Source organism: Anabas testudineus, chromosome 4 (assembly GCF_900324465.2).
Source record: "Anabas testudineus chromosome 4, fAnaTes1.2, whole genome shotgun sequence".
In the NCBI taxonomy this organism is placed as follows: domain Eukaryota; kingdom Metazoa; phylum Chordata; class Actinopteri; order Anabantiformes; family Anabantidae; genus Anabas; species Anabas testudineus.
In genome coordinates this window covers 9,066,138-9,127,085 of record NC_046613.1, presented here as the reverse complement: position 1 = coordinate 9,127,085, position 60,948 = coordinate 9,066,138, and the positions used below count along the sequence as shown (strand labels likewise).

At 44.8% G+C, this 60,948-nt stretch overlaps 1 protein-coding gene across 2 annotated transcripts; it reads left to right on the top strand.

Moving 5' to 3' along the window:
* Positions 1-700: 700 nt before the first annotated feature.
* Positions 701-27,693, top strand: midn (midnolin). Of its 2 annotated transcripts, XM_026344876.1 has the most exons (8): positions 701-1,263; positions 3,376-3,604; positions 5,266-5,353; positions 5,489-5,551; positions 15,558-16,112; positions 17,320-17,440; positions 17,604-17,927; positions 24,428-27,693. In XM_026344876.1, the coding sequence occupies exons 2-8, from the start codon at positions 3,384-3,386 to the stop codon at positions 24,688-24,690; spliced, it is 1,635 nt and encodes a 544-aa protein (XP_026200661.1). In that variant the 5' UTR covers positions 701-1,263; positions 3,376-3,383; the 3' UTR covers positions 24,691-27,693. The 2 variants fall into 2 exon arrangements, with proteins under 2 accessions (XP_026200661.1, XP_026200662.1); XM_026344877.1 differs by lacking the exon at positions 701-1,263 and having other exon boundaries at positions 2,717-3,604.
* Positions 27,694-60,948: the final 33,255 nt, after the last annotated feature.

Sequence of the window (60,948 nt, the reverse complement as noted above, 5' to 3'; positions counted from 1 at the left end):
ACATGTTAGAATAGCCTGTCCTAACCTAGAGTATGTCTTCATCCAGTGGTGGAATTAAAACATACTGTTCTCAAGTACAGGACATATTTATGACCTTTGTATTTGAGTAGCTCCATTTGGTGGCATTTCATCCGCCTGCCCACTGTACTTTTATCACCTCTACATGTATTTGACAGCTATGATTTCATACTTACTAAGGTGACAGTGACTTTTAACGTATCTATATATTACTACAGCTATTACTACACCCAGTGGACAGTGTGTAACAGGGTTAAGGTTAGCTCCACCCTGACCTGTTGCAACATTTGATTGCTGCTTACATGTCCATGTGTCATAATAATAATAATATTACTGCATCTGATAATATTGGATCTCTGCGTCATGCTTGCGTGTGTGGTGCTTTCATCGCGCAATCACAGTGAATTTACTCGTGTTTGGACAAATATCCACAAAACTTCCTCCGCATGCTTTTATCAGAACTGGATTTCCTCTAACACTAAAGTGGATGGTGCCAGTAAAGTTTTTGTTTACCGGTGTACGTGCGCCGGTTTCCAGGGAGCCTGTTTACCTGCTCCGTTGCCCGGTGACATTTTTCTCTCTGTCGTCAACGCTCGTCAACACCCCTCACACAGCCAGAGCATCTAGTTCATTGACATTTTGTTAAGGTGGCAGCTCGCTGGCTGATGGTGTGTTGCTTCTATTCAGGTGTCTGCTACCATTAAAAGCCCTTTTCTGGCGCTCGGGAAAGCTTCGGCATTGACACACTTAGATATCTTTATCCGCTGCCGCTGTGCGTCGGCACATTCTTTTCTCCAGCGCACGGAGGCGGGCGCAGCGACGCGACGCCACCTTAAATCACATGCTGACATAACAAGAGCGCTGCTCTCCACCCCAGATCCGAGAAGAGCGTGTCGGTAGAGGTGTCTCACCTTCCCGAGATCGCTCTTATTAGCGAGAAAGAGACGCCAGCGCGAGCTGACAGACGCGCAGCACGCATCTGGAGACATCACCGCAGGAGCGCAGAGGTCTGGGAGCAGACCCCCCCCCCCCCCCCATCTACCCGTGCTGGACGCGCACGGTCCTGTCAGCGACTTTAGAGAAGAACAAGAAGAAATAGAAGCCATCCTGTGGATATTCTAGTGTTTGGATTTACCTAAGAGTTTGATCACCGCCTGGGTTTACTTGACGCACCAAAGCTGGGGGAGCAATCTGGAACACAACGGACTTTTGCGCGAGGCTTCGCAGTTTTCGCCACAATAATTGGTGAGTACACGTAAATGTCGCCTCGAAGTAGTAAGTCAGCAGCAGTAGATGTCACATGGAGCTGCGGGCATGTTCACTTGAAATGCTGAGAAGTTTAACAGGAGCCCACCAGTGTCCGGTGGGGGTGGAGAGGAAGCTGATTAAAGAAAAGCAATCACGGATCGATTCAAGTTGTGTGAAGTGACTGGACGAGCTCGCTTCTCTGTTAATTCTGTAGTCACTATAAATAATAATAATAACCATGATGTCAGTTACTGTAAATGCTAAGTAGAAGCGGTCTGTAAGTCACCACAATAACAACCACATGAAGTTAAGTTAAGTGAAAATGTTTGAAACTAAAGCACGACAGATGAATTCATAGATATTTAATTCTATCTATAATTATTCATTAATGCTTGCTACAAAGTCCGAACTAAATTATGTCATTGTTAGAAGTATGAATCACTTGCGAGGCTGTGACTGTGACCGTGTCTTCTTCAACCACTGGGGGGCGATCGAGCCTCTTCCTTTGTGTGTCTGTGTTTTGTCCTCAAGTGTGCACGTTCCTCCGATTAATGCTATCGATTGATTTTACTTATTTGTTTCGGCTCGTGGGGTTTTTTTTTATTGTTTTTTTTTTTTGTTATCACCGTGTCACGACTCCTTTCGTGCATCTAACACACCCATCAGCTCTGACTTACATGCGGGTTGGAGTTGGTTCTCTCCAGCTTTGATAGTCACGTGTGCGCATGCGACTGCACATACTTCCAGTTATCCGGCATGTTTCTTCCTGAAGAGAACCCCCCCCCCCCACCACCACCACCACCACCCCGGTCCAACCCGTCGTTTGCATACTTTTCGCGATCACTTTAAAGGTTTTTGCATGTTGCTGAGAGGACGGACACAGGCGTCAGCACCACTGATGCCATCCCAGTCCATCTGCTCTCTTACATTCACCAGTGCGCACCGTCACCGCTGGCCTGCAGCGACGTCCACACCGAGAGCCGTTGATTCATAGGGCTGCTGTGTCGCTGAAGACGCTGATCGCTGGTGATATGACTCAGAGTTTACTGCCAGTACACAGCAGCTGAATTAATGTGCATGTAAACTCGCGTTCGCGTGTGAATTTATGGCGCTTGTCTTTTTTTTTTTTTTTTTTAATGGATGCTGTTTTTAGCCTCTTGCACAATCCCCCGCACATGAGGACCCAAACTCTCAGCCTGGGTGCAATCGACCCAATGGTGAGTTACTTATTTAGTGCAAATACCAGAAAGAAATAAAAACACCTGAGTTTTGGGGACAGCTGCTGTGGTATGGGCGCATATTTCGCTGTATGCTGTAATTTATTATGAATGGCCTAAACTTGCCTGCCCTCCACGTGGGTGTGGACGCCGCCTTCCCATTGGCTGGGAACCCTGAGCGTCCTGAAGGAGCCCTCCTGTGATTGGCCGGGCTGCGTCAGGGGGGCGGGACGGGGCTGTGGGCGTATATTACCTCTGGTGGAAGTGGGATAGTCGGTGATGAGGCTCATTGTCGAGATTTCGCTGGGAGCTGCCGTGGGTAGGAGTGCGCGGCGGAGAGAGAGCCTCTCACCACTAGGCGTGCGAGGCTTTGCAGCTTACGGATCGTGTGTTTTCTAACCTAAAAGCTCGCATTTGCTTCCACAGCCCTGAGAGGAAGCTGTGTTTTTATTTTTTACCAGTCCTCCGCAGCTTTTCTCTTCAACCGCCTGCGTAAACGAGCGTCAGCGGCACTGGGTTGTTGTTGTTGTTTTTTATTATTATTATTATTATTATTATTTTTATTTGCTGACAACATACAACATACTCATATATGTAGCATTTAAGAAGAGCTTTTGAGTGCACGTTGGAGGAGGCAACAAAGGAAAGAGACGCAGATCAAACAAAAGAGAGAAATCGAGCCGTGTGTAGTTGAGTTTCCTGGGGGGAATATTCCTACGATATCGACCGGAGAGAGAAGACGGACTGGTTTTTTATTTTAAAGGAGGCGCTGAGAGGGCTGGAGACAGAGCGAACAAGGGACGCGGATCTCCTCCACCACCATCCTACTGACCCTCTTCTTCCCCGGCTCTGCTCGTCTTGTTTCCCCCCCCCTCCCCTTCTCTGACCACAGGTTATCGGATGGACCAGCACCCCAGCGCCCGGAGCTGCACCAGTCGTGGGGCTTCGTCTTGCGAGGCCGTCCCGACTGAGCCCTCCATGAATCTGTACATCCACTCCACCACCGGCACACGCTTCGAGCTCTCCCTGCCCCTTGAGGAGACCGTGGAGGGACTGAAGAGGAGGCTGTCGCAAAGACTCAAAGTCCCAAAAGAGAGACTCGCTCTGCTACACAAAGAAACGTGAGTACACCCCCCCCCCCCCCCTCCTCATCCAAGCATGATTGATATGTGTTTTGTAGCGTTTCTGTACGAGGTTCATGCACCAATTTACGCTTCTGTTTGAGACTTTCTGCTCTGACATCACAGGCCGTATTGTCTGAGCTACTCCGCAGTTTAAAATAGGGGCTGAGTTTGTGTGCATGCACTCTCCTGGCGTGCAGTCATATGTTTTATTCTATCCTTTGAATTTCTTGGTCCCTGGATCATTAGATACGACCTCGGCTGCTTTGGTCATCAATACATTCAAGGAAACCACGGACCATCAGTGCGCACGGTATTGGAATTACGCACCGGTCACTGGAACAGTATTGACAAGGCGATCTGCAGACTTGCATTGATTAATTCCTTCTTCATTATGAATCCTGAAGCTTGGCCAAAATATGACTTTTGCATGAGTCAACACGTTACACATTGATTAGTAAAGTCACTAGACTTGGTAGTGTGTCATTAATTTGTTCTCATACCTACCTATGATTAATCTTTGGCATATTAATGGAAAATGGAAGGTGGATGGAGCCCGTGTTTGGGGTGCGCCCGAGAGTGCCATGGTAATAGCCAGTATTTTTAGAAGTAGACTTACTCCTTATTGGTTTCAGTGGATTTCTTGGTGTGAGGTATTGGCTGGCCAGTTTCTTGGCCACTCACAAAATTGCTCCCGTAAATGCAAATTAGAGCAAAGCTGCACGGGCGAGGGAATACATAAAGCCATTATTATTTAAAACAAACAGTACAGTGTTAAGCCATTCCCATATGAACTAGGCCCAGGTTAAAGAAGCTAACAATGGTGCAGGTGGTGTTATGCAAAAATAGGAGGAGGACTTTAGTGCATGGAAACAGTCAGCATTGTTTTTCTTCCCCATCCCCTCCCATCCATTGTAATCGCCCAATAAATCACATCATCCCTTAAAACCCCAAACCCCCTTTTTAATCCCCTCATGCACCTCTAACTGAAGACCTACAGCCATTGTTCAGATGCATGGGGTGAGATTTGGGTCATGCCTGCACAGCAGGCTGTCCTAAACATGCTCCACAAGGCTACAGGAGGTAAAGAGTCACTACACCTGGTCACGTCGTGACCTGCAAGAAAAAAATCTCTTCCTCTTTGTGGAACTCTTGTTTTGCACCAAACATTAACTAGTGAAGTCCCAGATATTATAGTGTTATCTAAACGTTAATGAGTATTTGTTCTCAAGATGAAATCTGCTGCAATGAATGAATGAAACAGTTGATATGAGGTGTCAGCGATAGCTAATAGCTGCACTGTTTATCTTTTCATTTAATTATTACAATGACTGTGGTTTTGGTTTCAGTTTGAAGTTTCTGCTCCTCATTTGTTCAACTCAAAAATGCCAAAAGGAAATACTTACCTCCACTTAGGCAAGTGGCAGTGGTGCCAAATATCCACTGTGAGCACTTGTCAAGCTCTACTATACTTGAAATTGAAATATGACAGCCCAATCAATACTTCTCTTTCATGGAGCTTTTCACCCACGGCTCTTTTCCCAAACTAGTTTTGAAGTCTGTCTGCCCCCCTCCCCTCCCGGCTGAAGAGTGTTTGTGTGTCTCAAGAAAGAAGATATTGTCAGCACGGTCTAATTATCGTGTTCTCTCAAACCCTGCAGGCGACTAAGTTCAGGCAAACTCCAGGATCTAGGCATCTCTGATGGGAGCAAGTTAACACTTGTACCAACAGTTGAAGCAGGATTAATGGTAAGGCTCACCTGACTGGGGGGTTGTTTTACTTTGGTGATATTTATAACACATGCATTTATTCCTTTGCTCATTTTAAGTTCACTAAATTAAGAGTTAGATTTTTTTTTAACCTTCTTTACCTCTTTTTTTCAGTCTCAAGCATCAAGACCAGAACAGTCAGTAATGCAAGCTCTGGAGAGCTTAACAGAAACTCAGGTAAGAGACTGTTTCTCTGTGTTTACCCTCAGATAATATGGATGGACAAAGCTAGTAGGGCTGCAATCTAAAATGAGCTTTGGACCGTTTGTGTGCGCGCATGTGTGTTTGCATTGGGGGTATAGGAGGTTGTAGCTTTAGTTAAGCACAGAGCAACACCCACGTATGACAGAGGCAGAGAGAGAGAGATAAGATGAGATGAGCAGGCTGCACTAGCAGAAGCCTCTTTGCTTGTCTAATCTCAGCCTCTTAAACAAGCCAAGCCAGACACCCAGTGTGAGCTGTTAGGATATAATAAGCAGCAACACCCTCCTGTATCCTAGTAACATATGTGATGGTGTGTGTGTGTGTGTGCGTGCGTGCGTGCACGCCGCTTCAGGAAACCAGGGCAAACACCACACAAAAAAAAAGGCTTATTTGTGAGCTGCTGCCAGGACGAGCACGTAACACTCACTTCCACCTTTCTGTTTATACCTTTATCTGTGATCTCTCTTCACTCCTTCTGTATTTCATGCTCTAACACACACACACACACACGCACAGGCAAGTTTCCAGGAAGTATGCTGTCGCTGCATGGAGATCGAGTGTAGTCACACTCACTCATAAACAGAGTGCTGGATCATCAGATGACAGCCTTCTCACTCACTATTAGCATAGGGTTCCTGGAAGCCTAACATGCATAGGCTGAGTGGAGCCTACACCCCATAATTACAGTGAAACGGCCCTGTAGGCCTGCCGAAATGTGCTACAAATTTGAGTCAGTGCGGCTTTGGCATGACTCACCAAAATGATCAATAGTGAGTGTAAAGTGAAAAGAGTTCACTGCGCCGGCCGCAGAGAGTACACAAGCGAGAAGAGAGGCGATAAGGCTGAAAGCACACAGACAACAGTGTGACGTAGGAAACAGTCTGCAGCTGACTGACTGACTCAGATCCACTTCCTTTTGTAGTGTTGGGTAACACTGATATGTACGTAACTGCATCAGTGGTGCGCCGCTGACTGATGTCACAACAGTACAAGATATTGAAATGGAGCGCCCATGTCAGGGGTTGCATCTGTGTGTACGCAGTGCAGCAGCTATGTCCAGTTGATTCTGTCCAGACATCGATTGTTGTACATTTTAGTCCAGTTTTATCAGAGCATGTGGGCTGTTCGGAGATAGCGGAGCGTGGTTTTGCTTCATTCTCTGCTGATAATTTTATGCTGGAAATCCTTCCCTTTTGGTGTGTGTGTGTGTGTGTGTGAACTCGGCATGCATCTCGTAGTCATGTCTGTTACTGCTATGTGTGTGTCTGTCAGAGTAGTGATGGACTGGAAGCAGGACCATTTTGTTCTATGCCTTTTGCTCGGCAGTCATCAACGTCATTTTCAGTCGAGGCAGATGATTATTCAGCCACCAACCCAGAAGAGCGGATTTCTCACCCTGCCTTTCTTCCTGTGTTTCTCTCCGGCCACATGACCCTGTGGCGTTCTCAGGTTCATTATGACTCATATGAGTGCGTTTTTTCTCGAGAATCGCTTGCCATATATTACTGTTCTACATTCATATTTGTTTTGATGGTAATCGTAATCCTGCAGCGGGGATAGAACCAATAAAGAGCACAGCAAGAATGATAGCAGGGTAAGAGGTTGAAATAAAGGCTTAAAGCTGCTTTAGTGTTTTTTTATCCAGAGAAATTGATTCCTCTCTATAATTCATGAAGCGGGATGGAATGATATAGATTGTGGAGAGATTAAAGATCTGGGTAAGATTAGAGAATAGGAACACAAAAGCTTTCCCTCATTTCCTCTCTCCCCCTAACTCTGGGACTATCAAAAATCAATCAATGCACTTAGCTCTTAAAAGTGTCTGACACGATAACTGATATGCCCATACACCCAAAAATAGCCTAGGGGGGGAGATATGGGGTGGTTTTTTAGCTGTGACAGCCTTAGAAGAGGTGGGCCTGAGCACCTGGACCTCCTCGAACCCCCTCACGCCTCCACGTATTATGTCCATGTGAGATCTCATTTCCAGATCGGGTGTTTTCCTAGTAAGTGTATATAATCATGGAATAAGGGCGTCTTCTGCTTCTCCAGGACTCGAGAGGCGTTCAGAGCTGGCAGCTAGTGAGCCAACCAGCCAGGCAGAACAGCAAGCAAGCAGCTTCTAGGGCCTTTTCAGACGTCTGTGGAACAAGTTAGATAGAAAATGTTTTATAGAAGTTGAGCCCTAGCAATTATCGAAATGTTTTTTTTGTTCCTCAGTCTCCCCCGTTTTCTCCTGCTCCCTCTCTTGTTTCTGTTTAACAGCTCTCCCTGGGCCCTATAATTTAAATGTGCTGCGGCTGCAAGTCCAGCTAGCTGCCTCAGTTTGACTTTGACGGCTGGCTTCTTTAGCAAGGACGGTCCTGGCTGCCCTAATTCCTCCTCTGGCGTCTCACTAGACTTTTTGCATGACATCTAAGCTGTATTAAGCCAGTGCCTCCTGACAGCCCATCAAAATACAGTTGCCTGCGCTACTCCCTTCTCAGTCTGCGTCTGCTGAATGGAGGTTGTGTGTATACAGCTTACATATGCAGGCAAGCAATGGCGCACACACATACACACACACTTCAGAACTGAGAGGATATATTTAAGAGGATTTCTGATCCTGTTCAGAGAATGAGAAAATGCCTGATCCTAGTAGTCAAATGAATGTATACTTACAAGGCAAACGGTGAAAGAGAAATGAAAGCAGGATTCACTAGTTCTGGACATATCTAGGCAGTGACATCAGCCCTCCATCTATTGATCTTGGTATTTGACAGAAAGAGAAGGATAATATGCCCCTCTCAGCACACATGGACCATTTGCTTATTGATGCACATTGATGTTAGAATAAAAGCCAACCAGGCAGGCAGGCAGGCATCACCCTTACCATCCCCCATTGCCCTTCCCCCATACAGCCACCTCTTTGTTCCTGTCTTAAAGCATGAGCAACAAACCTGCCCAGCTGACAAAACCTCAAACACACAACAATGATTGAGGGTCACTCTTTAAGTTTGGCTCTCCCACACAATCCCTTTCATCCTCCATACATCCAAAGGTGCCAGCTATACAATTTGAGTGCAGCCACAGTAGTTTGGAATCAATGCAGGGCACACAGCCGGAGTGGGGCTCAGCAGCAGGCTGCACATTGACAAATTTTGCCTTGAACACCAACACAGATTGCTTTGGGTGGAGGCTGTGTGTTGCCTTTCCGTACGTCCTAACAGAATACGCTCCTACATATCTGCTCTACTTTTCTTGCTCCTGCCGACAAGCACCCCCTGTGGTCATTGTGTTCCTCTTGAAAACAGGGGCTTGGATGTGGCACAGTTCTGTCATTGTGTCTTGAAGCGGACAGATGCAAACAAGCGGGTTCTAACAATCTGTGGAGAGTCACCTCTGGGTCACCCTAAACTCATTTCCTCCACTCCGTCTCCCTCGGGGGGAGCCAGTGAAGGCCAGACAGGTGGAGGGGAAAACAAAGGGAGTGGCTTGCACAAGACATTTTGTAATACGTCAACCAAACTGATGAGTGTCTGTGCTTGGATGTAGAGATATTGTGGAAAGTCTAATGGAAAGAAGGGGATCAAAACCTGACAGGCTCAGGCTTACTATGTGATAAAGCTGAAGTGGGAAGAATAGTGTAGTGTATCGACGGACAATCAACTGGGTACCTGTACATGTATTTGTGCAAATACACGTCTGTGTGCAAAATGGCTCAATACCGATGGTCAATATGTTTCTTTTTCCAGTCCTGCACTCTGTACACCATCTTATCTACATGCTAGTTAATCAGCAGGATTCACACTACTGGAAATCATTGGAGAGTAATTGTATTGAGGATTTGGGAGTGCAAGGAATTGAAAAATGACTGAGCCAGTCTGTTGGTCAATAAGAGAGGTTCCACCCCTTTTTATAGCATGCAGCTCCCTCTATCCTTCCCACTGCCATTGAAATGAAGGCTTTTGGTATGCATGCTCCTTAAGAGAGGGAGTCTTTGCTCTTTAGAATGGTAATTTGCTTTTTTGTTACCTAAATGAAAGCTACAGAAATTAATTTGTTGCTGAATGTGTAAATCAAATTGTGTATGGAATAAAAGACAATGCTGATCTGAAGGCCTATTCAGTCCCTGCTCATGTAAATCCTGGCCTTGAAAATTGCATTAATAAGCTGATCACGCCGTATCTCTGCACCTGTGTAATCCCCTTTGTGATGCCTAAATGCACAGTGGGAGGGGGGGTGCTGGGATGGCTGGAGGGAATCAAGGTGAGTTGTGGGGCATCAAGGGATGGGTGGATTTTGCAGCGAGATTTCATTGTCCTATTGTGTATATCCATCTGCTGTGTGTGTGTGTGTGTGTGTGTGAGAGAGAGAGCACATGCCAGCATCAAATTTTAATGCTTGCATCATTGTGCATTCCAATTTTTTTAGCAGCCAGGGGAGTCTTATTTCTCCATATTCGAGTCGTGACCATCATTGTTTTCCATTCCCTGGCGACACACAGCTTTTGTGATTCAAGTAGCGAGCATCGTGACTAGTGGGGCTAGTGTGTGGGAGGACGGAGGCCAGGAATATCATGTCTAATAGCCACCAGCAAGTCTAATCATGCGTCAAGTCAATTAGGCATATGCTGCTGTTGAAGCAGAGAGATGGGGTCAAAAGGCCCAGGTAGACCCACTAAGTCAAACAAAAACATACTGAAGAGGAAGTTTTCTTTGCACCTTCCTGGTTCATTGCTCACGCGCTGCCCACTCCCATAGTGCCTCATCTTAATTTACATGTACTCACTCACGTACTTACTTACCTTAAGCGTGTGAGATGCTCACGGTTAGGCAGTGCTCTCCTCCACCAGCACAGATGCCAGATTAAATGGTATTAATCAGCAGGTATAAAAGGCATTCAGTGGAGTGAGAGGGGTGTGAGCAGGACCCAGACAAGTAAGACTGAGGTCTTGCTACTGTTGCTCGACTTGAATTGAATCCAACGCGCGAGGGCTGAGAGGCTTGTATGTGCACGTGAGTCGGCTCAATGTGGCTGATCAGTTGTTGGCTCAGTGGGAGTGTGAGGAGTGGCTTCAGCAGGAACCTGATCATCCTGAACTTTGCCTCTCTGATCTCTCTTTTCACTCAGCTGTTCCAATTCGGTGCTGGCCACCTGGTCGTCTCTCCCTTCCAGCCTTGTGTTTCTTATCAGGCAGTTTTACAGACATATATCTTTTTAAGGGAGGGCCTTTGAAGAGAGCTCTGCTGCCTTTTCGGATTTGGGGCATGATGCAAGTCATTGATTTTTTTTTTCTCCTTTTACTCTTTTGAGAGCCTGTTATTGCATCTTTAGTTTGTGTGTGTCTGCCCAGAGACTATCAATAGTGTCCTGGTGTGATCAAAACACCTAGGTCGATAGGCATGTTAACAGGCAACTGCTTGAACCGCACAGTTCACCTGGCAGTTGGACAGGTGAGCAGCTGTACTCTAACCATACTGCAGTACTGTGTGTTGTAACCAGTATACGGCTAGAGGAGACTAGGCTTTCTCCTCTCACGGTCTCCCTCTCTCCACCCTCTTGTCCCGCCCTCCAATCCTCTATCCTCTTTTCACCGGCACAAAGCTGCTCAGTTGTTCATGAATGTCAGCTCAGTGCTGCCAGCACGCTCTATCTTTCCCTCCCTCTCCCTCTCAGCTTCACATCCTCTCTCTTCCTCCCTCACTCCTTATCTCCCTCCCTTATTTCGCTTAGTGTGCAAAGGAAGAACGTCTGCAAATGAGTTCCTTGAACCACAGGGACCCCAATAAATAAAACTGTCAGCCAGAGATGTCGAGAAAAAAAAAAAAGGGAAGGAGCCAGAGGCACACTCTCGCTGAATATTTCATCACCCACCACCACTCTGACACCCTACCCCCATCACCCGCATCCCCCATCCCCCCTCACCATCCTTGCTGCCTCCTTCTCTTAAGCACCCCCTCCATGCTACCTTTTTCCTCCATCTTTTCTCTACCCCTCCTCCCTTGGCTGCCCCTTATCATATTCTGTTCTATCACTGAAAAGCATCCGAAGTGTTCCTGCTAAACAAAGTACCACCTTGTGAACCCAGACAACTAAAAACAAAATGGTCGATGTTGTTAGCTCTGGGGTCAGTTGTTAAAGAGCAGATTATGTGGTAGAGCTCTTTAACGACGCCTGTGTACTCCTGAATAAACACGGTCATGACATTGTCTATGCAGTTTCAGTTCAGTAAAAACGCCTATGTATGAAAGCTGTACTTCCCTTTGCATACCACTACTGCTGCATCAGAAAGGAAACAATGAAGGGCTGGCTTCTCTCTGTCTGCCTTAACACAACAAAAGTGGGGCCCTGCGCTCGCCTTGTCTTGTATCTCTCATAACAATCCTCTGCAGACGGCCATAAGTTGCTTTTGTAAAGGACTGGAATTTGACGAGTGCTCTGCGAGGAGCAAGGTGGAAAAAGAAAGCAAGGAAGAGGAGGAGGGTTGCAGACTTGAAGACAAGCCTAGAAGCTCTCTTTTGTTTGCCTGTGATGTTTCAGAAAGCTCTATCTGGTGTTTGTCCTGACGTCAATGGTAGCCAGCCACATTGGCTGTTTTGGCTGTGCTCCTGAGAGCAGACAGGCATGTTTGGACTGGAGCTGAGCTGCTAGCCGAGACCTCTGGGAATCATTCGCTAGCCAGCTCTCCAGCACTAGAGAACCCCTTCCCCCACACGCATACTCGCTCACTCTCCGACACCCCCCCACCCCCTTGTTTCTCTCAAGTCTCTGTCCGTCTGGAAGAGGCTTGTTGTTACACGATCGCTCTCGCCAATCTGGCCTCTGGCAGGCAGACGGGCCGCGCCGTATCATCCGCCGCATCCTCCCTTCCCTCAGGAAATGGGCCCTATTTCAGGTGTTCCACTCCACAGCTCCCAGCTACACAAGCTGTTCTTCTTTTCTGGTTGTTCAGAAAGTGTTGGGGAAATGGCAGTCACATGAAAGTGGTGCAGCGCTTCATTTGGAGGAGTGGAATTCCGCACCTGAAGGTTTACTTTGGCTTCTTTTTGTTTCTCTTTGCAGGGAAAAGAAAGTTGACCGCAAAGATATGAGAGTGACCGATGAGATTATAGTAGTTCAGCTGTCCCCTGTCATTTTCCCTGCAAATGAGATGTCTTCTGTTTATGTGGGTTTGTGGCCTTTTAATTTCTTGCTTAAAGAAGACGTTGTGGTGGGCGGTGTATGTATGTAAAGAGACCCCATATGAGTCACACGCCTGGTTACAGTGAGGGAGATCTCTGCACACATTTTTTAGCTCTCATGCATGTGATACTAAGCGGGGCTTGTGTGAACAACTTCTAAATTGACTATGAGTCAACGACTGAGACTTCGAGACCAGGAGTGACAAAAATCGACTGGAGGAGGGAAAAGGGAAAAAAAAAAAAAAGTGAGAGGGAGAAAGCTTGCCTCTCTCGCAGGCTAATTTGAAGCCTGCCATGTGGTGTTGGGTGCTCAGTAGGAGTACGTGAATTTCATCTTGGTGGTTTTGAATAATCCACACTAGTCATTATAAGGGTAATCAAGCCTCCTCTCTGTTTCTCCTGCTGTCACTCACTGTCTGCCTCTTTCTCTCACACACATATACACATACAAAAAAAAAAAAAAAAAACCACAGTGATAAAACAAAAGAACTAGTTCAGGCTTGATATTAAATGGCATCTAAGGCGACAACTTTATAGGAAGTGTGTGTATATATTTCATGTTGCCACTTCACCCCTCTCTTCTAGCCGTGTGTCTGAGCACGAAAGGCACATCTCTGTTTAGCAGCAGTTGCCGTCTCTCCACAGATAAAATCAAATGTCGTCAGCAAAACAAAATCTGATCACAGGTGGTCTCTTGAGGCGCATTCTGAAGTGTGAACTGTAACCCGTCTCAGTTGGACGCAGTCTCGCTATATCTGGATACATGTTAGGAGGTCTGAACTGGACCACAGACAGTCAGATGCTTCTCAGTTTTCAGTGTTTTAACCCCTCCCCATCTTCCCCCCTCCATCTGACTAAACCGGGTGAAATGGGTGTGATGCTCCCCCTCGGGGGCCCCCTGACTTTGTATGCGTGTCCGTTTTGAATGTGTGTTGTGGGTTGGCAAACTGTCGACTCATTCCCTGACAGCTGTCAGTCACAGCTCCTCCTTCTCCTTTTTTCTTTTTGATGTCTCTCCCCCCCAGCACCCGCATTTTAGATTCTGTTTGCAACCCTGAGGTCTCAAACAGACACGCACACACACTTTTTGTCTATCTGGTGACCTTTTTATACACGGAGTTTCCTAGAGCCATCTCATGTAACACCCTGCCCTCTTCTCTTCTCCTCCTCACTTCACACCCTGCCTTGGGACTGCTGAGTTTATTGTCTTACCACGATGGGATAATCATGGTGGGTGTGGACTATATCAACAAACCATTAGTGGCTGAGTTAACACTCTGAAAAGGCTGAGTTTCTGTTTAAACTGCAGCCGCCTCTATGCTGATTTTTTTTGTTGTTCTGTTGTTTGCTTTTGCTTGTTGATTATTTACATCTTAAAATGCATCGGTCAGATCACCCCAACCCCCGCGTCCTTTCACCTGCCTCTCCTCTCCCTTCATCCTCTTTTCCAACACCATGTCAATACCAATGTGCAAAGGTCACCGTGGCAACAGAGAGGCTGCGGTCGATAAAGAAATAAATAAGCAGTAGGAAAGGGAGAAAAGTGATGGAGGGCAGAGCCTGGTGATTCGCAGGGTAAACTACAGGCCAACATCTCAGAAGCACACTCCAAAAGCTGCAGGGTCTGTGGGGAGTGAGGCCTCTGCTCTCTTTTGCTGTCTGGTATCTATGTCTCTATTACTTGTTTTCTCTGGTTCATCATTTTTCTTTCTCTCCATTTCACCTCCTCTCTGTGCTCTCTCCACCACTCGTGTAGCTTTTCTGTGCTCCTTCTGTCTTCCTGTTACCCCCACCCTCCCTCTCTGGGGACTGAACACGCAGAGGCAGCAGAGGTTGTTGAAACCTTTTTGGACAGAGGCGTCACTTTGTATTTGCCCGTGCTGGTTGTTTCTGTTTGCTTCTATTTAGGGAGAACCTGAGACATTATTACTGCTGAGTCTTCAAGACCCAAAAGAAGGTTTCTGACCCCTGAATGACTCTCACTAGGAAACACACACACATGAACCTACACACAGGGACTTTGAGCAGTGAGTTGCATTGCACAGCAACAGAGCCACAGGCATGCGGGAGGGGGACAAGGGAACTTTTGTTGTTTAGAGTGAATCCTCCAGCCAAGTCATGACAACTCTGCTATCCTGTGTGTATTTGTGTGTGTCTATCCGGGCCACGGTGGCTCAGTGGAGGCCTCCGCACTTGGCTCCCGTCAGACGTTGTCAAAGCTCCAAAAATGGGCAGCCCTTCCTGATCCGCTGCAGACCCGTGGACAATCGACCATTCTGTGTTTGAGAGGCAGGCGGGTTGTATTTCCTGGACTTGGGACTGATTTTTCAGGCTGAGGGCCAGACAGAACGGTGGCCTTTGTCTCTGAGCTCAATGACACTGCTGACTAAGAACGGAGTGAGGGGCATGGAAAGCAAGCAAGAGAGGGCCCTATTTATGTGTTTTCTAATAGGTGTCCTCGTCATCTGCTTTCCAGCTGATGTAAATAGGCCAGTATTACAGAATAGGGATTGATTGCATGATGGGCTAATGTGATGAATCTGTCTGTGTGAGTGGGGGAGTTCAAAGGACTGTTGTGTGTATTTTAACTGCCACTCTCAGTGTACACTGATGCAGAGGAAGTCGATATGCACGGGGGAGTTTTTCTGTTCTTGAAATCCTTTTGGCTTTCATAATGTTGAACAAGTCTGTGTTTGTCAATACCACTGCAACAATAAGTCACGTACTCTATATATTGTTGTTGTTTTGTTTGTGTTGGTGACTTTTCTGTCGAATTATTTGGACTCTATTAACACAGCACCTTTTTTCACCTACAGGTCAGTGACTTCCTGTCCGGCCGCTCCCCCCTCACCCTGGCACTGCGCGTAGGTGACCACATGATGTTCGTCCAGCTGCAGTTGGCGGCACAGCAGTCGGGTGGTCCCCAGCTCCAGCACAGACACCTCATCACCCGGGGAAATGCAGAGACTGCAGCGGGACAGCCCACGGGGCAGCCCCGCGTCCCCCACCCTCACCCACACTCCCACCACCACTCCCATCATCCACACAGTCACCACGGCTCCCACTTGTCCCAGCCTCACCCTGTCCCTTCCTCACCCTCTTCCTCTGGTTCCCCTTCCTTTCCCATGCCCTCCACGCACCACCAGCCGCTACCTCCCATGTACCACCAGTCACCCTCCTCCACTCACTTAAGCCCTCCTACCCCTCCTCCCCCAGCCCACTCTCCTCGCCCATCCCACATCCCTGGAGGTGTTTTCCGCTCTCCAGCCCATCACCATCATCACCACCATCACTATCACCAGCCTTCCTCAGGCCAACCCAGCCATGACATAGGCCAGGTCAGCCCTGTAGCCCCAGTCCTCTGCTCGGAGGTAAGCCTCAAGAATATTGTTTGCTTGGTCATGTTGGGTTTTCTGTACCATATTTACACCTTTGTCATAAGTCTTAGCTAATCCTTGCTAAAATAACTGATGACATCATATGCACTCTATCATGAATGAACAATGGATGGGGGAGGAGTAATGACATGAGTACCATGCACATAACTAAATCAGTCTTTGTTAAGTTGATTGCATTAGAGGAATATCCCAGCAGCATGAAGGAGAGCTTGTGGTTTACTCAGGTCTGGAGAAGGTTTCCACATGATGTTAGTGCTTGTGTATGCGTATGCTTCAAAACCACAGCGCAGTTAGTCATCACTGGAGTGTAGTCTGCTTCCCAAATACATACAAACACTCCAACACATACACATACACGCAAGCCAAGGGGCCTGACATCCACGTGCGCTCATCCTTCTCTGGGAGCTGCATGAGGTAAAGAGGTAAAGATAGATAGCTTGAGGGGAAAAAAAGAACACGAGAGGCAGCTTTAATGAATGTGAGTTGGTTGTTCTAAAAGAGTAATCATTAACCTCGCTATTGTCAGCTGTGTATCATTAACCTTTACAACCAATTATTTAACTCAAGATAACTCTTTAAGATCAGCTGCACACACACTTTCCTGTGTCCACTGAGCACATTTGCTGTTTATACTTTCTCTATCTGGCTGAACTTCAGCATATGGAAAGTGAATAGGAACCACATGTGAGCAGACTATGTGGAAGGGATGGTTTCAAAACAAAAATGGCAGAAAGACCGGTCAGTGAGAAAATGGAAATGGCTATTCCTCATCAGGTTTTCACATGCGTGAGTCACACACAGAGACCTTTGCTCGGGTTTCAATTTCACTTTCAGATGTCAGTTAAGTGATCCAAGTTAAGCCAAGGTGAAGCAGCGGGGCTGCCAAGTTTGGGCTGATATCAAGTTCAGATATCCTGGGGGCTTTGGTGCTATAGTTTGGTGGAAAGCTCAGGTTTCCTGCTTCCCGGAGTTTTATTAACTACTTAGATGGTACCACCAGTAGTTCCAACACCCTGAAGGGTACTTATAGAGCTTGTGAACGCCTACAATGCTGTGCATGAATGTCATGTGGTGTATATGTTAACACAGTATGGAGCATGAACATTTTCATACAGCTTATGTACATATGTTAAAGCTGTAGCTCCCGAGCCTCATTGTGTGCCCACTTCATGTCCTCCAGGCAAACTGCAGCAGCAACATCCCCAACAGTGGCACCAGTCCCTCCCGCTCCCGTAAACCAGGCGCCATCATCGAGAGCTTCGTGAACCACGCTCCGGGAGTCTTCTCAGGGACTTTTTCAGGTGAGCAGACGTTGAGCTCCCGTTACGATTTATTGCTGCTCAAAGCAAAACCCATACGCACAGTGAGACTCACCTAGTAGCTTTTTTTACGAGAACTTGCATGCTTCACAAAACATACAGAGAAAATTAAACGCAGGCTCGTCTCACCCTCGCTTTCTCTCAGGCACTTTGCACCCAAACTGCCAGGATAGCAATGGGCGTCCCAGACGAGATATTGGTACCATCCTGCAGATTCTCAATGACCTCCTGAGCGCTACACGCCACTACCAAGGCATGCCCCCCTCCCTTACCCAGCTCCGCCACCAGACCCAGTGTGGTTCTCCCACCTCCCCATCCCCCTCGCCGCCTCCTTCGCCCTCGGTTGCTGGCATAGCGGGCCTCTCTGCCAAAGCTACCTCTGTGCCTGCTGGCAGCCCTAGCAGCCCTCCACCGACTCTTCATCCTCTGGTGCAGTGCCAGAGCCAGATCAGCATGTGCAAACCCCCTGGTGAGTGACTCTACTTCACAACCTCTCTGCTCATTCAGACATATCATGAACACAAACAGAAACACACACACTAAGTCATTGTGGATCCCTTGAATCTCTTGTAAAGCAGATGTTCCTGCAGTTGCCACAACTTTGGAGGAGTCTGCATGTGTGTGAATGAAATGATTGCAGTCGTTTTACTAAACTCACCTCTTGCATTGCAACCTCGGAGGGAATTCATCGCCATCTTTGCCATCAGCAAAAACAGACAAGTCAGATTAAAGAACAAAAACAGTCATAGCTACATTTCTCCTGGGCTTTGAGGCAGAGAAGATGAAGAGCTATAGAGCAGGAACAGGAGCGGGGGGTCTCCCTTAAGTAATGCAATGCAATCTTCTCCAGACCTGTTCAATCAGGCTTCACTTGTCAGGAAGCTGAGTTAGCTTTGTTTTTGTGCACCAAGGAGATAGGTTTACTCCTTCAAGCCTGGGCTGGGCTATGTTTAGATTAGATTAGGCTTCGGGTGGCTTAACCTACCTCTTAAAGAAGGGCTGCAGCTGGGGCGCGTATGGGCTGGACAAACTTCAGCATACCTATGCCCAAGGGCTGGGCTGGGGCAGGTGCTGGAGTTCAGATGATAACGTTTATGGACTGGGCTTGGGTGTGTTGAAACCTCTTTCCTCGCAGAGACACAGGATGTTGGGTGTCGGACAGATGTCGAAAACTGATAACACGCAGTCAGTGTTGTAAGGTTACACTGACTTTGTTGAGAGAAAAGCATTGTCCTCTGTTGCCTCCTTATCTCGCGTTGAGGAAATCGAGCTAGACTTTGGTGAGCTGCTGGGAGATGTTTAAAAAGGCAAGCGCACACATTTCCATTGTCACAATATGATCATCTATTAACATGGCACGTTATTGTCATAATATTCCGTTTTAGTTGTAGCAACTGAACACAGATTGACACAGAACGTCCAGTATCCCACTGTGTGACCTTACGAGTGTTGAGTGAACAGTTGGAATAACACAGGCTTATTTTCCTAACTCAGGGAAAACCCTTCCTCTATCACCCCCCCCTCCACACACACACACACACACACACATCACCACTTCCCCTCTTTTCCCACTCTTCGTCTCCACTCGGCAGCCCACGCTGCAGTTTCCCCCATTTGCTGTCCAAAAACAGCCTTGTCTGTAAAATCCATTTCTCCGTCTTCCCCTTAATAACCCCCCGCCCCCACCCCCAGCCCTCTCTTTTCCATGTCTGTGGCGTGCATCAATACATTGTCTCTGTTCATTTGGTCTTTAAATAGACAGATTTATTCTGAAACTCAGCCCTGAAAAGAATGTTCTTTGTGAATTAGAGGGCAGTAAGAGGAGGAGGAGAACACAGAGGAGGGTGGTTGTTAAGACCACAACACTAAGCCTCCATTCATCATATGGGTGTTGATATCCTGTCCATTAGTCTACTGTCCACTGATTACCAAGAGGGAGGCATAAAAAAAGAATAGATGAAAGAATAGCCTGTCTAATGTCCTTTTCCACTGTTACTGCCTCCAGCCGACCAACTTCCTGCTCGCGATTCAGGCAGAAAGCAGAAAGTGATGGGTAGCCATCCCCGACCAAACACAGTTTAGTTCACCAAGACAATTAAAGTGCTGGTGTTCAGTGTGAACAGAAGCTGCATACTTGTTTGTATCCTGTTCCACATGGTGTCCTAAGGAAGCAGATGACGAAGTGCTCACATACAGCCTTATCAGCCGACACCTTATGGAAGACTTACTGGACTTAACAGCGCAGCTTAACTCTGCTTCACAGAACCCTGCTTCATTCAGCTACAGGAATAACCTGAGCTTCCCATGTGCCACAATATATGTGTGTGTGTGTGTGTGTGCGCGGGCGCGCAGTCGAACTCAGGTTGAGACAGCCTCTTGAAAATGTCACATAGCTTGGCTGTCTCCTGAGAGCCTTTACCCTTTCCACTGCAAATTCATGTGCGAGGGAGAGAAGACAAGCGTAAATAAAAAGCTTGAATATATATACACACACACACACACACACACACACCCGTACGCACACACTCGGGCCACAAGTGCCTGGTTAAAGGTTTGGGCGACTAGCTTGGTTTCGTGGCTTTGCTGTATAGTACTGCCGAGTGCGGGGATTTGCCGGTCCAGGATTTGAGCAGGGGGGCTTTAGGATAGCCGTGCAGGCTGATTGTTAGCTAAATTCCTTTACTGAGTAGGGTGGACCTACCCAGCACCCCCATCCAGCCCTCTAGCCCCCTGCCCAGTCACACATTGTGCAGGGGCCAGGGAGAGGGGCTGCATACAGGGCACCAGGCTGAGCCATTGTGGGGACGTTGAGGGGAGGGTTACGGGATTATAGAGCTGCCTTTTAGTCCCACTCCCAGTGCAGCTGTCTTAGTTCAACACGGACCCACAGAGAGGAGCAAAGCTGGGACAAAGTTAGCTCTGAGTGCGTCTCTAGCACCCCCTTCCTCTTCTCCACATCTTTCACCCCCTCCTGTCCCCTTTTGATTTGTCAGGTCACGTTAGCTTTGTGCTGGCTGGGGCTGGACAGGCCAAAAGCAGAGAGACGGGGAAGGAGACTGAAAGAGACGAAGAAAGATCCTGTGCGCTTAACCTCATTGAATCCTGTAGTTAAGCCCTGACCTGCTTGGCCCAGGCGCCGCACATTATCCACCAGCAGGCTTTATTCCTCTCTTGTCACACGGAGGTTTGGTGTGACACACGTGCATTCGCGGGCTCCACGAATGCCCTCGCGACGCAGCACGGCACAGAGCTATCTAGCAAAGGCAGCCAAGCACATCAGGCGCCCTTTCATTGTCAACGAGGAAGTCTATAAAAGTCATTCGAAGGGCTTTTGTCCTTGCAGGGCTGTCGGTGGCCTCTCGCTATGAAATGCTCATATTAGCTTGAGTTTGACTGGTCATTTCCGTTTGTGTCCAGTTGGTGTGTTTATTTTGAACTGGAGATAAGGGGGGAGCTCGGTTGTTCATAGATAGGTGCATTTTTCAGTGCAACTGTACTCCTCTGTGCATACAGATGTGCTAGACAACATTTCAAAATAGCTTTTTCCAAACTGTACCTAGCATGGAGACAAAGGCGTCGGAACAGACAGGCTGACTTTGCTGCAATGTGATTTTCTTTCCTCTTGTTCTTTTCTACCTCTTGTCTTTCTCTCTGTCCACCCCTCCCTCTTTTCCCTGGTTCCCTGGATGCTGAGCAAACACAATGTTCTCTCTGCAAGATCACAAGACTTATCAAGGCAAACAAACAAACAACAGCACTAAGACAACTGCAAATGAGGGCCAATCTTTATACAATCAATAAGGGAGAAGCTCCTTTAATCTCCCCCTGCATCTTGCACTCTGGACCCCTCCTCCTTTTTCTCTACCTCCGTGCTCTGCCTCTTCTCCTCCCCTCAACCCTTCTTTCCGTGAGCTCCCTATCTCAGTCCGTGCTGTGTTGCTGGGCTGGGCTCAAAGGCAAGGAAAACTGACTGACGCATCGATTATTCATAGATCACCCCTTCTTTCTCCCTCTCGCTCTGTCTGTGTTTGTTTTTCTGCAGCGCCCTGTGTATTTACGGGGCCTGTGTCAAAGTCTTCATAGAGGATGATATGTACTTCTCTGAATCTGAGTTTTTGGTGGGACTTGCAGGCAGGGGGCGAGGGAAATAGGCCTGGTGTTTCCTTCTTCTTTGTACCCTTGATCTGTCTTCTGTTGGATATTTTTAAGAAAAAGCACTTTTGCTTCCTCATTGGGTTTTTTTTGTCTTACACAGACTGTATGAGCAAGGTTCTGTCTTTCCCACTCATTCCCTTTGTCTCTTACCCACTTCTCCCTGGGTCCTTTTAGGTTATTGTGCTCACGTCAAACCCTGGTTTCTGCAGCCAGGCTCCAGGCCAGCCTGTGTGTATCTGTATGTGCTGTGTGTGTAGTCTGTCCTTTTTAGCAAGCCCTAATAATAGCCCTACTGTCATAAACATAGTCTGGAGATCCCTGCGGCCAGCTGTGTCCGGCCCAGCCACCCAGGGCTCCGGTAGTGACGCTGATGAATGGCCCCCCCCCCCACACACACACACATGCACACGCACACCAAGTTTGGTGGAGCTCCAAGCACATTCCCAAAGCTCTTGCCAAGCCAAAGGCCAAGACCTCCTACAGCACCACCAAACTGCCCTTTACAGTTAGTGTGTATGTGTGCATATGTACATATGTACTGGTAAGTAATCTTGGTAGAAGTACCTCTTTGGAAAACAAGATCCCAGCTCAGTGATTGCTCTCATAAAATATATATATATATGTGTGTATAAATAAAATTAAGATATAACTGCGACAGCCAAAAGGCAAATTGCAGCAGACAAACAAGATTTTGTATGTAGGCATGTGTTGGCTTTGTGCCGTTTCATTGTGTACAGCCATATTTTGACACAGGCGCTGGGCGGTTTCGCTTTTGGCTAGTCAGGGTAGAGGAATAAGGGGAAGAGGGAGGACCGGAGGGAGAACAAAGACTCGCGGCATTGTATATGGATGTCACATGGAGCTGAGGCAGCGGAACAATGCCTCTAATGTAGGAGGACCCCTCCACCCTTGTACCCCCTGTTCTCTATAGATGATTTGCTGCCCTCACACACAACATGATGCACATACATACAGCACAGGCATTTATATCAGGACAGCACATATTGGCAGGAAGTGGAAATCCCCAGTCTGCCTATGTGACTGAGTGTAATGTGGAGACTTGTGCTTTTCTGTTAACTTGGTGCCACTATTCACATCCTTTCTGCTCTCACAAAGCAGCAGTGCGGCTGTTTGTTTGATGGCAGTTCACTTCTTTACTATGCACTGCCAGACAGTGGTGAATATTTATAGCTGGAGAAAAGGTGCTGCACTGCTCGATCTGATAAGCAAATGAGAGAAAGAGGTAAATTAAGCCCACACAGAGTCCGGAATTCATTCCGATGGGGGTGAAGAGCAGAGGAGGGCCGGATCGATTGGGGAAACTGCCACCTACGGCTGCTCCTTTACCCTCCACCCTCTTTCTCCATCCTTATTTCTATCCCCCTTTGCCCCTGGGGGAAGAATTCCTTAACCTACACTCCTCCGCACCCCCCTCCCCTCCTTTGCCCTCCTGCTTCCCCTTCTTCACATTGCCCCACCTTGAGGTCTCAAGGGAGACTTAGGGCAGTAGCTGGAGTAGGGAGGAGGATAGAGGACGGGGGCTTTCTGTGTGTGTGTGTGTGTGAGGGAGTAAAAGGGGGGGGAGAACAGTGGAGGGGGGGGTTATAATAAAGAGGAAAAAAAGAGAAGAAAAACCCAATCTCTCCCTGTCTCTCTCTCTCTCTCTCTCTCTCTCTCTCTCCTCTCTCTCTCCCTCTCTCTCTCTCTCTCTCTCTCTCTCTCTCTCTCTCTCTCTCTCTCTCTCTCTCTCTCTCCGCTTACAATTTCCATTCGCTTGCATTTTCTATTGAAAGCCAATAGCGATGTCCTGGGCCTGAGATGGATGGCTGCACTAGAGCTAAGGTTTAATCAATAGGTCTTTTTAATTTGCCATCGATCCACGTTAAAAGCTACTGCGGCTGTAGCTGCTGCTGCTGGTGTGTGTGTGTGTGTGTGTGTGGGCGTGAGCGTGCACTCCTGAGACTGTGCTTGTACGCAGCGGTGTCTTTCTGTGTGTATACATACACTGCTGTACACATTGTGTATGTGTGTTTGTGTGAATACGTGATGAACCCGAATGCGTATTTGAGGGTCTGTGTCTGTGTGTGTGTGTGTGTGTGTGTGTGTGTGTCTTGGTGTGCAGCTGAGACCGAGATGGCCACTGTGCTACGGTTTATTGACATTCTAGCCCATTATTTAATTATTTCATTCCCAGACAGATACTAATGGAGCTGGCTAATAGATTGCGGTTGCTTTCCCTTCCTTCCAAGCTCCTGAATATATGTACAAATGGAATTAGGCTTGGCTCAACCACTGTAGGAAAGCATTCGCAGTGCAATGCAAGGCCGCTCCCTCGAGATTAGATTCTCCTATATGCACATCAACAGTTAGAAATGCACTTAGTGGCACATCCAGTCACAGTGGCTTGTCGTTTCCAATTATGTGTGCTGATATCATAGGCAGCTTTCAGTGTGTGTCATATCTGGCTTGCCTTTGTATGCTTTTGGCCTTGCTATTGGCTATCAAGGAGATTTGTGTATAAGGTCTCTTCACTGAGTGACAAGGTGATGAAATAGTATTGAGGGGGTTAATGATGCTCAGTGGGGGAGGTTAAGCAGCAAATTCTCGTGTCTCAATGAATGCAAGGTGGTGTGTGTGTTGGAGCCAAGGGAACAGTGTTAGCATTATAATCAAGGCTGCTGCGCCTACTAAACCCATATGCTAACACACACTTTGACATCCTTCTCAGACCTGTTAACTGTAAATAGATCTGTCCCCATGCAAAGAGAAATCCCCATCTGATCGCCCCTCTCCTCTTTTTTTTCCTTTCTCCAGGTGACCGTATACGTCAGACTGAGAACCGTGCAACCCGCTGTAAGGTGGAACGCCTGCAGCTGTTGATGCAGCAGAAGCGCCTGCGCAGAAAGGCCAGGAGAGACCAGCGCGCTCCTTATCAGTGGCTGCCAAACCGCAAAGCTGGCCGCAGCAACAGCAACAGCAGCATGTCCAGCGAGGGCTCCCTGGACCTGGACTTTGATGATTCAGTGTGGAAGCCCGACGTCAAGGCCGACCTGAAGTCTGAGTTCGTCATGGCCTGAACCGCCTGATCCCACATGCTGGGGGATTAGATTCAAAGGTGTGCAAAGCATTGCTCGGGATTTACTTATATATTTTGTGGGAGTGGATTGGCAGGAGGTGACACAAAACTGTGCGAAGAAGAAATCAATGTGGCATCTGTCACATGGAGAGAATAAAAAAAAAAAAGAGGCTCCCTGCAGACTTTAATCCCACTTTCTCCTTCACAGTTGACCTTGTGAAAAAAACAGCAACAATAGCAGAACTTGATGCTTGGATTTGGACAGGCAAAAACCAGACTTAATATTGTACAAGACTTTGAAGGGTACGATCACACACGATCATACCTGAACTTGAGCATAGCAGAATTCAATGGGTGGTGGTGGTGGTGGTGTTTTCAGTCTTTTTTTTTTCTCCTAAGATTTGTTTTTTTTAAAACACACTCTGGACAGCAATGAAGAGATCCACACTGGACTTTTTAACAGGACAGGAGAGCCAGAGGCCTCAGTGTTTCCTAACCACAAGAAAGGCAGAGCTGCCGAACTTTGGATTATTCCAACGGGCATTCTTCTCGATCTCAAAACTCACCAACCAGAGTTCAGTTTTTACCTGTTTGGGTTGGTTAAACTTCTTTCTTTTTTTCTTTTTTTTCCATTTTGAAACATATTCTATTTTATAAACAAAAAAAATATGTAGCATTGTTCACAAAGCATTCAGGTTTTCATATAACAGTTCAAAGTAGTTGTTGATTTGCACATTTTCTTGATTTCTAACAGCTGGTCGAAGTGTGCAACGGGGAGGAGGTGGGGGCCTGAAATAGAATAATAAAAAAAAAAAAATGAATATGGAAGTATTGATATCAACCTCAGTGACATAGGGTATTGATAGGAATGATTAATGAATAAACAAAATGAATTAATATTAACAGAAAGTGCTTTAGAGGATTTTAAAATCTTTAAAATGTATATGGAAAAAAAAAATCTATTTTTATTTCTCTTCCTATCTGCTGTTTTCAAAAAACAGCAGCCATCTGTGGCTTTAGTCAAGTCGTTGACTACCAACAAATACATCCATTCAATCATCCATCAGCTCACTACTGAATTATCGTTGTTTAGCCACAACAAATGTTACGGAAAGGCGATTTTCATCCAGTCCACCTCACGTCGTGCAGACCTGAATAAACTCGCTGAGGGTTTGTATTAGTTTATGTACATAAATGTGACAATTGGCAAAAGGCTGATGAGGGTGTGTGTATGTTTGACTTTAATGTAAATTGATTTTGAATATCCCATGTTTCTGTCCGAGTCGTCTTCTCCCGAAACAACCCCATAGTTTCCCAAATCATGAAGATCAGCTGCAGTGAATGCTTGTGTCTCAACTTTATAGCAAAACAGGATGAAAAAAAAAAATCGGTTCCCAGTTCAAGGCCCTAATATAATAACTCTATTTTTTTATTGGCAAAGATGGAGAAGAAGTGAGATCTGTATCCAGCATCATTACTAGTGCCTCCACCAGTACATCCATTGACATATCAGGTTAGGCCTTTCACAGTTTTGCTGCTACACACGGGGACTTCAAATGAAAAGGAAAAAAAAAAAACACAACAAAACAAAGTGGGGAGTGACTTTTCTTTGCATGCAGAAGTGTGAAATTACACTGATCTTTTTTCTATTGATGGAAGAAAAAAAAAAAAAGAAACTGGTGCTGTGGGAATGAAGGTTAACAACATGCATGAATTTGTGAAGAAAATAAACAATGCTGCTTTTGTTGGTTAGGTTTTTTTTTGTAACGTTTTATTTTTCAATGTTAGAACAGTGTCCTGCTAAAGTATTACGACAAAACCAAAACGGATGAAGTTAAGTGTGGACTCTTGCTCAGCACTGAACATTCCTGTTGTTTGACAATGAAGATGACGATGAGCGAAGAGCAACTGACTCTCTCTCGACTCCCTGAACGCTGGTTTTAACCCCCCCGTGACTCTTTAAGACCCAGGCAGCCTACAAACTGTTTTAGCCTCCTCCCCGGCCTGAACGGCCGGCTGAGGCTCACGTGGACGTACTCGCAGGGAACCAACAGACCAGTGGATTTACAGTGCTGTCCGTCAAACCAACTGCAGACGAGCATTTGGTCTGTCTCTTTGTCCGTCTGTCTGTCCGTCTGATTGACCACCCTACCACAATTGCACTCCCAGAGATTGCAGTGAGAGATTACCTTTTCGGTGAACCTCATCTTTTTTTTAAGTGGCCTTACCTTTCACTAAAAAAATTAGACACTTGGGGACAATGGGGGCGGGAATGTGTTTCTTTTGTTTTGTTTTGTTTTTGCTTTTAAACTTTCTGTGTGTATCTTTGTCGGACTTGTCAAAGAGGCGCAGTTTTTGTCACTGAGGACACTGGGCATCTGTTGTTTAGTGCTTTTAGCTGGTGGAGTCTCTATTATGTCAAGGCTTCTGTGCCTTAAAATGTTGCCCTTGCAGTGTCGGTGTCAGATTTCAGCTTGTTTTCATTGGTTAATGCACACAACTGTAGTATTCGGAGCCATGAGAGTGGTAGATTTAAGGGGTAAAGCTTGTTTGGGTGAATCGAACACCTATTGTTCCTCAAACACTGCCATTGTCCCACTTCTTCATTGTGTCGCCGTGCTTGTTGGTCCGCTGTCCGAACCTCACATGCCTGCCTCCTCATTCAGTCCCTCCCACCAACAAGCTGCAAAAAGCTACAGATCTGTGTAATTTATGTTAACTGAATAAGTTTACACCGCAGTACTTAGATGGCAAGAACCAGCCTTTCAGATTCAGAATAAGAAAGGTCCTCTAAGGACTCCAGACTACATGCACTTCCTGTTTCCTTGGACACAACATAATTACAGGACAGTTTATCCCCAGCCCCTCCCAAATTTAATTTAATTTTTTTTCTTTTGTATATGTATGAACTATACTCTGTGTGTGCCTCACTTCTGTGTGAAACTGAAAAAGATGAAACAAAACAAAAAAGATGACAAAAGCATTACAGAGAGGATAAAAAACAGTATGTTGGTGGAATTCTGATCATGTCGTTTAAGTTGCCTGTTCTTTCTTGTAGCCAACTATTGAAAATAACAGGATTCAAGAATACAATTTACAATGTTCTAGCTCTAGACCGGTGTAGCACATGTGTGACTGTATTAATTTATGAAACCAAAATGGTAACTGTGAATTATGTATTTCTTTGTGCATTTTTTTTTTAAAAAGCGGGGGAGACGGTTGCCGGGACACGGCAACAGCCGATGCTCGTGTCCGAAAAAAACTTTTTGTTTTTGGTGGATTATAATGGAAACACCATGTTTCTGAAAAAGAGGAAAAAAATGGAAAAAAAAACGGAAAAAAAAATCGAAAAATATATGAATATATTTTTTTTTCTTAAGCAATACATTTCAGTGTGACTTGTGATAGAACATTTTTTCTTTTTTTAGGTAATAAATAAATAAAAAAACAAAATGAGTACACCAGGTTGTCTCCGTGAGTATTCATTACTAACCCATTCAATAACATTGAGTGAAAGCTGCTATTCAGTCTAGTATTTCATGTGAGAATCTATTTCACAAAGTAACACGAGATGAGGAGGATGTGAAAAAGTAGAGAATTGCATTGATAAAATATTACTTGACACTATATTAAAAGCCAATGGAATTGATGATCAGAAGGAACCATCTTGGCTGAATTGCTAGATGGATTACTGAACCCAACGTGTCAGGGGGGCCTATGTGTGGAAAGTCAATAGGCCAAGTCAGAATATGGGTCACCTGACTGTGTCTTTTGCTTCTTACCATCAAACAAGTCCACTATTGTTGACTGTCTGCCCAAACAAAGTCCAATCTGACATTTAGTTTTAGCACAAAATACATTTCAGATGCCCTTTTCTAACCAACAACAGCACTTTTGAGTTTTGCTTAACCTGTGAAATGTTACTGTACAGTCTCCGAGATCACAGGTTTTTGTGTGTGTGTGTGTGTACATGAGTGCGTGGGTGGGTGGGTGGATTGCAGGGGGTGGAAGAGGAGGAGGCGGTTCGGCGAGAGAGCCAACAGAAATGTTCTCCACAGCTGTGAGTGCAGCCCCGGCTCAAGATGAGACAGAATATGGAAGTGGAGTGACAGATTGGAGAAGGAGAAAGAGCCGTGCCTCATGTGAAGCCTGCTTCCTGACACGTGTACTTACAGCAAAAAGGTGTTTTGAAGCAGCACTTGTAGCTCCCCAGCTTTTCCAGCCGGCGAGGCTGAGAACAGAGCTTGACTTGCAGTTTCAAGAAATAGCTGTTAGAGAGCTAAACAAAGCTACTGTATGTCAAAGCACGGCTCAGACAGGGCTCCAGTAACACAACATAAACAGTATAAGAAGCTGCACCGCGCCACTCATATTTATACACTGATGAATCACACGTCTTTAAATGAGACGGATCAATTATCCAACTTCAGCTAAAAGCCTTGGCTGACATGTATCTCTGATATTCACTCCACATAAAAAGGTGTTAAAGCCAGAGAGGCCAGGTGCAATGTGCCTTTATTCTAATAATGGCCACGAACTTGAAATAGGTCCTTTAGCCTCTTCTCATACCTGGGCACCCTTCTTCTTTGTGCAGACATTGTTCTGGTAATCAAAGTCCCCTACCCAGTGGCCTTCTGCACACGGGCAAACGCTCCTCCTCTCTGTCCGTGGCAGTGATGAACACAAGAGCAGCAAAGTTTGATAAGGGAAGCCTGGTCAAAGCAGAATATTGACGTGAGCTCATTTATCGATTAGTTCATCATGCATTTCACTGAAACCTCAGGGACAGATAGAGAGAAAGCTAAATATTGAGCAAAGTAATCAATTTTATCAGCATCCTATGTGGTGAGGTGAACCAGAACGTAACATCTGTCACTTTGTTATCAAACCTGCTTTAACAGTGGGCAGCAGCTCCTGCCACAAGTGTCACAGTATTAGTATTAGTAGTATTTTGAACATTGAGCTAATTTGGCATTAAACTCAAAATACCTGAGTCTAATGTAAATCTCAGTAGAGATGTGCACTGAAATGTGGAGTTAAAATGTAAATAATGTAAAATAATACATTTGGAGCAGCTATGCTCATTTGATGTTTGATGCTCTAATGGGTTTTTATAGTGGCACCGGTTTTAATGACGGTTGACTTGTGTATGCGGATTAATTCTTGATATGCAGACAGTATAAGTATAGTTTTGATGTCCATGTAAAACATCCTGCATCAATACGTTGTAAACTGCTTTTCCATTAATGAATAGGTGGAGTGACTGTGACTTCAGGAGGTGGAGCAGTCGTCCATCAATTGTGGGTTCAGTGGTTCAACCCCAAGTTGCCCTCGGTGTGTTAGGCATGGCAGCTCTGTTATTGGTGTGTGAGTGTGGATGTATGGGTGAAAGAGAAACAGTGCGAAATGCTTTGAGCACCATTAAGATGGAAAAGTGCAACCTAAGTGCAGACCATTTACGGCTGACTATTAATGAGACTGCATGCACTTCAGACTTGTGCCGTATTTAAAATGATGCGGAAATGTTACAGGTCTGACCTAGTAAGATTGCCATCGCGACTTTTATGGAAAAGGGGCTAAAGGGGGAGATAAATAGAGCTTTGTGGAGCTTCTTAGGTCCCAGATCATCCATTACAATCATGGAAAGTGCAATTTGTATCATCTGTCATGCAAACAACAGCTCCAATATTCGGGGGAATGAAAAGAGCAGGGTCGGTGCTGTAGTGTTCATCATTATTGTGCTTTTTAATTGTTGATTCGTGCACTTCGTGATTTGAAAACTAGACACAGAAAATGGCAAAAAAAAAAAAGGAGAAACAAAACTGCCAGTATGCTCGTTTGATGAGAAGGTCACCAGGTTCCGGTTAGTTACGACTCAAACAACGCAAACCACAAATCAGAAAGTCGTCACGTTTTTACAATAAATAGAGCCGGTGCAGCTAACAGACTCCTCCTCAACTAATTCTGATTCTGCTCTTTTTGACTTTTACTTTTTTCTTCTTTGCATTCTACATAACATGAGCAAGAATTGCAGCAGCACACAGACAAATTCACATGGCTTCCAGTCATACTGCAACTATCAAGAGCCTCTTCTGAGAAGTCACTGCCTATTTCTTACTGCATCTGACAGTCAGTGTCAGCCTCCACACTTATCTTTCGACTTTCTGCAAGCTTGCTGTCTGTGGATGTAACTGTCTGTAGACTGACAGAAGAGAACAGAGAGACAGAGAGACAGACAGATATATAGGAGAGAGAGGCTCAGCTGCCACCGCAAACTGAAACCCTGTGGCTCTTGGATCGAGAGGAGTTCCGCAGAGTTGAGGTTTCACACGTTGTTGTGTGATCTAAGATAAGACGGGCTCAGCTGTATCTTCCCCTCACTTAAAAACACACATGCACAGACGCACGGCACACAAACACACAGGCTCGCAACGTATAACGGAAAATATCCCAGGATGTCACGCTACAAGAGCGTGGGTGTTGGATGGTCTCTGGTCATAATTTAGCTCCATAACATACATGTTTACTCGTGTTCGTGTGTGTATGTTGAAGAATTCAGGTATTTTCCCCCATAAAAATACGCTGCATTGATCTCTTTACTGTAACGAAAAAGATGCTGTGACTTCCTTGTATATTTCAGGTTCCTTTGTATCGAAACCCCTGTTTTATGACTTTACCCTGTGGTTTTACAGTAAATGAAACTTGAGAAACCTGAAGAAAGTGGCATTTTGAGAAATAATCATATTCTCTTTTCTTTCTGTTCTTCCTGGAGTGAGGAAAATAGACTGGATCAGGAGCAGCACAGGCAGGACGGAGAGCGAGAGAGGCGAGAGACGGTTTGGACGTGTGCTGACGAGGGATGCAGAGAATATTGGAAGAAAAATGAGCACCGAATTATTATTATTTTAGCCAGGCTTAGCATAAAATTGTGTGCAAGTAAGCTTTAAGCTAAACAGGCGCAACACAGGCATTATAGTTAAACCTGCTTTTATGCTGCTGCTCCCTGGAACCCTCTTTTTCTCACTCCGTCCACGTTTTGTTTTCGTGCGTGTTGCTCTCTCGTTTAAGTACACGCTTTTATGATTTTATGTAAGGACAACAAACGGCCTCTTTTTCTTTGATGAAAGCCCCATCTGCACCAGAGAGTAATGAAGCGAACACACACACACACACACACACACACACACACACACACACACACACACACACACACACACACACACACACACACACACACTGGAGATGCATTTTCTTGAGGTCGGGGCATAAACATCAGAGCTCGGGCCTTACAGTCTCTTCCTCTGTACGACCCAGGGCTGTTCGCATGGTCAGCAGGGACCTTGTTGTCTTTTGTCTATTTTTGTTTGTTCCCTGCGCAGTTGAAAGAGAAGAATGGCGTTCTGTTGGAGTCATTACCTGATGGATATTTATGCAGCTGTGAGGCTGTGTAGAGGAGCTTTGATATCTTTTTCATGCTCCATGCACACACACAAACAGACAGACGGTTCCTCTGTGTGGACAAGCCATCACTGGGCCATTGCAGGACAAGTGAACAACACTTTGCACTCCAAGGTGCTCAGCTGTCTTTCCCCCATCAGTGCGGAGCCGACCTCGGAGCTTGACCCCGTGACCCCTGAGGAAATGACACAAAGGTCATGGTTAAAATAAACCCTGGAAACTGAGTAAACAGGATGTGTACACCCACCCAGACATATGACACTCACTAATCAAACACCACCGAGCGCAAAGACGGGAAGAAGTGGCAGCGGCCGGTGTGCTGTATCAATACAAAACCTGCCGTACTGTTATATAAATGAATCAAGCTGCATAGCAACAAAAGCAGCGCCTAAATGTTCTCTCCTCAAATGTACTGTACTCTATTTTGGGACTAAGACACACACTTGCAAGAATGAAATAGAAATGGCCTGCAAAATGGAGTTCTCCATCTCTAATCACGGGCAACCGTGATGCGCTGATAATGTTTGGTACAGATCTGTTGATCATTTATCAGACGTATGCCTGGCATTCCTGCCTCGTGCTAGGACAGCTAGTCTGTCTGTAGATTTCACACATTACAGTGAAGCGGTGAGCCTTTCTGAGAGCCTGAGAGTCTGAGAGAAACCTAATGTTGTTCACACTGACACAAAAAAAAAGAGCCTGTGTATCTGCATACTTATCTTTCAGCATTTGATGCTTTTCCTGTCACTATTTCTCTTCTCTAGCTTGCTAATTATGGAAGATGACATCACTCTTGGCCCACTGTTTTTATGCACAGGCAAACTAACTAACCGTCAGTGAGCACAAGACACGACTATTTGAATCACTAAACACATTTTTGGCAGTGAGACAGCCGTCTGGGACAAGGGTGTGTAAGGTTTTGTGATCATTGTTGGTGCATGGTTTAAAATTTTCCTGTGTTTATCGTTGTTGCAAACAATATTGAGCTCGATCGTTAAAGTTCCTTCTTGACCGTGGAAACAACAGTTTTAAGGTGACTTGCTTTGTCAGTATTCCTCTGACAGAAAGTGCATTTGGTGTGTGAACAACTGCACAAATAGGTTACAGGTCATCATTCTTTACTTCACTGCCAAGCATGAAAATGTGGATCACTTCAACTTTATAGTTTCTGTTTATGGCTTCCTCTGAGTACTGACGTCACCCACAGCGTGTGTGCATGTTGCTGTTATTTACAGATTTAGCACTTGGTAGGTTTGTGGCGGTTGTCGTATGTTTTTTTTTTTTTTTTGGTTGGTGTCCTCCACATCTCTCTCTCTCTCTCTCTCTTTGTTCTGAGAAGACGATCAGGCACATTTCAGCAGTTGCTCCAGTGACCTTTAGCAGCTGTGGGGGTGAAATTGACAGAGCTTCGTTCACCTCATCCTGGTTCTCATGCTCTTTCCATATATCTCTCTGTCTCTGCCTCACGTGTGAACTCGCAGTCTTGAATTAAAAAGCTTCCAGATCACAAAGTCGGTCTTCTTCTTCATTTCTTCATGAACTTTCAGTTCATTCAGTCTATTCAGCACACAAAACAACACAGCATATCTCAACCCTGTGTAACGTGCATACACTGCAGCCTGGTATGGCAGAAAACAGAAACCCAAGGCTGTTAAAGCTTAACCTGCCTGCACAGTCGAGCTTTAACAAATGCAAACCTAGTGTCATCTATAAGATAGCCCATCCTGGAGTCTCCAGAGCTTTAGCTACACTAGTAGCTAAGCCTTGTTACCTAATTAGGCTTGTGTCTGAGTTAATTGTGAGAGGTGCACTGCTGCTGCTCCGTGCTGACCATGCTTCCTGTACAAACAGTGTGATTTCTCATGCTAAGTACTCAATGAAAAGTGCAGGCCAGCAATTTGGATGCCCTCCAACAGGTATTCACGGCAGCCCGTGCAGGCAGGGCACGAGAGCAGGAGGCAGGAAGAGATAAAGCGAGGCAGACAGATGAACGTTTTTGCACCCTCTTCCCCGCTATCTATGCTCCCCTTCTCAATCCCTCTCTCCCCACTTATTCAGCCACCGTTCTATCCATCCACCCTTGGCCCCCATTAGTGAATGTGGTGCTATGAGTTATGGAATAGCTTTACAGTGTGCTGAAACAGCTGAGGTCATGGATACAGTCAGAGTGCATGCAGACTCGTGCACTGAATGTAAATGAACTGGCCTTTCTCCAGCTAGGAGCTGAGCCGAGCTGTGCGTGATCTTGCCTGCCCCTCCCTTGGAGACGCCAGGCAGGGCAGGGATCCTGCTAATCAGCCCAAAGTATGTGGGACAGTAGTCAGCGTTTAAAAAAGGACAGAGATCCTACTGAGGGAAGGTCCCAGTTTCTCTGCAAACAAACAAGATCGCTTTTTGGCAGCTACCTCTCACTCACTACCTCTCCACCCCCTCCTCATTTTTTTTGTTGTTGTTGTTGTTGTTGTTGCCGTGCAGAGCATGTAACGAGGAAACACCAGTTGTATGCGTGGGTTTAACATAGTTTCCACTGAAAAAAAGGTGAATTGCAAACCTCCCCCAAAGACAGGCAGACTCAACTGCAAGCGGGGCAGAAACAAATGGCAGCGAGAAAGAGACAGGCTCTGAAAACACTTCTTTGCAGGATGCTATCGTGTTTGGTTGCACTCATGCTGCGTAGTAGTGGTAAAAAGCCCCAGCGTAATTAACATTAAGATCAAATAACAAACTCCAACCTAACCTACTGTAAACTGCTCCATGTTCAATCCTTTGTTACACAGTCCCTTGAAATCCCATGTCAAGTAGCATACACATTTACATTCCATTTAACTGTAAGTGGAGATAATTGTGCAAATGGGTGCAATTTTGTATGCCTGATAGGGAGCGTGGCACGGGGCTATGTGTGTGTGTGTGTGTGTGTGAACTGTGTGCACGCACGTGTGGAGCGACTGTGTGTGTGTGTGTGTGTGTGGATGTGTGTGTGGATGCCGTTAATGGTGTTTATTTCACTTTGGGGGAAGCCCTGTGCCCATTGTTCCTAAAACCCCATATATGGTAATGTAAACACAGCGCTTCGTAACCCCTGTGGAGCGTGCACACAAAAATGAATGAACACAGGAAGACCAACTCCGGCAGGAAGTGGCAGCTGCTGCCATGGTAACAAACTGAAACCCGAAGCAGCGAGGGAGAGAGACTCGCCTCTCTCGCTGTTTTGACGTCATTTCTAGTACGCTACGACTGAAAGGCAGCAGCTGCAGAGCACACGCAGAGCAAACAAAGATACAGAGAACTTTCAAACGCTTACAGAAAAATGACAAGAGACAAGGCAAATATTTTTGCCTGTCTTTCAAGAAAATTACACTGGAAAATCCCCATATGTACAAAACTATCAACGACAAAGATGTTAAAGCAGCACTGACAGCATTAATAAAAATAGAAGCATATTATCAAAACTGTGCCATAAAAATGCAAACGCTCTCTGTGTTAATGTCTAATTAGCAATGTGGTCGCAACACATGAACACAAATTCACTTTGACAGCACAATGATGTATGAAACAAATACAGTTACACTGTTTTGCACAATCACCGGCTCAGGAAATCTGTGCTTCTGAGTTCGGATGCAGGACTCTATCACAAATAATGGTGAGTGGGTTCGAGGCAGAATGGAACAAAGCAATTACCACCAGCAGCTGGAAGGGTTGAAGATGCTGCACAATAAAGAGAGTGGAGGACGTATTAGGAAAAGAAAAAGAAAAAAGAAAACGCTGTCATGCTGGATTTTGTAGTTCACAGCTCAGATAGAGTCATAATTTTAAGAAGCAAATATGTTTTACCTCTATTACTAACTTTTCTTTACATTCATTGCTGCATATAAATAATATTTAAAACATACACATAAGTAGTATGCAAAGCAGGGACACTTGATATGAACTAACAAAAATGGCCTCTCTCTATTCAAACAGGCAAATTGTTACTAAATCAAAGAGAAAAGTGTCCTGGACGGAGAAAACTAGACTCTCATTGTCTGTCTCACCTCTGCTGCCTAAATGAAACTCCATACAGATCTATCCACTGACCTTATTCTTCGTCATTAGCATCTTAATGCTGCTGCTATATAGTAGAATTGAAGTGGGAAAGAAAGGTGGGGGTCAGACTTCGTTAGGCCCTAAAGACTAAATCCAGAGCCAACAACACTCTTTTCAATGGGGGAAGGATAGGGTATACAAATGTGTGTGTGTGTGTGTGTGTGTGTGTGTGTGGGGGGGGGGGGGGGGTGGGGGGGGTTTCTAGTGAATAAGGCACATGCAAAAGGATGGAGGGCTTAAGAGGGGATGTGTATGCATGCAGATAGGGCAAGGCTGGGGGGTAAACCATCAGCCTACCACTACCCCTATAATCATCCAGACCCATTTGTTCTCCACCTTCTTAACCCCCCATTATGCCTTCTTGTGCTACACCAGTGTGAAAGGCACAGGACAGGTCCTGGAGCTTCAGAAATGGTGTTCTACTCATTAGCCTCTTGCACGCCCCACATGCATGCATATTCTCTCTCTCTCTCTCTCTCTCTCACACACACACACACACACACACACAATGATAGTCAGTGTCTGGCAGTGGTTATGATTTACGATCACAAATGTCCCAGACAAGCTATATGTTAAAACATCTGTGTTGCAGTTTTTAGCATTCCTTGGTGTCAGCAGTTGTGTTGCCAAATGATGCTTTTGTTGGAACCATTTTCCCTGTCTGTTAGATCACTGCTGTTCAGAAGACAGTAGGGATGGAAATGAAAAAGTGGGATCAATGATCAACGTATAGGAGAGATTCAGGGCTGTAGGTGTCACTGATGACACCACTGACACTGCATTTAGTGAACAACTTGCTCTCCTGTGAGCCAGGGCTTGATAAGCAATATTGCCATGATGTTCCTACAAAGTATGAATATATGTTTCTTTGCCAAAATCTTTTGGTGGATATGTAATTACTGTATATTATTACATTCAAGGGCATGTTTTCTTTTTTTTTTCCCTTACTGGATAATGATGTCTTACACTGCACAGATGAACATCTGCACAATGGTTTGGCTGTAACTCTTTTTTATATTAAAATATTGTCAAAATGCCAACGATTATTTTTTCTTAACTTAACTAACTGTTAAGTGTTTTTTATTTGGTCTGTGATTTAGAAATTCAGTGTTTAATAAGCAGCTTTTAAAAAAAGATACATATTACTTTAGGCACATTATATGTGTTAATACTGTCAACTTAGATGAAGATCAGATCACATTTTATGACAAATGAATGCAGAAAACCCACTGATAACTCAAACCAACTAGTTTGAGTTTCCAAATATAACCATAAAAACAGGTGCAGATATTGTAGGGAAAGTATGTCTTATTAAAGTTGGCAGATTTGTTTAATATCAGTGTTTCCTTGTTAAAATTATTAAAAACTAAATCTAAATAGAACTGTTCCTGCGTCCCACACAGCATATTTACTTATTTGTAGGGTACAGGGTTGGTGTCCAGTTAGAGGTTTTGAAATCTAGATCTAAAAACCTTGTCATGTTTATTTGTTTGTGAATTATATACAGTAACATTACACAGTAGTCTCATGGTTGTCCAGTAACAAAAGAGTCATGAGTGACACATCACCAGCCCTCAGCTAGATACCACTGAGTGTGATCCAATTGTCCATGGTGGGATCAGTGGATCATCTGGGACCCTCCTGGTATGTTGCCCTCTCTCCCACCTCCCCAAAACAGCGTGGGACCACTTGTACAACAGGGGGCAATGATCAATAGGGATTTTGTGTGTTTTATTGTCTGTGTGTGTGTGTACAGTGTGTCTGTGATGGCCATTTGGTGTCTGTTTCCCTGTCTGCATGTGTTTAAGTGAAGTTTGGGAAGGCGTTGGAGAGGGGGGAGGTTTTAGTCCAGTGTGACTGATAGGGTGGTGGGCCCCAGCGAGTGGGTGCCCAAGGGACTGGGTCTGTATTGGCGGACTCTGTAGAGAGGCTTTCTGTTCCTCCATCGATCCCAACATGCCAATTAGACAGACTCAAATAAATGTGCCCTCAACCTCTGCAGGCTGGCCGTATGCAGAGCCTCCCATGTAAACGACACCCACACATCAGCCCCCGTGTCACCTGAGCCGCGGCGATACCTTCTGGGTTAGAATTGACCGAGAGCTTTTCCGCCGCACATATTGTTTTTCACTTTGACCCCAGCCTTTGCTTGTGAGCAGTCAGACAATGCGTGTGACACTGCCGGTATCGTGTAGGTGAATTACCTTTTATGGCTTTGACTTTTCCCTTTGGTTTCTCTGAAAACCAGCTGCTGGTGACAAAAATGAAAGCAAGGTAGCAGTATGCCCCAAGGGTGTTTTTGTTTTTGGTAATTTGCTGAATAATAGCATGAAACCTAGGTTTTTTGCTCTTGTGAAAAATACGTCTTGATACTCTTTCAGAAAAAAAAGAGCATGGACGTGTTTTCCTGCAAAACTGATGGGGTTATTTCAACCGTTGCAAATGTAAATTACACGTTTACAAAAGACTTAAAAGTTGAAAAGATGAAAAAAACTGGGACTGGGACCATAAGCAAAGTCATCACACACATGCACGTCTGCCTTTCACTGTTTACATTTAAAACAAAGGTTTGTCCAATATGTGGCCAGTTGGCTTTTGCTTAGCACAAAATGAGAAGACAGCTAGATCTGTCCCGGTTCTGTCTCAAGAACAAAATCCCCCATTAGCAGCACCTCTAAATCTCACTAATTAAGCATGTTATATATCTCTATCTTTGACAGTTGGAGAAACCCAAGTGTAAAAACAACAATTTGTTGGCTTCTGGGAGCAGTTGGCAGAAATCCAGCAGAAAGAAGAGTCCAGCAAACAGAAAGTGTCAATTAGAGCTTTAGTTTCACAGATTAGCTGTTTGCCTGTTTCCTGTTTCGGAGCTAAGCTATCTAGCTGCTATCTGTGGCAGAAAATATTATAGCAGTGTCAATGATCTTATTTAACTGTCTGCCCCACAGCAAATTGTATATTCTGAAACGGTTTCCTTTAAAGCGACTTTGTAATTGAAGACGACTGCTCTCGTTGGTTTGAACACACGCTGGCACAGATACGGGGGACATTTGAGAGCCCAGATGAGACTATAAAATTGACTGTGTCCAAACAAACCCACCATTATAGAGATAGATTGGGGGTGAGGCCTCTTGAAGATAAAGACAGGAAGAAGTGAGCGACCTCCTGACTGGAAGTGATAAAGCGACACTACCTCTGTCTCTTCGCCTTACTCCATCACCCCCTCCTGCTCCATATTCACTCCTCTTCATCACCCCTCTAAAGCCAATGCTTTACGCCCCCTTCCCCCTGTGCAGAAACCCTTGTGTGCAGACGCCCCACCCTCCTTCCACCCCTTCCTTTCTACCCCTCTGTACTGATCAGTAGGATTTACTGTGCACTCGTCCACAGTTTTCAGCCGGTCACACACGCCCTCTGGGTCGATCCAGGTCGAATTCAATTTGTAAGATATTATGTATTGATCCGTGCGCTCCGTCCTGGCCTCTTCCCCGCCCTCTGTGAAGCCCTGGCGGGTGCTCATTGACCCACATGCACAAATCTTGGGATCACCATCATCATCACAGAAGTGTGGCAGTCTGAGCCAGTATTAGGGCTTGTGGCCTTGGGCATTTAGTGATGAGCCATGGTTGCATCTGTTGCCCAAGATCTTCTATACAACATCTAATACTGTAACGTAGGAATCAAGTTCTGATGAGGGTGCTGCTTGGGGTTGAAAAAATACAACCCAAAATCAATTGTGATAGCTTTGTCGATCCTCAAGAGTCCTCTTTTATGAAAATGTATTGATGTGAAATGAACATTTTTTCAGGCTTTGGTAAAGTTTATATTTGAGAAAGAACTTAAGTGAACATTTTTTCCACATTTTGCCAAGGTAGATTTATTTAGCATATTTAGAGATTACCAGAGCCCGCAGTGCTTCCACTAAACATTACATGCTGCCATTTAGCTTAGCCAACAGGCTCTAAATCTTTCAGATCAATAGTTGCTCCCTAGTCTCTCAATCAAACCCACAAGTAAATAATTCAAATGAGATAGTTAAGCCCCTTGGAGTATAAATTGTGGGAAAAAAAACAATCTTCATTGTGATTTGGACATTCGATTTATGGGCATAACATTCTCTGTGATGAACCAGAAGGGAAAAGGAAGGGGCCATCTATAAATTTGCAGGTTAAATCAATGACCACTTTGACCAGATAAACTGAGATCTGAACAGCTTTTATGACTTTTCTATTATATTAACATGAAATATTCAAGAGGCTTCGCATCCTTTTCCCATTAGGCAGATTGCAGTATTATATTATTATATTATTTGTGTTGTTAAAACAAAATGGCAATTACACATTTACTCCGGTGCCTAAATATACCTATGTCAGTGCAGAAATAAACCAGAGGACCAGGTTCTACCAAACATGCAATGGTGCACCACAAATGACTGACACGTAACAGATGAGCAGAAGTCCTGCATGGCTGTCACAGATAAGCGAAATAAGGTCACATGCTAACAGGGGAGAAAGCGCTGTGCCAAGGTGAGCAATGGCTATGACATTTCACAAACTAGGCTAATTCCCCTGAAAATTTGAAAGGGCACGTTGCACATTATTGCATCACGATGATGATCAAGTTCAAAGCATACCAGAGTTACCGTTTCTCCCTTTTCAGCTCATTTTTTTCGGTGTCCAGAAATCTTCTTTGTCAAAGAGACTTAAGCGTTCAAAACAAGCACATACCTAAATTACCACGCTTCGTGCTGCACATTCTAAGACACAGCTCGGAAAACGGGTGCCTGCTGATGTTACTGAATGGAGCAGAGCAAAAATCTTTAAAGAACAAATGTGACTGATATGTTTATCTCTGTCATATACTGCAGAATTCCTTTGTCTCAAATGGAGGACATGAGGGGCCATGTGCTTGCACATGCGTACTTAACTGGGCAGCAATGCATCCATGCGTGTGTATATGTGTGTGAATCAGGGCGAGAGAGAAAGAAGGCAGTCACAAGAGTCCCTGCGGGGTGAGTGTAGGACGGTATTGTGGAGTTTCCTCGTCAGCATGTGGGATTCCCTCTGTTTACTCCTCCACTTCCTGTCCCAGCAAGGAAGCATGAAACTCTCTCTGAGTCCCCTGGCAGGAAACACGAACCCGTTCTGCTTTGTGATTCACATCATGACCTTCAGCCAAACCCTCATCGCATAGCACGGTTGTAGAAATGCCCAGGGAGGATTTTAAATGCTGTGAGAATACAAACACGCGTGCCGACAGTGTATTTATACGTCCCTTTCAGATCACAGTATGTTTTTTTGCCAAGGCCAATTAACAATAACACAATTACTTGGGGATAAATTCACCTCCTTCAAAAAATATTACTGACACTGAATATTGCAGCACAGCCACTTCTTCATTTTAAATAACAGAGGTCTACAAAAATCACACTGAGGAAATGTGGCGAAACACGGGTTTGCAGGTGCAGGAGGTGGTAGGCCCCTGCTTTGAAAAATGAGAAAAGTTTCCATTTGGCTTATTTACAGCTTTGGCATGTATTCAATTGCATTTGTGTTTTCCCCATGTATGTGGAACTTCAACAGAAACTTACTTTGATGTTGAAAAACTGAAACATTTTGGAGGAACCACAGTTTGCTAAAATGCAGAAACTGAGCATCTGCACACAAATGAATAAATGTGAGTTTAACCACCATTGTACAAGTTATTAGCTACCAAAACATTTCTCAAAACTGTGAAGAAGTTTCAACAAAACCACAATCCACACTGACTGAAAGCAGTGGCTTGCTTATAAAGGTTACTGCTACAGGTGACTCAGATGTATCATAAGGAACTTAATGAAAAATGTAGTTTCTGTGTTATATAGGCACGTTAAGCCCCTGGCAAGCATTAAAACATAATTTCTTACCAATTTCTTGTTATTTACAAAAAAAAAATTACTGCAATGATCTTCACCATTTCAGTTAAGTAAATCATAGGTCTACATGAAAAGTAACGTAATGATGAAAGTTATTACAATTTAATGTGAAGGAAACATGAATGTCTGCACAAATTGTTATTAAAATCTGTCCAAGGACCTTTCATTAAAAGACAAAAATGTCAATGTCATGGTGGCTCTAGAGAAAAAAGTCTTCAGGAATTATTCTCAGTGTAGTAGTTCAAATACATATATGTATATATATATATATATATATAGAAATATATATATTTCTGTCTCATACTGCCCTTCTGAAAATATGCTACTAGCATGACTAAAAATGAGTTTAGAAATATGTGTGGGTTTTGTTTAGTGCGAGAAATCATTTCCTTTTTTTGAAAATGGCTGAGGCATCAGATGGTTTTCATCTTATTCTGCTTATCTTTTTCTGAATGCATTGTCGACAGCTCAACAAAAAGGCTTCATGTGTTGACTGAATGATGGCTGACTGTTTTTCTTTCTGAGTTCACTGTCTTGGAGGTGCGCTTCCTTCCTTCCTCCACTTCAGACCCTGAGCTCTGTCTGGGTTTGGTGTCATGGGCCAACAGTCAGAGACGAGGATGGTGGTGAAGCCTGGACTACATCAAACAAACACCAGACACTGCAGCCGGAAGACAAGCAGGAACCATGAGGCTTTGCTCAACTTTGTCACTGCCTATTGTCAAAAAAAAAAAAAAAAAAAGACCCAGAACGAGTATGTGCTGCAGAGATGGGGGTTGTCAGACAGGTGGAGATCAACACAAGCCAACATGCAGCCTGCTTTTTGTCAGCATATTCTTCTGCTCGGCCTTGTCTGAACTTGATTCAAGAAAATGAAAATATCAGTGTTTACGTCAAGTGCCAACAGTATCCTTATAATCTGCAGCCCTTTCTCTTGGTCAGGGCTGTTACGCAATACAAGACATGCCAGTTTTCAGAGGGAAAAAGGTTATTTTCAGTGGATGAAGATAGACCTTCCACTTGACCTGTGTATAATCAAAGAGCATAACTATGAAACCAGGTTTTCTCTGTGGTTTCCCTCCTGCAGCTTTCTGACATTTACCAGAGCCGTCTTTTGACTTAATGAGGTAACATGCGCTCCTGTTGCATTCATGTCACCCATTCGACTCACTGTCAGTTTGTTGCTGACTTCAATGTGTGAAACAGTCACGTGTAGAGTAGATTTGTAGTTTTTTTCCCCAATGAAAAATAAATAAACTAAAAAAAATGTAGTTTTGTAATGTTTTAAGATGTTGATTCTGAAATATAGATTGATGAATAGGAAAGTGCATTTGCTCACAAAATGTACAATATGTCCTAACTGCAAATCCAAACATGTCAGACGTGAACAAGACCAAACAAGATTTACATCAAACAATGCTAAACTAGGCTGTAGAAACAAGCACAGACTGGACCGGATCAGTTTGGCCGTGAGATGTCCGTCAGTCTGCAGAGATCACCTCAGCCAGTCTGGGAAGTATTGATCTTTCTGATTGATCCATGGGGTCTGTCCATCTGCCCGATCCAGACCTTAATGCCACAGAGTACACAGGAGGAAGAGGTGGGGAAGGTGGGAAATGGGAGAAAAGCAAAGATAGAACGGATAAGAACACAGATAGGATGGTACATCACGAACGGAGAGAAGAGAGAGAGAGAGAGCGAGCGAGTCTAGCCTGTCTGATCTGGACAGCTGGTGTTGATAACTAATCTGTCCATTGCTGGCACTTTTTGTAAAACATGAAACCCAGCAACCTGATAGCATGAATTAATAAATGAACAATTTCTTCTACAACAGGGGCCCCCTGTTCCATCAGGGATTCTTTACACAGGCACAATAGTCGCTTAGAGGGGCCCACAGGGGTGTTCATTCCCTCAAGTACTAACTACACAGACCGCTGGATGACTGAGAACCACTTGATCAAATAATGACACCAAGGACTGATATCCTCGCTCATGTAGCTGTTGCCTTAATACACAGCGAGGGATCTGTGAATAGCATATGGGAAGGATCCGACTGCCACTTCTCTGTTTCTTTTTTCGGTTATTTAGAGCGGGCCTAATAAGCAGTGTGGGTGGTGAATGAGGAACCATTAGCTCAATAGCTGAATGAAGCTGCCTCCTCTGGCTTCTTTGCTTTTCACCCCCGGCAATGAGAACACCTGCACTGACAGGATGGGAGGGGCAGAGGAAAAAGAGTGTCACAAATAAGAGGTGGAAAGGCTTAGGTGAGGAGGGGCGGGGGGGTCGGAGGGTGAAGAAAGAAAGAAAGAAAGAAAGAAAGAAAGGGAGCTGGGAAATGTTTCGCTCCTATTAAAAACATTTTCAGCTGGAGTGGATGCGTCTGTGCATCAATTCACAGTGTCTAATTGCATCGTTCTGACCCTGCGTGCAAAGAATGAATCTAAATTGCGCCCTGTGCGCTGTCTGAACACGTTGTAGGGCTACAGTTAGTAGCTTTGTGCTGGCCAGCACAAAGAGCGGATACACGGGGGAGAGCCCGGCCAGCTGTTTCCCCCCTGTTTTTGGTCTTTGTGCTAAGCTAAGCTAACCAGTTGCTGCCTGTAGCGTTTGATTTAACAGATCTTATTTAACTCTCTGCCAGAAATGCAGAAGCGTTCCTTTCAGAGGCATCTCATTTGTTCGTTTTCACTTCTGAGAAACAATGCTAGATGTGTGTTTTGCTGGTTGGTGGGGCTGATGATACGGCGTCGCGGGTGCTGAGTGAGCCTGTCAGAAGGCTGATGTATGGCAGGGCAGATGCAGTGGTAGGGGTTGGGGGTAGTTATGGGCTTGGCTGGGGTAAGCTAGCAGACGGGGCACAGAGAGGAAGAGAAAGAACAGAGAGAGGGAGAGAGAGAGGAGAGGGGAAGGCATGCTAGCTATGTGATGATTATCAGGAAACACAGGGGCCGTCTGTTCTCAGCCCTGCCGGCACATGGCCGGGTCCCTTAGCAGGTGTGCAGGGTGGGGAGACACCGAGAAAGGTGGTGGCGGGGGGAGGGCTATAATAAGAATGAAAAGGAAAGACAAATTAGGGACAGACAAAAAGGCGAGTATTGACAGAAAAAGACTGAACGACAGACATAGGGTCTTGATGACATCAAGGCTGCCGGCGGTCGTACGCCACTCAGATTAGCACAGAGGTTAAAAAAGGTGGAGGGGAACGGCACACAAGCTCGCTGGATGCTATCCTGGACATTAGCGTCTCTCGCATGGCTCAATAAAGCACTCAGACGCTGGAAGACTGCATGCCTTCCAGCATTCGTCTGTATAGTTAGATGTCAATATAGGACCGGCGGTGTATACGAGGAATCGGGGGTGGGGTGGGATCAATGGCGAGGAAAGGTGAGCGTAACTGGATCACCGTGACCTCGGCTGACCCCTCATCACCGGGACACACACGTTATGTCACCTGTCCCCCAGGCGCACACTTGCTCCTATATCCCTCTCCCTCAAATACACATACACATACAATTGACCCCTCATCTCACCGCTCGACCACGACACGTTATTTTCCATCTTTCTCTTGTCCTCCTTGTTACCTTTCTCTTCTTCAGTTGCGTTATTGCGCCGAGAATGATGCAAAGAGAAGATGTGTCTTCAGAGTTAACGGGTATTTTGAAATTGGGTGGGTAATAGTGAGTGATATAGTGGGTCAATTCTTGAGCTGTGCTGTGCACTTCATGAGAACTGTTCTATTTTTGTGTCCCATGAGTCATCGTCATCTTTTGAAATCACAAGTATGAATGAAAAGAACTTGTGAAGACCAAAAATGTACCTGTGATGGCACATCTGTGTACTCAGTGTTAAAAATATGTCGGTTTTGTGTTTCTTTTTCTGACTGTGCTCTAAAGCACTGAAAGGGCAAATAATTGGCTTGTGACTCTGCAATGCAACATAATAATAAGCGCAGATAAATCAGCAGAGGCCCTGCCTGTGCATGCCCACACACACACACACACACACACACACACATACGCACACAGCCACTGTTGCCTTGTCAGCTGCTGCTGCTTCTGGTAAACAGCGCAGGCTGTGGGAGTGCAGGGACATTTCTCGCTAAGGGAAGTGGTGGGTTTTTGTGGTCTCGTTTTAGCCCTGTGTGTTGAAAAATGGCCGAACACTGCTTTCATTTTGAGCCGAGAGGCTAGCAATTACAATGCGCTGGTCATGTGACTGAGATACATTGCTTTTTACTGCACCACCGAGCCCCTCCAAGGCTGATATGCCAACAATGAAAAATAAAGAGATGACCCTGCTCTTGCACACACTCGAATAAACAGACAACACATGCACACAAACGGCATCTCGCCCTCTGAATGGCTTCCAGACCCATATGTGCATGCAGCTCATCTTTGCATTTATCAGTCTCACACTATAATGAATACCTTGCACTGGAATGAATGGATTCGCCAATAACGCTCCAAATGTTCTTGGGGTAACATGGCCCCAGCTCGTAATGGTCATATTGTTCTCTGTTGTATTTGTTCCATTGAAATATAGATCAATATCCAGAGACAATAGATGGCCAGCAGCATCCTATGAAAAACAACCAACACTAATTTAATTGGTGGAGAGTTGTCATTAATCTGTACCAGTGTGATTCTTTTGCACGTGTTTGTGCGTCTCATTGTCTGTGCACACTCTTACTTAGTTTCAAAGTGCTACTTCTTTTTTTTCTTCCTCTCCCAACGACAGCCAGTGCCTCTTTTTCCGGCCAAGGAGGACATTGATTAATTGCTGTGAGGCCAGCTGGAGAGGCACAATTAAGATTCCATCAGGATAAAGGTAAATTATTTACATTAACAAGAAGGCTCGGCTCACCCAAACACTGGTCCACAAACGGGGAGAAGGAAAATCTAGCTTCCATACATTTTTTTGTGCTTTTAATTAATGAGCCAAACACCTGCGTGTCTGTGTTGTGTGATTGTGTGTTGGGTGCGTTAAGGCGAGGTGATAGGACTGAGGGGAGATGAAGGGGAATGACGTAGCAGTTAGCCAATCAGGCATGGACTGACTTTGGTGATTTCCAGAAGAACTTTAAAAAACACAAGTTTTGATGACTTTTATGCTTTTTTATATTAATTATCATTGTACAAAATTGAAACAGCTGTAAAAAGCCCTGATGTATACTGATCAACCACAACAGTAACAGTGTCAGTATGGGCACATCACAACCGATGCACATCTACACAGCCCGATGTGCAGCAGGATGCAATGCGCTGTGTGTTCTGACACCTTCTGTAATTTAATGTGTCTGTTTCTGGCGCTTGATCATTGGCTTTCCCTAATCCTAACCACCTGACTTCATTGTTTAACCCTAACCATCTCTGTATTATAGGCCATCTTCTGCTGACATTAACAACTTCTCCATCTGAGGTGCTAGCCTGCAAAACCAAAATGAAATTTTGAAAGATGCAAAAAAGTTTCTTACTGGACTCTAGCTACGCTGCAGCTGTGGGGACATGCTGTGTTGTGCACCTTAATGTACATACGTGCTACGATTGTTTCCCCTATAACTCCGTCATGGCATATTTGCATAAAGTGGAGTGTTCCCTACTTCTCCCCTGTAGCATTGCTGTGGTTCTTTTGTCTCAGGATGTACTGAGCAACCATGCTGAGTTTCCATTCACATTGAATGGCTGCTGTTACTGCACCAGTGATTTGTAATTCATAGCGAGTATATAGCGTTAGAGCTGCACAGTCTTCCTCAGTTTGTAATAATTATCATTATGATTCATTGTTACTTTTAACTTTTACTTTATCCATTAACTGCATATCACTTCAACTGTTATGGGAAGAGTTGTGGTTAGTTTTCCGACTTATGAAGCCATAAAAATAATAAAACTCTTCACTCCTAAGAGAGATAGGAACACAAGAGAGAAACTAATAGGGAAGGAATCAGAAACATAAACACATCTGTGTTTAAAAAAAGCCACAGTGGAAAACTACTACTGACTATGAAACATTGATAAGTATCCAAAACAAACTTTTTCCTCATGTGACATTTGGATAACATTTTTAAATTGACAGCCCACGTTACAGTTAGGTTTGTTTGGAATGTGTACTTGCAAACATTTATGTGCTTCCTGAAGTTCTTAGTGCTGTGGTGTCTCTTTTTGTTTGCATAAGTGAACGATCGAGTCTTTTTGGCAGCATGTACAGAATCCTGCTCCACGTTTTTTCTACAAAGAGAAAATTGGTAGTAAAATAAAAGTAGTAAAATAGACCTGTAGAAATCCAGTTTCATATCATGTAACAGGTCAATCATCTCAGACTTAATTATAACATTAACAACATAGTTAATGTTGTAGAACAGGAAAACATTACATATTTAAGAAATACTTAAGTACTTTACTAAAGTAGTATTAGATGATAAACTGCATTTTATTGCCTTGTACTTGTACATGTCTAAAGTTTAATCTAATCTAGTCTAATCTAAAAATGAGAAGCTTTAATTCCAGTAATGCTATTTCAGCATTTTGACTGTTACTTGTAAAGTATTTTTACAGTATTTATACAAGAAAAAGGATCTGAGTAAATCTAAACCACTAAGAATTATATTCAGCAAAGTGCAGTTACATCATTTATCTTGCTTTGTAAATCTTTTTCTGTCTAATGTCTTTTAGATGTAATCAGACCGTAGGTTTCACCCCCTTCCCCTTCATCACTGATGCCTGATTCTCTGGCAGAATGATGCCAAACGCCACACGACTCTTCTCAGGCACAGAGAGAGATGCCCTTGGGTTGATGGGATCAATCAAACAACACGTCTGAGAGTTTAAGTCCTTTTCCTTTTCTTTTTTTTTTTCATGTGTGTTTGCAAATGCATACGTGTGTTCCTCTAAGTGCATGTTTGCATATTTGCACAGCTGTGTGTGTTTATTCCCAACAATGTATGTGTGTGCCCACGCATGCTCAACATGAAAGCTTGTGTGCGAGAGCTTGTGCTTGTGTGCGTGTGCGAGAGAGAGAGACAGGGAGGGAAGAGAGAGAGAGAGAGAGAGAGAGAAATAGTGTGTGGGTGGGATAGGTTTTGACAAAGTTCCCCATTTTTCAGAAATAATCACTTGTTCCCGTTACAGAGACAGAGTTGTGTGACTCTAGGGCTGCTGAGAAGGCAAAGCCAGATAAAAAAAAAAAAACGACTTGGTTTTCTCTCTCTCCCTCTCTCACTCTTGGTGCATCCGACCCTTGTCCTTGTGGCTGCTAACGAGGGGGTGTGGTTGTCACTGGAGGCGTTGAGGCTAAATTACCATATTAATTAGCTCATCCTCTGACCGAAAAACACAGAACTGAAATGTCACCACACTCACATTGGCCATAGGAAACACAATTAGTGGAAGTCGTTATTGTTTTAACAGTGCCCTGTGCTTCTCACTCCATTTCCTGCATCCTCCTTTCCTCCCACTCCCCGGCTCCTTCTCCTGCTCTCTCAGTCTTGTCTTTGTTGATTGACCTGAACGAAGCCTTCCTGCTTGTTTGCATTGCAAAGATCATATAGAAAGCATGTAGGATGGAGTTAGTCATATACTGGAAGAGTCACATCTGTCGTGAATCTGCTGTTCAGGCCCGTTAGTTGAGCTGTAGTAGTAGCCTTCACTCACAAGTGTCAGTGCGGTTTCACTTCTACATGCTAATGACGTCACGCTGAGCTACTGTAAGCTGCAGGGATTTCTATTTTGACAGACGTGGTGTGTTACCAGTGAACCAGGCAGTGTGTTTTTATCATGACCTCTTTCTGAGCGTCCCAATTTCTATCTGCATCACCTACATCCCTAATTACTTTGCCTTTTTATTTTTCCAGAGCAGCAAGACTCTTGTACAACATTACACATTTCTTTCATGCAGTGAATATATATGATTGATGATAGATACTGGAAATGATATACTGCATCTGCCATGACAACTTGTGACCCTGAGACTAAAAAGAAAAACATCTGCACTTAGAAAAAAAAAATTAGCAAGTGCCAAACAGCATTTAACTAATGTCAATACTGTTTAGTTTGTAATCTTTTAGCTACAGAGACATTATGGTGCTCTGAGAGTTAACAGACATGATCAGGGCTGGGTTGCACCAGCTTATCATCCCCAAAGTTTAGTTTTTTTAGAGTGGAAGGGTCCTTCCTAGAAAATATTCTATCTCTGGGATATGATTTGCAGGTGTCAGGGAGCTGCTTTCAATTTGCTTGAATATCCTGGAACTTCAAAGTGTGATGGGATGTCTGCGAACGGTGCCATCAAACTCGGGATAGGTTCAGACAGAAAGTGAAATTCAAATACAGGTCACATGATTTGCTTGAATTTGTCTGCCTGAGTGTGTCACAGCAAACAACAAATGCACTTGTGCACAGTTAGCAGGCGAAGACTTGAATAACGTGTAGACTGGTGGTTAGAAAACACTGTACATATTGTTGAAGGATAGGTTTCAACTTAGGTAAAGCTAAGTCAAGACGCTACCATGTGCATGCCATATGTATTTTTCCTTGGAGCCAAAAAAAAAATCGACCCTGTACTTGCTCTGTACCCGCTCACAACACCATTCCTCCTTTGAATCACTATTCATATGTATTTCTAGTGCAGACTTCTGAAGAGTAAGTTAAACCAGAGGGTTTAGCTCTGACCCTGGACTGCTGCCTTTGTGTTTATCTGTGCTCTCGGAATCCTCTCATCGTTTTGATATCAAAGATGCTGTTCAGATATCAGTCGCTTCACATGAATCATAGCTGGGTGTAGCCTTGGCGCATCCTATACGTGCCTGCAGGTCAGAGTACGTGCGCATGAATTTGTATGGTGTGCCTACATTCCTTTGGTCTTTGTGTAAGGATAAGGGGATGTGATAGACTAGATGAATGCTCCATCAGATGGTGAACAGGAAGTAGTTTGTCTCTGTTTCTGTCCTAATTTCCCACAGCCAGACCTCTGTCTCGTTCTGTTAATGGATGTGAGGAGTACTTCAAGATCAAAAGTTGTTTGCATTTAAACTAATGCACTTAATGGAGACTTTGCTTACACTCATATAACACTTTTTCACGTCTGTGGAGGGCTGGTCCTGTACTGACTCATCCAACGATCAGCTATGAAATCTCCCGGTTCACTAAATAATCTACTGATGCATGCAGTTTAAGCTTTGTTACAAATATCAAACAGCCATCATTTGCTGACAACAACTAAATATTTTAGTTTCGATTTTATTACATTTTACTCTAGTGAGTACATAACAAATACGGTAGTTCAAAGATGAGCTGGGAATTGCTCTGTAAACTGTGATGGGTGTGGACACTTTGGTTTATACTTTTACCAATTGCCTTTCTTATCTCTTCCAAATCACTTTTGCTAAGCTCTGAGTTAGTTTGGACTTTTGTACAGTGTGTGTGTGTGGGTGTGTGTGTGTGTGTGTGTGTGTTCATTGCCCTTTCTGCCTTTATTTACATATCTTACCAATTAACTTGGTGGGTTGAACATTATTATTAAGAATGACAGTTGAAACTGGGAAAACAAGACCTACTTTTAAATAAATATGAATTTTGCTCCAAGTTGACCGTTTGCATGTGTGTGTGTGTGTTTGTTTGATGGCACCGTTCGCAGACATCCCAGTTGACTGAGAGAACAGGAGAACAGTTTGACTGCAGATACTGCTCTTTGTTGATGAAATGATCAGGTACCAATAATGACACGTTCTAGATGTCAGCAAACATGATCATATGCGGTCATGTATAATGTGATAACTTGTAATACGCCAGGTTGTGTGCATATATTATATGCGTGGGCTGCCGCTCTCCTCAGGGCCCACCAGTGTAAGAAGTGGGTCAGTCCCATTGTGCCGAGCGGTAAGAGTCAAGCAGTGACAGGTCTATGAGACGAGAAGGAGGAGGAGGAGGAGCAAAAGGCCACTGAAATCAGCGGCTGCATCGCATGTTGCAGTTAAGGCATCTGCTACGTACAGCGTGCGCGCAGCATATACGCTGCTTGCTGCCTACGTGGGTGGACTGAGCGAGTGAGCTAATCAGATGTGTTATTTTGTAAGCGAGGCTGCTCGGCGAGTGTGGAAGAAATCTGTCTTTGACCTTGAATCTCGCTTTCATGCTGCTGCACTTGACAACTTGTCACATGTGGTTTGATTTAGATGTGTTTTGAAGGACAAGGCTAGAGGCTGAGGGAGAGTGAACCTTTCATAACAACACACAGTGATGTATTAAACTGAGAACTATCTAATGAAGCAAAAACAAGCAAAAAAAAAAAAAGAAAAGTCTGCTTAGTCACAACTTTCTGAATCTTTCTGAAGACCCAATACTCAAATAAAAGCCCTACACTTAAACCCAATACTAATTTAGCATGACTGTGAGTTCTTCTATTGGACTCAGAATTAATTTCACATACAGGAAATACTAAGCAGATCTAATACGACAATACTATCTGAGTTCCGGTTCTCACTTTGATTTTGTTTGCTCTGTGGGGGTGTTTCTCTTTTCTTCTCTTCTTTCCTCTCCGTCCCTGATAGAGGATGCTGTTAGAAGTCTTTTCTGATGGGAAGAATGCGACAGATCCCACATTGCTCATTGTTGTTTGTCTCTCCTTTAAAAAAAAAAAAAGAGGAGAAGAAGAAATAACTTCAATGGGGTGGGCCCGGATGGGGAAAAACGAAATTACAAAGATCACATTTTCATCCTCTTTGATCTGATGTGTTAAGAGAGGGTTTGGGTGAGTTGGTGTGTGAGTGTAGGGGGTGACAATGTTTGCATGAGTGTGTCATGACAGCGAGCGGAGGGGGAGAGAAAAGTGTACGAGAGAAAGGGACAGTGAAACAGAGAAACGTGGGGGAGGGGGTACAGTACTGTGAAGCTGTCCTTGAGGGTTTGAGATACATAAAGGGAGGAGTTGCTCCATGCAGGGAGAGTGGGCTGTTTATTTACTCCAAAAACGCACTCTCCCTCTAGGGCTTTCCAGTGGAGCTTGTCCCCATCACTACCTCAGCTCCTGCACTTATCCTCCAGCTAAACATCCTAGTTAAGCTCCACCCCACCAGGGAAGACAGTAAAGAGAGAGAGAAAAAGAGAATAGCCCTCGGCCGTGTTCTCTCCCCCCGTCTGGAGCTGAAAATAGGGGGAAATCATGCAGTGCCTCTGCCTCGGCACCAAAGAAAACAAGCAGACTCCTAATGCCAAAGAAGTGCTTATTAAATCCCAGGCAGCCTTGCAATTGTGCTGTGCAGCCAGTCAAAATAAGAAATTGTTTGTTGTTGGTTTATTCACCCTGCCTCCCTCTTATTCCACATGCTTTCTTAACCTCCTTCGAATAAGCCTGGACTTTCTGTTTTCTCAGTTTCATTCTCCCCCTTCCATCCTTTCATCTTTCTGTTTGTGAGAAATGATGTGTGGCTGAGGCAAAAACACGGGACATGACAGCCAAGTAGGAAAAACATGCAGATGTGACAGTGTGAGAGGGCCACTGGAGGGCAGAAAGAAGGAGGAGGAGTATTAGGGAGAGAAAATGACAAGCAGAAACAGAAAATCTGATAAAACTGAGACGAGACACTGCAAAAAAAAAAATATTGTGCAGCATAGAAAGAGAGAGAGAGAGAGAGAGAGAGAGTGCCTGAGGGATAAAATATTTGAAATAGTGAAGGAGATTGTTAGTGTGGAGAGAGATAGAGAGGGTTGGGGTACACTGTGAACAGCAGATTGTGGGGGCGCGTGTTGTCGAGGTGGCCCAGGTCCCTGGTGCCCTCCTGTTTCATGGCTCTCACAGCCTGTCAGCGAAAAACAGCCCAGCCATGTAGACAGCTGTGCTCAGGAGGCTGCGGGGGCGAAAGGAGAGGAGAGAGGAAAGAGGAGAGAGGAGAGGACCTTTGTTTTCCATTTTGCTCCTCGTCTCCATCAATGTCCTCGTTTTTTTTTTTGTTTTGTTTTGTTTTGTTTTGTTTTTTTTTTTCTCCGGGCTTGCCGCCGCGCAGCCATTCCACTCGAAAAATCCTGGGCTCTGCCGCGTTTGCTCCATTTATTTGCAAAAAAAAAGTACCACAAAAGAAACAAAAGCATCGGCTGACACTCAACACAGCTGACAATATTTACACGTTTGTTTGTTTAGGGTGCATTTGTTGTTTTTTTTTTTGCCGTTGTCAGTCAAATCAAACCATGTCAACTAAAACATCCTCCTTCTCTGTCTGTGCCCCGTATTAACCCAGTTCCTTGAGGCTGCGGTGCATTTTGAAGAAAATGACTGTGTGTGTGTGTGTGTGTGTGTGTGTGGTGGTGGCATATTATGGGAGATGCATTAAGTAGAGCGATGGATGGCCAGAACTACCGTGCTGCCATTTCCACTTGCTCGAAATGAATCCCAGGTTTGTTGGAGTGATTTTTATTGGCCCTAAAAAGTCCTAGCCACAGGCTAATGGGAGAGATTCATCTTCACTCCCACAAACAATACATCTCCCAATGTGGAGACTTAAAAGAATATGACAGCTTGTCATCCAGAGCGTCTCGATGCATTAGTCCCTTTTTGTGTTCATGTCCCCCACATCAGAAGGATCACACAGATCAATGCGCTCTCTTCTTTTCTTTTGAAGGAACAAATGCTGTCCCAGAGGTTCCCTCCACCATAGCCTCTTCATCCCTCATGAAGGCCTCTACTTAACTCCCCATCTCCTTCCACCTCCTCACCGGCACCCCCAGCCCTTCCTGCCATCATGGCCTTGTTTACGAGCCTCTCCTCTTGAAGGACAGGTTAATAGAGGACCTGGCTCAGCTCAGGTCCGCCTGGTTCCCATTCGCCATTCACTCCCTAATAAGACATTTCATCTCCCTTCCTTACTGCCTGCTTGCCAGCGGCAAAGCTCTCCCCAAGACCACTGGGTCCAGTGTGTGTGTGTGTGTGTGTTTGTGTGTACTTTGGTTTCAGCTCTATGGCAGCCTTGAGGTACAAAACACAACCACATTTTACAAATCAAATATTATCAAATATCCAAAATTTAAAGAGACATACCGCAGAAAACATAATGAGCACAGTTTCGAATCCTGCATAATATATTGGTAATGGGTGATCATTTTTTTGGTCCAGTGCCACTGCTACCCCACATAGCATAGATGATAAGTGGGTAAGGGTATAACACTTGGTTAATGTTACTGATCCACAACTTTGATCTGCAGTTTTACCTTTTTACCTACTTCCTACTTATAGGACGTAACATCACATCCTGCATTGCAACTAAACTTTGACGGTGCACATCAATTGCAGAATTTAGAATAAAGCATAATAAAGTTGGTAAATACCTACATCTTCTAATAATGATGTACTTTATCGACCAGTTGTTGATGTTTTACTTTTTATTTTTCTGAAACGTTGCGTTTCTGCCTCAGGGCCACCATATTACAGTCCACAATTAAAACCAGAGGATGAAAACCAATGAAAGTAGCTTCCAGCACACAAGGTTACCCTGTAAATCAGTTCCCAAGGACACGATAACAACCTCCTGAAAAAACTGAAACACAAGCACTGTGATCTTTTTACTGCGGGATGAATGAAAGACAGGAACTGGAGGAGTGGGGAGCCAGGCCTGGTCCATAATGCCGGGGCTTTAGTTGGTTTAAATCACCTTGACTGGCCAAGCACTAAATGCGAGTCAACTCCCTCCTGTCCAGAGGGAGACCAGGGAGGGAGACTCGATGTCCAGTAAACAATGTCTGCCTCGCCCTCTGGAACCCTGGGAGGGAAAGGAAACTGCGTGCGCTTGGGGTTTCAACTTTGACCCCCCTCCCTGATGAAATATGGACCCTGCCCTGTGGTGTAGACTTGTTTGAACTCAAGTCTCTAATGGGCGAAGCCTGTGTTCGTGTCTCTCACTGTGCCTTTGTGCGTATTTTTGTGCACTGCAACACTGGGGAGTTATGGAATACAGTCGCGTTTTGTGATTGCAACTAAGTGAAGTCAAAAATAATGGCTTGCTGGATTGCTGACAATTTGGAGAGGAAAAAAAAAATGTTTTGATTGTGGTTCTGCACCATTGGAAATAATGGCCTCAGCGTGGTTAACGTTACTAGTGCATTCTTTGAGAATAAATTGCTTCCTACTGTATTGATTTTGGAACCAAATGAATATGAATGTATTCGTGAGAACTCACGTTACTTTTGTTGTCTGCAGTGTTAAATATGAATCCATGCAATTATGAGTGCAACTGTTCTATTATTAATTATACTTTGTAAGTTGTAGAGTTGTAATCTTCCCATCTGTGTGTTTTTGCCGGGTGAGTGAGTGAGTAGAGGGTGTGAGGAGTTGCAAGAAGTGTTTACACAGGCCTCACTGATGCTTTGATAAATGTGCTAAGAAATGACCTATGTGTAATACCAGTTACTCTGTTCATTCATATTCAATATGGGACTTGGCACATGATTCATCAGCAAAGCACAGTGACCTTTACTATACAGATGAGCAGCTTTCCTCTTGTGTTTCAGATAGAGGGGATTTATGACCTCTGAAAACAGCTGGGTATGGAGGTGAACTGTGACATTCTGCAAAGATTTAGGAGCCTGTTGTGCCCCACAAAAGCCACGTATAGGTCAGTCCTCATTTTAGTTGTGAGTACTTTGTCAGGGGTAATGTAAAATAGGTTGCCACTTTATGCCCATTGCATGACAAACATAAAGGAGAAAGCAAACCAAACCGCATAATAACAAGGCGTTACAGGTCAAATCTGGCATTAGCGTTGCTATAAATAACAGACACATACACGCAGGATTAGAAAATAGATTCTATTCCTCCTACTGTGACTGCCAGGTAATTTAGCGTTGGCTCTGTTTCCATGGTACATCTGACATGCAGCCTGTCTCTGCACAAATTGATCTGTAGGCTGTCCCTCATACTGCGCCTAGTGTTTCCCTCCAATTAACAATGCACGCGTTTCCCTTTCTGCTCTTTTAAATTTCAAATGATGGATAAAAAAGAAGGCTGCCTTCTTCTTCTTCTTTTTTTTTTTTTGCCAAAGCAAAAAGCACCTTCACACTGTGGATGGTGGCCACAAGTGTCCGTAACCTAGCAACCAGGGAGTCGCTGTGCAAGGAAGAGAGCACTGAGGGAGGGAGAGAGAGAGAGAGGAGAGAGAGAGGAGAGAGAGAGAGAGAGAGAGAGGAGAGGGGCTTCCTCTCGAAATAAAACAACCCTCACACTGATTCTAGTTTATTCATGACTTTGTTTGACCAGCTATTTTAAGACCTTTGAACATTTCTCTCTCACCCAGTGGTTCATTTATTTTTAGCGTCATCTCATGCTTCCTGTCATTTTCTTCCTGCCAGCTTCATGGATGAACACTATTTAACCTTCTTCTGTTTCTGCTGCGCTGCCTGCATCTGCTGCACAGAATCGCATGGGAGGACGGATTTGTGTGTGTGTTTGTGTGTGTGTGTGTGTGTGTCGGGGGGGAGGACGCTGGTGGTTGTGCGTGTTTGTGTGTGTATGTGTGTGTGTGTGTGTGTGTGAGGGCTTAAGAAGAGGGGAGGAGAGAGACAGGAGGAAAGAGGATGAGGGAGGAGAGAGACGGAAAGAGTGTTTTCCATCTGTTTTTTTGGCTGAATGTATTCTTTTTGTTTGAGGCCATCATGCTGGGCAACATGTTTTGTTTTTGAATATGATTGTTTCACCATCTGTGACTATTACCCTTTACAGAAAATTGTCTTTGTCATTGTTTTCACTACATTCGTGTTAGCTGCGTGCACATGTTCGACTCAAACGTATGTGCGTGTCTCTGTCGGTCGTGACGGCGTTGCAGAAGCACAGGACTGGTTTCGAGTATCTATGTGCATTAATATTATCCTTCTGCTGCTGTTTTGATGAAAAGCAAAACTGTAGATCTTCAGTAGTAGTCTGATAAACAGTTTAAATTCTATATTTCATTACTGCCAACAATCTTATAAAAAGACTTTCTTTCCTACTCAACACAAATCTTCAAGTGTGCTCACTCACACGACGGACATTTTCCAAAGAAAGCATCACAGTTTGTGCAGCAGAACCAAAAAACACACACATTTTCTCCCTTGTCAAAACCTGGCATCAACAAATCCTATAATACAACTCCAGACAGAGATTAGGGTGCTACGCTGCTAGTTGCTAATGAAGCCTTGTGCTTCTAGTAGCCTGCATGAGGACCAGGCCACAAGTAATCTTCTTTGTAACTTGTTTTTGTCATCAACCCATACTGCCTCGACTGACATATTATTGGTGTAAAATCTGCACATCACAAATACAGTACTTCAGTTTGAAGAAGCCGTATCATTCGCTAACACTGTGGTCTATTGTGAATGTGAGAGAAACTGCAACAAATTGAGGATTTGTGGGGCTGAATCCAAATAAACTGCAGAGCCCATGTTCCCTGGTAAACATGTCACCCAGTGTAACAGTGTGACTTACTGATGTTATATTAATTTTTGGACGACAAAGGAAGTCTGAGTCATAGGAAAATAATCTACAACAGGCTTTGGAGGCACAGGTGCTTTTTGCTGCTTCTTGGTCTTTTAATCGGGGTGGCTGACTAAAATGAGAATAGAAAATATCAAACCTATTATTTAATTACATTTTCATGTGACACCAATGATAAGGTATTTCTTAGTTTCATTGTCTGTTGTTAATAAAATATCAACACATACATGGATGATCGTTGATTTAATATCTTCCCATAATCGTCGTTTCTCGACTGCGCCTAATTCTCTCTGCCCCTGAATTTGCATAGTCAAAGTAGTCAAAGCTGTGATCATTTACGTGACGGCATAGGTACAACTCTTTCCAATGCAAAGTTGTTCCCTCCCCGCCCGGATGAAGCACTGCAGCCTTGCTCTGTGTGTCGATGGGGAGCGACAAGGAAAAAATAAATGAGGAAATCATATAGGGGGGCTCAGTGGCTGATGTGTAGCTCTCTAGTGGCAATGAGATTTTACTGTCATTGGTTGGAGAAAGGTCAAAGCAAAGACGCATTGAAATGGGGGAATAAATAGGCAAGCATACTGCAGTGCATAGGGAGAGTGGGCCTGCCAATGAAGTCCCAATCTATTCCCCTCACGCTCCCTGTTCACTCCCATTACAGACCTCATCAGCATCAAATCTCCACAAGCAGCAGCAGCAGCAGCAGCAGCAGCAGCAGTGGCGGCGGCAGCGGCACACCCTCCCCCACAAATACAGTACGCACCATCTCTCTTATGGATACAAACACACACAAAGTCTCATTTGCAGGCCTTGCAGTAGGGAGGCTATTTGTTTAAATCTTCTGTGAAGCCTTTGTTTGTGTGTGTGTGTGTGTGTGTGTGTGTGTGTGTGTGTGTGTCTACACTGCATGTGTACTGTGTACTCATGTCGACTATTATCCCTAATGCTAACCTACAGTTTGTCACCTCAGTTTTTCATGGTGGTCATTATCTTCAAGCTCTAACCTACAACCTATGCTAACACTCAGACTTCCCTTTCCACCTAGACGTTGCTCTTTATCATGTACATTTCTAGCATAAATCCAAAGTATTTCATATTTTAAATATTACACACTTGAAGGGATACTGTAAAAGATGCTTTGATTAAAATTCCTTTATTGCTGATTTGCCTTTTAATGGTGACTGGCTGCAGGTCATAGTTAATATTAACTGCGACATCACTGCCCTCCTTTCCCCATCCTCCACCTCCTCTTGCCCACACCTCTGCCCGAGGTGGTGCACTGATGCCTTTGCCACGTCCAGACGGGCACACCACCATCATCAGCTCCTCCACCTCCATCTTACAGTCTTACACCCTCCTCTGTCCACCTCGGCTCAGCTCAGCTAACATGACAGGCCGGGCAGATGATGATAAATGCAGAGGAGGAAAAGCAATTACTGGATCAGTTAGGTGTAGTAGGGAGTGCTCAGGGCACTCATTACCAACAGACTGTAGAGTTCAGGATGCACACACACACACACACACACTCAGTACATCTTCACTGGATTGCATGGACCAACAGCAGCCGTTACTCTCAGAGCCACATCTGACACACACATATACAAACATATACAAAATGTGTACTAATGATAGCAGATGACAAGAACACTGTTACACATGCACAACATGAATAGGTTAATGTCAATGCAGCGGTAAGGCGGCGTGCATTTGCTGATGTGAGCCATGCAGCTGTGTGACTTGCCGTCTACTACACCTGTCAGAGCTAAAGAAGCCGCATGTATAGAATATACGCCAAGAATGATGAGGGAGCCTTGGTGATTGACAGTAGGACAGAGGTTGTCATAGGGACAGCAGCAGTCCTCGCTGTCCCCTGAGGAGGATGTAGAAGCACTAACAATAAGGGAGAGACACATCCACACACACAGAGAGCGAGAGAGTTGGAGTTGGACAAAAAAAGGGAAGATTTGAATGTTCCCTGCGAAAACACACATACGCGAGCAGCACGCACACCCTTTTCTTGCAGGCTAAAACAGAGGCAGTTGCCCGGGCTGTGTGTGTATGTGAGTGGTGGGCGGTGAGATCGCAGGTCAGGCCCACGCAGTCCCCATTCAGCCGTACTGTGTGCAGCACACACTAGCTACACAGGGTCCAGCATGGCAGACGGAACAAAGAGGAGCTCATGCACACACACACAAACACACACGCAGAACAGAAACACGCACACATGTATTAACACATGCATGCACACGAACACACACACACACACAGGCTCCTCCCCTTGCTGCCGGTGCTTGCTTCGCCTCTGCATTGCTGCCCCCTCTCAGTCAAAGGCATGATTATATTGCTTCATCAAGAAATCAT

Bases quoted from the DNA above. Each gene is read 5' to 3' on its own strand.
- midn (XM_026344876.1), top strand. From the start codon at position 3,384: ATGGACCAGCACCCCAGCGCCCGGAGCTGCACCAGTCGTGGGGCTTCG. The intron at 5,354-5,488 runs GTAAGGCTCACC...TCTTTTTTTCAG, and splicing joins CAGTTGAAGCAGGATTAATG to TCTCAAGCATCAAGACCAGA. The intron at 5,552-15,557 runs GTAAGAGACTGT...TTTCACCTACAG, and splicing joins AGAGCTTAACAGAAACTCAG to GTCAGTGACTTCCTGTCCGG.